The sequence below is a fragment of the Pistacia vera genome, unplaced genomic scaffold (genome assembly GCF_008641045.1).
Source record: "Pistacia vera cultivar Batoury unplaced genomic scaffold, PisVer_v2 Contig873, whole genome shotgun sequence".
Classification (NCBI taxonomy): Eukaryota; Viridiplantae; Streptophyta; class Magnoliopsida; order Sapindales; family Anacardiaceae; genus Pistacia; species Pistacia vera.
Genome location: NW_022196749.1, coordinates 500,287 through 571,386, shown reverse-complemented (window position 1 = coordinate 571,386; position 71,100 = coordinate 500,287). Strand labels below are relative to the sequence as shown.

Below are 71,100 nucleotides of genomic sequence, written 5' to 3'. Positions count from 1 at the left end.
GAAAGCATATGAATGCACATGGCTATTCATTCACCAACATCACATGATAGTGGAAAATGGATAAGCATATACTTATACTAAAGCAATTTAAAGCACATATTACATGTAAAGATCTTGAATTTGCCATTAATAACTTACTTGATCAGTTTGACTCACGTGAATTTTTTGGCCATTACAGAATGCTCCTCCACCTATAATAATGCGATCAAATCCATACATAAATTTAAATTTAAATTAAACAATGCAATTAAGAATTAACAAATGATCATTTTCATACCAACAGTTGCAGAAAATGTATGGGTATTCCAACACATAGGGCCACCCACAAACTCTACATGAAAACGGAACCAACATTGCCATTTTACCTTCTATACCATAAATGAAGTAATCTTTCACACATTACCATTACTGGGGAGATACTAAAATTTTCCACAAGGCTAACAGTAGGTGGCGTGCTGTCGTAGGCACCCAGAATTAAAACCTTCCGAACCTAACTACTGAACTGTAAATAGGGTAAGCAAGCTGGGTCGATCCCACGAAGAGTGTCTAGCCGAATTTTCTTTGATGTGAAAAAGGCTGGGGGGTTTGTGTAAAAACAGAAAACTGTCTCAGCAAAAACAAAAACAATTTAATTCGAATTCAATCAAAATGACGAACTTGGTCTCTGCCAACATCCACCATCGGAATCTTACAACTGATCATTGACGCAAAGATAATCAATTCACACATTGAATATTCACCGTTGGAACTAATTTCCTATCTCTCCTTAATTGTAATTAATCAGGAAACAAGNCGCGGCGAAACTATCCAACAGCTTCCCCCGTGGCTTCAACACCTCTTCGCCACGGCGACAAATATCCTTCGCCCCCGTGAGCCCTGTAACATCAAAACCCTTCTAACTTTGACTAAATCCAAGGCAAAAACTCAATATTTCAATACAACCTAAGACCAACCAACCACTATTCACAAAAACCGACTCAATTAAGAACGAAGTAAGAAACACTAGCAACGTACCTCAAGTGGGGCGTTACACTAATATAATAAAGGCAAGAGATCATATTTTCTTCCTAATTGGAACTCATCAATTAAGTAGGACTCAGAGTCCTACTAGGATTCTAACCCTTAGGGTTCACTATATAAACATAGGCAAATCCTCTCATTAGGCATTCAAAAATCACCCACAACACCTAAGTCTTGAAGCTCTTGCTCCCAAGAACCGCCGCATTTATTTTGATAATCTTTCCCGTCCTCAACCCTCACTAAATACCCTCAGCCTTGTTGACTTAAACGTTAGAATGCCTACGAAAAACACCACACCGATGTCACCTAAGCCTTCGCGTCCCCTTTTGCTTTTTGTGCAGGTCCACCAGATTGTCAGTGGCTCGCTTCACACAAGATCTTTCCCTCTCAACTTAACCATAAATTTTATCATCCACAGTTTGGAGCCCACCGTGGGGCCTTGACAATTATTCAAACGACTTGCTCCCTTCGTTTAGTCATCATGACTGATAACACCGAAGCCCCCATGCTCGACGTTGTAGCTCAAATTGCGGCTCTCACCATCCTAGTGCAAGAGAGCATTGAGAAGCACCAAGCCTTAGAAGCTCAAAACGTCGCCATCCATGCGGAGAATCAGGCTCTTCCAAACAAGGTAACACAATTTTACTCTCTAGATTAGTATTTGAATCACCATCATGCATCTTCTTCTCGGCTCCCTATTCACCCTAGACAGTTGTTTTGCACCCCAAATCATGGCACCCTCATAGAACCATCCCTCTGCTCGGTTCCAACAACCATCATACCCCCAGTCGAGCCAACCCAAGACAATAACACTCCACCCATCATTCACTCGGTAGCTAAAACACTCCGTCAAGCTACCCCATTCCAACAACCAGACATTCATCCCAACCTCCCACAAACACATCCCAGTCACCCAATAGCCGGGGCCACTAACCAAACAGCTCGACTCGGCTCGACTCGACCATATGTGACAATCCCAATGTCTTCCCTCAATTCTTATATAGCTTATACAACCTCATGGCAACCCCCGTTGAGTAAACATTAAATAGGTGGCTCTCTAAGATGGAAGCCATGATCCAACACATTCCTAGCGTACCCACACCCTTCAAGAAAAGCTAACCCCAAAAGCTATGTTGATTCACCCTTCATAGACACCATAGCACTTGTAGAGATGTCACGCAAATTCACCTTCCTCAATATGAAACTCTATGATGGAACCACCAACCCGGACGACGACATAGCCTTCTACAAACAAAGAATGTTTGCCATCGCCATACCTCGAGATCTCTATGAACCATGCATGTGCAAGAGTTTCAACTTCAGCCTTGTGGGATCAACACTCCAATGGTATACCAACCTCCCTAATAACTCTATCACATCCTTCACCCAGCTCACAGACACCTTCGTGGAGTAGTTTGCCAGCAACAAAAAGTTAGAAAAGTTGGCTGGCTATCTCTACCAAATCTGCCAACACCGTAATGAGTCGCTCCGAGAGTATGTGGGACACTTCAACCACAAGAAAGTCTCCATCCCTTATTGCAATCAAGAGACCGTGATAGATGCCTTCAAGAAATGACTCTTCCCTGATGGTGAGTTGTACAAAGAACTCATCAATTTTAACTACACTACAATGGAAGATATACTGGCCCGCGCATGGATAGAGATAAGGTGGGAAGAGGATAAAGTCCACAAGAACAAGCTCAACATTGTCAACGATCGCCATCATTGCCAAGCTGATCGATGCCATGATACACAACTAACCAAGCCATATCGAGTGGGAGAGGCCCAATTCTTGATAATAGATGCCTTCAGGAGCGTTATTCGGCTCGACATACCAAAACAACATTTAACCAGTCCCTCAGATACAAAATACCTGACTATAACCTAAACATTGAGCTGGCAAAGGTTGTCATTGTGATGAAAGAAATAAGGAAGGTCGTCACATAGCCCATAAAGTTGAAGCACACTAGGGCCAAACGAGACACTACCAAGTGGTGTGAATTCCATGGGGACCACAACCATGTCACCGTCGATTGTATCACTCTTCGTCTCAAAGTTGTGGGGTTACTAAAGAGGGGTCACCTCCAAGACTTTCTGACAAATAAAGGAAAGACCACCCTAGCAAACAAGGACCGCCAAATTACACCTCCACCAAAAACACCGCCCACAGATGGGTTGTGCAATGTAATCTCAGACAGCTTTGAAGTAAGCAGTGTAACTTACTTCTCGACCAAGTGCCACATAAGAGCCACAGCCAATACCAAGCACCATTCTCCTCAACCATCCCCTCAGGGGCCAACGAATCTGACAATTGAATTTGTTGACAATGAAGCGGCGTAGCTTCTCAACCCCCACCATGAAGCACTCGTCATCACGCTCTAGATAGCCAACATTCTCGTCAAGAGGATCCTCGTAGATCATGGCTCCTCAGCGAACATCTTGTTCCTTGAGGCCTTCAAAGTCATGGGGTTGGATGAGCCCAGCATCAACCGCCGCTCCACGCTCCTCATTGGCTTCAGCTCAGAATAGAAGTATGCTATTAGGGAGATAGCTCTACCGGTCTACATCAAGGGAATCAACCTCCAGACAACGTTCATGATATTAGATGCTCCATCCCCATACAATGTGATATTGGGCTAACCGTGGATCTATGGCATGCAGTCCATCCCTTCTACCTTCTACCAGACAATTAAGTTCCTACCAAATGGGGCCTTAAAGAGACCAGAGGAGATCAAAAAATTTCCAAAAATTGCTATTAAAACGCCTTCGAGACAAAGCGAGATGCCATGTAGCAACTACAGTCCCACTCGATCAGAGGAGCTGAGCTAGACTAGCTAGCTATGGAGGAGCTGGATGAAATCCAAATACACCCAGACCACTCGGATCACAAGACCCAAATTGGGACACGACTTCTACCTGACATCCAAAAGAAGCCGGTGGACTTCCTCAAGCTGAACCAAGACTGTTTCGCTTGGTCCCATGTAGATATGACGAGAATCAGTCTCGAAGCTATCGTTCACCAATTAAATGCCGACCTAGATCACCCCCTTGTGAAACAGAAGCGAAGGAAGTTTTCTCCTGAAAGAAACAAGGTAATCAATGTGGATGCAGAGAAGTTATTGAGCAACAGCTTGGTCCGAGAGGTCCAATACCCCGACTGGTTGGCAAATGTAGTGGTCGTTAAAAAGAAAAATGAGAAGTGGAGAATCTATATTGACTTCACCAACTTAAAAAAAGTATGTCCCAAAGACTCATTTCCCCTACCCCACATAAACATGTTAGTGGATGCCACTGCTGGACATGAGTTACTTAGCTTCATCGATGCCTTCTTTGGTTGCAATCAGATTCTCATGCATCCAGACAATCAGAAAAAAATCGCCTCTATCTCAGAGAAGGGCATTTACTACTACAAGGTAAAGCCATTCGGCTTGAAAAATGTCGGTGCCACTTATCAACGTTTCGTGAATAAGATGTTCGCCGACTTGTTAGGAGACTCCATGGAAGTGTACATCGATGACATGTTGGTAAAATTGCTAGTTGTCAAGCAACACATCGACCACCTTAGACAAGCTTTTGAGTTGCTGCGAAAATGCTATATGAAGTTGAATCCAGCTAAGTGCTCCTTCGGTGTCTCATCCGTGAAGTTTCTAGGCTACATGGTCACACAGCATGGTATTGAGGCCAACCCTGCTCAGATCTGAGCAGTCTTAAGCATTCCGTCACTTACATGCATCAAAGAGGTCTAGCGCCTCATAGGAAAGGTGGCCACACTTAGTCAATTCATTCCACGTCACTAGAGGAATGCCACCTCTTCTTCACTTCCCTCAGAAAGTCAAAAATGTTTGAATGGACCCCAACATGTGAGGAAGCATTGGCTCACATAAAAAGATACCTAACATCGCCTCTCTTGCTCTCTAAGCCAAAGACAAGGGAACGACTCTTCACATACTTAGCCGTATCCGAATGCGCCATCTTGGCTGTATTGATCTGAAAGGAATAGGGAAAGCAGGTGCTAGTTTACTACACCAGCAAGTCTCTGCTTGAAGCCGAGACATGCTATAGCCAACTCGAAAAACTTGTGCTCACTCTTATCACCGCTGCTAGGAAACTAAGACCATATTTCTAGTGCCACCTTATTGTGGTCTTGACTTCTTACCCCCTTAAGAAGATCCTCCACAAACTAGATCTCTCGGGTAAACTAATTTAGTGAACAATAGAGTTGAGAAAGTTTGACATCTCCTTCCAACCCTGCACCACTATCAAATCTCAAGTGCTAGCTAACTTCATCACCGATTTCGCACGTAGTACTTCTATTCAGGTAGAGAGTGAGCTCCTATGCTTGACAGACAAGGGCTCATCTAAGTGGATCCTCTCGATAGACAGTTAAAGGAACATCAATATATGATAGCGGACTAGGACTTGTCCTAACTTCCTCGGAGAGGGACATCATACAACAGTACATCCGTTGTGACTTTAAGGCAACCAACAACGAAGCTGAGTATGAGGCATTGATCGACGGCCTCTCCTTTGCCAAGGAAATAAGGGTCAAGAAACTCAAAGTTAAGTCTGATTCATAGTTGGTGGTGAATCAACTCCGAGGGCCCTACCAAGCTAGAGACGTTAAGATGACCTCCTACCTCAATTTAGCCAAAGGACTCCAATCGGTATTCGAAGAGATCACTATCACTCAAGTCCAAAAGGATCAAGAACACACATGCAAACGCTCTGGCCAACCCTAGCTCAGCTCTTTAAACACCATTGTCAACAATGATCCTTTGGTTCACCTCTAAGCACCAACCATTGTAGTTGGTTTGATTGAGATCTCACCAATCGGTTCGAAGGAGTCTTGGTCCTCCACTACTTGGAAAAAGATGAGCTCCCAGTAGACAAGAACAAGGCATGCTGAGTGAAAGCCAAAGCTACTTGCTTCACCACCTAAGACTTTCGCCTACTCAGGAAATCTTTTTTAGGCCCATATCTTCAGTGCATCACCCCCGAGGAAGAAAAATATGTGCTTGCAAAACTCTATGAAGGTGAGTGTGGCAACCACACTGAGGGACACAACTTTGCCAACTGGGCTCTCACAACAGGCTACTATTGGTCCATAATGCTCTTCGACTCGGCCAAATTCTCTAAGCATTGTGATAGCTGCCAACGCTTCGCTTCGGTATCACACATTCCCCTCAAACGGCTCAAGTATATCCTCATCTTTTGGCCATTCATGAAGTGGGGGATGGACATAGTGGGTAAGCTCCCAACCGTACCATGGAAACGAGTCTACATGCTTGCAGTTATCGACTACTTCACTAAGTGGATAGAAGCCGAGGCCTTTGCCCAAATCAAGGACTGTGAAGTGAAGACTTTGTGTAGAAAAACATCATTTGTCAGTTCGGCCTACCAAAGGAGATTGTCATTAACAATGGCTCCCAATTTTTAAGTTTCGCCTTCCAAGACTTTTGCAAAATGTGGGAGATCAAGCTAAGCTTTTCCACTCCGCTTACCCCCAAGCAAATGGACAAGCCAAGTCATCCAATAAGACTATTCTTCAAACAATGAAAAAAAACTCCAGAAAGCCAAGGGAGCTTAGGTGGATGAGCTGTCTGGGGTGTTATAGTCCTACCGCACCACGGCTCTGTCCTCCACGAGAGAAACACCCTTCTCCTTAGCATATGGTTCAAAAGCAATAATTCCAACAGAAGTATCGATCCCCTCGGCTCGGCTCCAATGGATGGATGAAGACACCAATGGGCAACAACTTTGTCACTACCTCGACACTGCCTATAAGTTAAGGAATCAAGCCCTCATCGTAATGCTATCTACTAACAAAAGATGGCTCGACACTACAACAAGAATGCCTGAGCCAAGGTCTTCAAGGTTGGCGATTAGCTCTTATGCCAAGTGTTTCAAAACGCAAAAGAGTTAGGAGCCAGCAAACTCAGCCCCATGTGGGAGGGGACCTACAAGATCACCAAGGTTGTTGGGAAATAAGCCTATCAACTACAATCACCAGAAGGTAAAAACATCACCAACAATTGGAACGCGACCCACTTAAAAGTCTATCACTTCTTATAGCTCTCAACTCGGCTCTATCACCATAGGGTTAGACATTTTTCATCACAAAGTGTATAATGGGAGACAAGGTGAGCCTGTCCACTCCCCCCAATTCCCTTTAAGTAAATTCTACTCTGGTGTAGATTTACTCTCTTTCTATTCATTAAATAAATCGAGGTATTATTTAATATGTTAAAGTGGTTAAGTGTGTGTTTATGATAGACGCCCCAAGGGTTGTAGGGAACATTCCCTTCACACATGATCAAGGCCTCAAATGGTTAAGTCATAAATATTCACAACACTTAGAAAATAAAACTCAAATATCAAAAGAAGAAGTAAATAGGGTCAAGCCCCTATCATTGAAAAAGTAAAGCCTCAAGGGTTGAATCCATCATCTAGTGCACTCGGCACTTTAGATACAAAAAAAGAGAAAACAAAAATAAGACTTAAAATCTAAAGTCTAAACATTCAAATCAGCTGCATCACTCGGCATGGCCCCATCATCAATCGATTGAACATAAGAGTTGTGAGGCTCATTTCTTTTCTCCTCCTCTTGCTGAGTTTTCCAGCAAACCAATTCTTTCCTCTACTCAGTCGACTCAGTTGGTATAGTAGCACCACACTCTCCTCGTGTGGCTCTCTCCTCCAAATCCGCAAGATAGGATTTGTACAAATCAATCTCCTTGTCAAGGTCCCACTCATTGATGCGTGTTTACTACAACATGCAAAAATAGCAAGTATACTAGTCGCAAAAAGTAATAAAGTGATGAGTGAGTATCGTTCCCACGAGGATAGTGTTACTAATTACCGATTTTTCTAGTTTAAGTCCTAATTGAAGCAACAATAAATTGGATTGATGGAAGATTAACAAACAATACAACTGCAAAACCCAACAACTTAACTAATTAAACAATTCTAAAACAAATGCTAGGGTGTTGAATTCACCTAATACGCTAACCCAAATCATAGAATCTATTACCCAAGTTCTAATTCCTTGATTCAAATCGAATTCCCTAAGTTGTAAAACATACATCTCATGCTACATTTCCCTACTTACCCTATTAAGCTTTCGCACCTAACAAAATGAAGATTATAGTTCAAAGGATTTTAAGCTTTGTGGAATTCTATCTAGATTTCATATCACTAAACCTTCTCTAGCGTTTGCTAATCTATGGTATTTATCCCAGTGGCACAATCACAAATCACTTCTCAGTCTCATTGTGAACAACCCACATTTGAATGGTGATCAACATCCAAAAGACATTAAGCAAGAGATAAACACTAATCATGAAATTAAAACTCAAAGTAATTCAATCCATATAAGTTTGAATCATTGTACAAGATTACATCACCCTAGCTAAACAACTCAGTTCATACTCAAAACAAAAATAAAAAACAACAAAAACAAACTGAATTAAGATTCATCATTGAAAAGCAAGCAAAAGATGGGGAAATCTTCTCTAATTTGAAGCCCAATCTTCAATAATCTTCTCCTTCCATGAGCTGCCTCCCAAATCACAACCAAGCCCCTTTTCTCTTCCTTTTCGCTCTAATTATACCTCTCTACTTAAGGATGAAGCCCTACAACTAAAATGCGTCGTTTATTTTTAATCTGATGCAGGTTTCGCCGCGCGAAGCTTTTTTCTCGCCACGGAGAAGACTTCCAGCCCAATTTGAGTATGATAGAGTTCGAATATGGAAAAGTGTTAAACATATTAATTGTAGCCCTTTCAATTATATTTCTGGTAGTTCAAGAATCAGCACAATCCAAGGTCTAAGATCAAGTTATGGCAGAAATACTAAGCACGTCCAAAGACGTTTTTCTTCGGTTTCCAGCATACTTTTCACGACTTCAACAAGTTTTCACCTTTGTCCAGTCAGACTTAGGAAAAACCCAACATGAACGTTGTAGCCTTCTTCTTAGCTTTCCAAAGCTTCTAAATTCATGTCATTCCGAGTTTTCAAGCTCAAGTTACACAATTTACGCTCAAAACTGTCATTATGCTAAAATCTCATTTAGGCCTACAAAGACAAATTAATAGAATTAGATAGCAATTATGGCCCAATTGTATGAAAGTATCCAAATCCTATCAAAATTCAATGCAAAATCATAGTGTAAAATATGCTTTCACTCGTTCCTGCAGGCCTTGAAATCTTCCATTAGCTAGTTTTGGTCTTCAACACTACCTCGATAGCCACAAACTCTAATCTATTCAAAGGGTAGCTCTTTTGATCTCCCATTCAAATCCGATCGGACTCCAACTCATCTTGGACATCTTGTAGCTGGGACCAAACCTTGGCTCGATTTTCATAAAGCTCTCTCTGTGTCTCTACAACCTTGGCCAGTTGCTTCTCCTGTGGGAGTTGGCATTGGCCAAGTCCTATTCTATTTCTCCTTATCAGATCTAGCTCTCTTCAGATGCATCCCCCAAGTAACAACCTATAAGTAAAGAAAGCAGCAAGTAAAGCATAAAACTTACACTAAAAAACATCAAAAAGATAACCCCCACATGCCTGAACAAGCGAGTGAGAGAACCAGTTGCTGCCTGATCAACCCCGATCCCGTTCAACTGGCACTAATCCTCGAGCAAAGAATTCATCCCCCCCCCCCCCCGCCCCCCCCCCCCCCCCCCCCGCCCCCCCGCCAAAAAAAAAAAAGAAAGGAAGGATCCGAGTAAGCAGAAACAATAGAAGGGATGATTATCTTCACCTTCTCATCGTCGTAAGAGGAAACCACTTTCTTAGAGCTGAGTGAGGTAGAGCCAGGAGTGTATACATCATGAGCTGGTGCATCAACAATAGTCTCTATCCTCTTCCTCATCTTCCCCTTCTCGATTTAGAGTTTCTCTTTCAGATCTCTGGCACTCAGCACTTGAAAAGGCCCCTTCATTCTCTCTACTGCAAGAAAGAATTCCTGCGGAGTTAGAATGTATCTACCCCTCTCCTTCAAATAATAGGAGTATAATAGATCCAACACCCTGAACTCTATGTTGAGCCTCATACATAAAAGCTTTACTAACATGAGCAACCTCCAATGTTCGACATTAATTGGCTCAAAAAGAAAAATCTCAAACAGTTTGCATTTCCATATTTGAAGATGAATTTATTATATTTGTCAAATTGTAATAGTGTTTCCGTTTGTGAAGATGCAAATTTGTCCCATATCAAGAGGGAATTAAAGATTATTGCAACAAGAAGGATTGGAGTTAATAAGCTACAACCATTAAGTATTTCAGAAAGTAAGCATTATTGTGTTGTTCAATGGAATTTGCATATTATGTTTGTTACGTTCAACTCATGTTTTGTTGTTTTCATAATGTTCTTGCAATGTTTACCTATAATTATTCATATATTGTTTGACTTTTACTAATTGTGTAGATTAAGTAAGGGAAATTCTTGTAGAATTTAGTTAGCAGATAGTTTTTTTAGTTTTAGAATTCACCACAAACTTCATAAACATTCTGAGCAACATACATATTTTGTGCCTAACAAAAGGGATTTAAATTTGAATTTGATGCGTTGGTCATATCAAGACAAACATTTCACCAGTGCTATAATGATTTGAAAATATGTAATTTTGATATATCTTTTAAACTTGCATGGTGCCGTATTTTAGAACTAGTGATTGTGAAGTTAAAGATTTAAACATGTGTTATGTTCCTCTTTGTTTTGCATTAAAATATTTGAGGTGCTTTTGTCTTAATCTTTTCTTGAATTTACAATATTTATGTGTTGTCATCTTCGAGAATATACATGGGAATTGAGATTTTTTTTGTATTAATGGTTTTGTAGGTTCCCTTGGGTATGCCCAAGGTTGGTTTGTCTTTAGGGGTGTTCCCCTTAGGCTGTAATTATTTTATTCTTTCAATTCAATTACTGTTTTACCCAAAAAAAAAAAAATTGCAAGAGTACTCTTTTGTTAAAGCACAATTGGGAATGGAAGATGGTATGCATGATGGTTTTTGTTGTCAGAAATTTTTTGAATGATTGGAAAGTATTAACTATTGTTCATAGTTAATTTTCCAATCATCTAGGTATTATAATGTAAAAATATATTTGTTAGACATATATGAAGGTTTATATGTTACAAAATATGATATGATATATGAAGCATATTAGATTTTATGGATGTAAGGGATGTTGGGTGCCTATTTATTAATTAGTTATATATGCAAACTTTTTGTATGTGGAGGTTCACCATCAATGAAATGTTCTTTGAAAAATTACTATATCATTGTTTATAATTTGTATTATTAAAATAACAACTGTAACAATTTTTTATATATGATATAACAGATACATTGATAGCACTTTCAAAATTAATGGAAAATAATTTTGTAACATTTACAAAATGCAATTAATGATACTTTGATAGCACTTTTAACATGTTATTAAAAACTCTTCTGTAACATTTTAACAATGTTAAGAAAAACCAATCTACAAAATTGTAAAAATGTCATAGATTTGTTATCTATAACATTTTGAAAATTTTACAAAAAACTAAACTATAACAAGTTAAAAATGTTACAAAAAATTTATTTATAATATTTTGAGAATGTTACAGAAAACTAAACTATAACAGGTTAAGAGTGTTATAGAAAACTTATTTATAGCATTTATATAGTATTAACAAAAATCATTCGTAACTACGAATAAATACTACAATATACTTAACAACAACATTTTATTGCAGTTACTGAAATGATTAGTAACATGCAAAAAGTGTTACCAATATCTACTTTTTAGTAACACGGGCTGTCGCGACATCCTTATAAATGCTACCAACTAATTATCTATGGTAACACTTTTTGCATGTTACCGTATGCCATTTTTCTTGTAGTCTTTATTTTTTTATTTTTAATTTTTTGTTTATAAAGTAATGAAAATTTTATAAACCATTGTATTAGTGAAGAGTTTTTGGTGGACTTCATGTATCACATATCCTTCCTACTCAAATCCATAATAAATGTTCTACCATAATTTCTACAAAAAATATTTGCACAACACAAGAACACAAACAACAAGTCTTCTGTTTCAACTTGTTTTTCAATTACTTAGATTTGCTGGGTAACAATAAGAACTTTGTTTCAATTTTGCTTTAAAAAAAAAAAGTACTTTATATTTTCGGGGTTTGAGTATATTTGAGTTAGCAAGCTTTCGTGGAAGGAAAAAGGGTAAATGTGAGAAATGAGAGAAAATGATTTTAATCAATGTTTAATGATACTGACACATGTCAACTTTTAAGTGGCTTGTGGTATCACCATTATATTATAGCATTTCTTTTAAAAAATTAGATATAACTTGATAGTGCGGATGACGTGATACCTAATAATACCATAAGGGGGTGTTTAGTTCTAGGAATGTTGGATTACTGGAAAGTTAGATTACCTTGAAGGTGTGTTTAGTTCAGTGAATGTTATATTATTGAGAAATGTTGTATTACTGAAAAGATAAATTACTAAGGAATCTGTAGAGAAATATGTTTGGTGGGTTGGAATAAATTGATGGGTATGTTATAATAATATGTTTGGTTGGGAGGATAAATGAATGGGTATGTTATGTAGATTACTAAATTGCCCTCATTTTAAAATAATAATATAATGTTATTTTTATTATTATTTTATTCTATTATTTTTTAAATTATTTCTTTTAACCCCCCTATATTTGAAATTTTACTAAAACACCCTCACCATATACAACTTTAATTTATAACAAAATCACCCTCACTCACCCCAAGCCACCGCCGGCAGCCACCACCACCACCAGAAGCCGCTGTAATGGCGCACGACCAGCCAGATCTGGCTGGTCGTACGCCGATAAGGCCTAATCTGGCCAGATCTGGCCATGAATATGGTCGTTTCACGGCTAGATCTGACCGTTAATATGGCCATTTCACCGCCAAAGATGTGGCCGTGAAACGGCCACAGATCTGGCCGTGAAAAGACCAGATCTTTGGCCGTGAAACGGCGACCATTTCACAGCCAAAGATCTGGCCTTTTCAAAGCCAGATCTATGGCGTTTCACGGCCACATCTTTGGCCATGAAACGGCCAGATCCGATAGATCCATGGCCGGAAACATCCTTATCGGCACACGACCGGCAAGATCCTGCCGGTCTTGTGCCGATATGTCGAATTGCGCCAGCGGTAGTGGCTAGCGGTCGGCGGTGGTCTTTGATGGTTGGGGGTATTTTGTTAACTTTTAAACTTTTTTGTGGCAGGGGTATTTTAGCTAAATTCTCAAATGTAGGGGGTCTGGGTAATTATTATTTGGTAGACATATGAGGGAAAATATGTCCGAAATGGTAAATTATTAAGGGCAAAATAGGGTCAAAATTAAGATTACCTCGGTAATCTTATAATAACACCCCTTGGGAAGGTAATCTGATTACCCCAAATATTACCAACAGTAAATACTATTTGCAATAAAAGATTACGTAATATTTTATTAATCTTGAAAATTAAACAAAGATTACGGGATTAATCTTATATCACCCTGAACCAAACGCTACCTGAAGATTACTAGAAAGTTAGATTACCTTGAAGATTATTGGAAATATGTACACATATTATATTATCTAAAGTTGATTAATTAAATTGTAAAAAATTATATTTGAATCTTGAATTTTCTTTCCTTTTGTCTTTATTCTGAATGTGGGGATTCTAGCTTTAGACATTTGATACTAGGATCATGTTAAGTTATTATTCCATCTAAAAGCCTGAGTTAGTAGATGAGGGACTCACCATTATATTAGTCGAATAATATGAATAGAGTGAGTTGTCGATTTTCCTCATCCTAGTTTTTCGGTTGAGTAACATTCTTTTGATGACAAATCCCTACATGGAGCTTCCTTATAACACTATAGAATATTGGTCTTATGTTCCTTAACATTTAGGGGTGTTTGGTTGGGGGTAATATGGGATTACTGGAGTTATGTCATTTTATATTACTTGATTACCATATTTTGTTGTCAAGTAATATAAGATTCCGGTAATCTTCAAATATCAATAGTAGTTACTGTTGGTAATATTTGAGGTAACCTGATTACCTCCATTTTCTTAGGTATTCTAAGATTACCAAGGTAATATTTTTTTTTTTTACAATTATATACTTATTAATAAAATTTTAGGATAATAATACCCTTATTTTTAAATTTATTTACATGAATATGACTTTTACTATTTTACCCCAATTAATTAACTTTTTGGACAAAAGTACCATTGAATTCAAAACAAATTAAAGCCATCACCCCCACCCACTTGCCGCTGGCGACTACAGTCGCGACCAACCATTGCCGTTGCGGGAACGGCGCACGGAAGGCCGAAAATGGTTGGCGTGCATCAATATAATGCCATTTCCGGCTAGATCTCTGACCGAAAATGGCCATACGGCGCACGGAGGCCATTTCCTACCTTCCGTGCACTGTTAGGTTGCCGGCGGCCTGCGGTGGTTGCCGACGGCCGACAATGGCTAGGTTGGTGGGGGTGCTTTGTTGATTTTCCAAACTTTTATTGTGAGGTTGTTTTTGCTAAGTTTTTAAATGTTGGGGGTTTATAATAATCCAAATAATAATCAATATTAAAAAATAATATAATAATAATATTTAATTAGAGGACAATTCAATAATTTAAATAACATACCCATCAATTTATTCCTCCCAGCCAAACATTTTAATACAACATACTCACTAATTAACCAAACACCAAATGATTCACACTCACATCCGATAAATCCAGCTACAAATGCGTAGCTCCGTCTAAAAAAAAAAAAAAAAAACTAAAAACTAAAAAAGTTAGAATAAGAAGAATGAAAAGAAACTGGGGTAGATGGACGATTTGAAATTAAAATTTAAAAGCCAAATTGTCAATGGATAGCAGCACTCTTCAAAACACCTGGAAAGATTGGAGACGGATTTGTTCTATGTCTCAATATATATGCCGTCCAATTACATTATGAAGTACATCTGGAAAGGTGGTAATAAGTAGTGGATTAGAATCATAAATAAATATCTTGTGGTGCCCGAATCTGGTATACAACGTAAGAAGAAATACATATGTTATTATTAGGATATTAATAATGAATCCTAGGAAAAATTTGGCGCAAATTGCGGGATTAACACATCTTAACTATCGAACCTGACTTAAGCTGATGATTCAGGCAGAAAATAATAGTTGGAGTTTCTTTTACGCAATATAATATATAATCTTTGACAAGATGTGATAAATGAGATATTGGTACTGCATGCACACGTACTGTTGTATCATTTTACAGTAGAAGCCGTCACTTAACTGCGTATAGAACACGGTCTCTCTGGTCGGTTGAGAATCTGATTTATCCTTGGGAGTAAAGTGATTCAAGATGCTTAATTATCATGATAAAGAACATCTTTTCATTCCGTTGAAGGAATACTTTTAAATATTCTCTGATGCATGCTATAAATACAGGACTGCTTGAGAAGGATCATCAAGAGTTAAGGAAATTAAGAGTATAACAGGTCACGAGATGGCTCAACTTCCACACAACTTACGTGACATTGTTAAAGATGCAGACTCACATATTGACACCTCCTCTCCACAGAAGGTGTTTAAACAGCTCCAGAATGGAGTTCTCTTGAATCAGAACACACAGGTAAAGGCCCCATCTTACAAACTGTATTTGTATCATATTATTTTAGTGGTTACTCTTCTCACAGTTTAGTAATATATAACTAAGTTTTAACTTCAAGGTAAGTACTTAATATTTTGAGAAATTTTTCCAAGGTACAGTCTTACCATGTCATCTGGGTGACGTGGTAAGACCGTCCAATAATCAACAATCATAGTGATGGTTATTGATAAATGGTAGAGGGTAATTATTGATGAATGAGAAAAATTAGTATATACACAGCAGTATTTGTCATTATATCATTGTACGGTCTTGCCATATCAACCAGATGACTTGGTAAGACTGTCCCACGTAATTTTTTCTTATTTTTCTAATATTTTACATATCATTATTGCAGCTGTGTAAGCATAACAAGGACTCCGATGCCATCGACTTTAGGCTATTTTCAAAGGGTCTCACATACCATGGGGGAGATTGGAAAAGGTGCAAAATAAAGGGCGTGGAAGTGAATGAACTAATAAGTGGAAAGAGCATCGAGGTAAAAACGAATTTCAAGACATGTAAACTATCTCCAGACAAAACCTATGAAGTTTCTTTCCTTATAATGATGAAGGACAGAGCCAAGGGATGGGATAAACCCGTTACCCTGAAATTTGAACTCCCAAATGGAGAAACTGAACAAACCACAGAAAATCTAAGTGATCAAGAAACCAATGTTTGGAAACAACTCACAATTGGAGATTTCCACACTCCCAGTTCTGGTATGTCTGGTGATATGAAGATCTCTTTGTCTTCACCGGATCCTCAGGAGAAGACCAGACTCGTTATCAGGGAAATCGACATTATTGATTCTTTTTCACAGACACAATCAAGTCAAGAAGTTCAGGTTTCTCACACGAAATCCCAGGATGTAGTGGAGAAAACAAATGGGATTAAACTCCCACACAATTATGAAGCCATTCTTAAAGAGGCAGACTCACCGATCGACAAGTCCTCCCCCAACAAGATAAAAGATCAGCTCTACTCTGGAGTTTTCTTAAATGGAAAGAAAAAGGCAAGCTCCCATCTCACAAACTTTATTTGTATATCCCTATTATCGCTATTATTAACATATATAACGATTACAGAAGTATTGGGTTAACAAGGAATCCGGAAGCAACTGCTTCATGCTGTTTGCTAGGGATCTTTCAGTAATTTGGGGAGATGACCAACGTTATTGGAAGTGGACTTCCCTGAAAGAGACAAGGTAAAAAAAATAGAGCTATTATCATGTATGCCATCTAAAAGAGGTTTCTACTGCTTTCTGGGAACACTGATATATATGAAACTGTTGAAACAAGAGACCAATCACAGAACCAGTATAAGGCAAAAAAAACCAGATTCAAGCAGCAGATAATAGTAACATATAATCAGCAGTTTTAAACCACAATAATATGAAGCAAAATAAAGATGAAAAAAGAGAGACAGAGATTTATAGTGGTTCGGTAATCTTATAGATTACCTACGTCCACTCTTCAGGGCAGTAAGAAAGTTTTCACTATGAGAATAAAGAGATTCTTACAGAGATACGCTCACCCTTTACACAGTGTATACCCCTCTGTAAACCCAGATCTCGTACACCTCTCATACACACACCCAATAACCAAGCATTAGTAAAACTATTTATACAGAAGAACAAAGAACCAGAAAAACACCAGCTAAGACCTACCACAACCGTAGATTCAATCAACGCTGTTCGAAACCTCCAGCGCATCCTCATCTTGCAACAAACTTTCTCTCTCTGTTAACCAAGAGAGAAAGTTCCAGACCAAACGAAATGAACACAAAAAACCTAATTGAAATTAGGTTTATTGAAGGCTGGAGTTTTACGGAACTGCCCCTTAGCTTTTGGCAAAACACCTTTGACTGCCCTTTTCAAACTTTGACTTCCACATGGCATAAATCAATTGCCACCTCAACAACAGAAACATGTGAAAATGTCAATAAAAGATTTCGTATCACCTAACTTCTGCAAGAACATTTGTTAAATCAATGGATGAGTTTACTGGATAATAATTCTCCTGATTGTAAGTTTTTTGGCAGTGATGTTTTTGTAGATGTGGCTGAACTATTAAACGTGTGCTGGCTGGAGATAAAGGTGAGATTCGAGACAACAAAGCTCACTCCGAGGGCTTTGTACGAAGTTGTGTTTGTCATAATGTTGAAGGAAGTAGCTTATGGATGGGATGCTCCAGTGAACCTGAGACTCTTACTACCAAACGGAATCAAGATAGAGCACAAAGAAAATTTGAAGATGAAGCCAAGAAATCAATGGATAGAGATCCCCATTGGCGAGTTCAGAACTTTGCCGGAGAGGGCTGGGGAGATGGAAATCTCTATGTATGAAATCGAGGACGGGAACTGGAAAAAAGGACTTGTCATCAAAGGGATCGTCATTACTGCCAAAGAGTAATAAGCATGAGGATGATCGAAGAAAGGACGTTTGCAAAACTAAGTTTGTAGATATATAATGAATAAAGTAATTTAGTTCTCATGCGTCATATATAAGTAGTAGTACTAGTAGCGGTCTCTATAACTGCGAAATAAATAAAATGTATGGGACTTTTGTATAATAATCTATGGAATAATCTAGAGTCTCAGTTTATATATATATGCTCTACTTTCTCATTCTCCTTTTCAAATCTAAGCTTGTCAAAACTGTAGACCGTAAATTTGCTATTGCATCAAAGCAAATATCATCCCATCAAGCAGCTTATCAATCCCAAATATTAATGATGAGCCAAAGGCCAAAAGTTCAAATCCTCACATTTTTAGTTGGACAACAAATATAATCCAAGTTTTAAGGAACCACAAAGGTAACTTTCTCTAACCCTAGATCCTCGGCTAGAAAAGCAAGCTGGAAACCTTTTTCTGACCACCGGAAAAACCCATATCTTGTATCCCAATCTTATGCAAATAAATAAGATATCAATGGACGAAGGCCTTATTCTCTTCTCAGCCGAACCACTTTAAAGATGTTCAATTGTCTCATCATTTCTTGGGAGACACATCACTACCTTGATCACCGTCACATGCGACACGGGTCCCTTATGCCGATTCCCAGGGATCATGCACCCATATTACTCAGTTTTCCCTGGAGTCAACCGAGTACCTCTAGTTTACACTCTTCTTCGTCTCGACGTTTTAGCCAGTGCCGAAATTCGCATCAACAAATGGAAACTTAAGACAATTGAGATAATACAGTATTTGAACAGTCAATTGTGTATAAAATACCTGGGTGATAGAAAAAGAATCTCATGTATATATCCTTTTTGGGTAGTTACAAAGCATTCTAGAAAATCACCTTCATAACTGTGAAAAATTTTCCCACAAGATGTTGAACCAAGGTTACCCTTAGCAAGCCCATCTGCATTCGCTTTACTCCGAGGATGGATTGTAGGTTGTCATTACGTAGCATGAGATCTTTTTGGTGCCCTTCAAAGATGACGAGATAAATATGTTTATAATTGAAAACTTTGTGCAGATGATCTTTTAAAAGCCTAATCTATTATAGGTATCAACATAATGCTGTTATGAAGCAACACTCAATCCTTGATAGCTATTGGATATGAATGAAGTACCTGAAACCAAGTTAAAAGAGTGTTCAAAAGTATTAGTTAAAAGAGTGTTCAAAAGTAAGTCCATATTAAATGAGCCTAAAGATTATAATTTGTTGCGTACAGTTCTAATCCACCCAGATATACATAAAACTGAAACCTCAACTCTATGGTTAGTTTATATAAAAATAGCCCAAGTTAGTGAATGAGGAGATAAGCAATTATCAATGTGTCAATGGTTCGATAGGGACTCTTAGGTGTATTATTCAAGAGGTCTTGAGTTCGAATCCCTCCTCGGTTGCTAATAGGGGTAACCACTAGAGTTCTTACCTAGCTAATAATTCCAGGATCTCGAAGGATTAGCTGAGGTGCGTATAAGCTAGCTCAGACACCCTTGGTTATCAAAAAACATGTCATAACCACCAAAATCATGGGTCCGTTTGTTTTAGTATTTTGGATAGGATTTTTGATATTTTTAGAGTTGGGTGACAATAACAAGGTAGAATTTAAAAATAACAAAAACACCCCCATATCTTTGTTAAATAACTAAACACCCCTATAATAAAAATATTAAAAATTACAAAAACACCCTCACTCACCCATTAAATTCTGAAAGTCGGCCACAACCGCTGGAGGGTGGCCAGAGTCACCGTATCGGTGCACAACCGACTGGATCTAGCCAGCCGTGTGCAAAGATTGTCTTTTCCAGCCAGATCCACCATGGATCTGGCCACAAAAGGCCAGATCTAGCCATGTTCGGTCATCAATGACGGTCAAAGATATAGCTGTCGTTGTCGTCTAATTATCTGGCCGTCAATGGCCAGATCTTTGCCGTCAATGGCTAGATCTTAGGCCGTGGATCTGACCTTTTCTGGTCAGATTCACGATGGATCTGGCCAGAAAATGATAGATCGGTGCACTATCGGAAAGATCCAGTCGATAGTACACCATTATACCAGATTTTGGCTACCTTCCGACGGTGGCTGCCGGAATCTGGAAAATGTGGATAGGTGAGGGTGTTTTTGTTAATTTTTAAACTTTTTTGGAGGGTGTTTAATTAAATTAATAAACTTAAAGGGTCTAAAAGTAATTAAATATAATATAATAGAATTTCCTAAATAATGAAACGAATAGTTATTTTGAGAATAGGAAATAGAATAGAAAATAATGAAACAAAGAAACCCATGGCTATCCGACTGCAACAACTATCAAGCATAACTTAAGCAGCTATCAATGTGCCATAACCTCCAAAATCATGACTACCTAACTGCCAAAGTCAAGGCTCTATTAATTCTATGGGGAAAGCCAAGGTACAGTGATGTTGAATTGTTGATGGGGGATTTTTATGTTTATTTTTATTCTTTGATGACGATTTGGTGCAGTAACCAAGTGGAGAAATGAAGAATTTTTATGGGCTACTGTTGGGTAGTTTATTCTTCTTGGTAGAGTGTTCTGCTTGTTATGGTGGCATTTGATCAATCTATTTGGAAGGTAACAAGTTGGGCTTCCTAGAATGCAGAAATGAGGCTCCGGAACCATGTTGGAGGCTCGCCAAATTTGAAAATTACAAAGGGCTGGGGTTGTAGAATGGGCCTTTTGTGTGGACTATTGATGTGGGCTGGTTGTATGGGTAGGATGTGCAGATTCATGAGCCGGCCTTTGGGTTATGCAGAGTTCCTTTTTGGGCTATGTGGCTTTGTATAGATAGTTTGTCTTGATTTTTTGCTAAGACCTGTTTTTTTATTGACAACCTTTTGGTCTTAGGCCTTTTTTTATTAGCCTCTCCTTGGACTTGTCCAAGGCAAAAGCATACAGGAGAGTTCCCTCTCATTTTTTATTCTGTTTTTTTAAATATAATTACTTGGTTTACCCAAAAAAAAAAAATTTCCCCCACAAGATGTTGAACCAAGGTTACCTTTAGCGAGCCCATCTGCATTCGCTTTACTCCAAGGATGGCTTGTGGGCTGTCATTAAGCAGTATGAGATCTTTTTGGTGCCCTTAGAAAATGAGGAGATAAATCTATTTATGATTGAAAACTTTGTGCATATGATATTATGATCTTTTAAAGCCTAATCTATTATAGGTATGAGCAGAATGCTGATCTGAAGCAACTCTCAATCCTTGATAGCTATTGGATATAAATGAAGTACCTGAAACCTAGTTGAAAGTCTTCAAAAGTAAGTCCAAATTAAATGAGCCTAAACTGGGTATTAAATTATGGATCAACGATCCAGTAAAATGGTTTGAGCCCAAGGGACATGTTTATAATTTGATGCGTACAGTTATAATCCACCCAAATATACATACAACTGAAACCTCAACTCTATGGTTAATGTATATAAAAACAGTCCAAGTTAGTGGATGAGGAGATAAGCAGTTATCAATATGTCATAGCCACCAAAATCATGCTATCTGACTGCAGCAGTTATCAATGTGCCATAAGATAACCTCCAAAATCATGACTACCTAACTGCCACAGTCAAGGCTCTGTTAATTCTACGGGGAAAGCCAAGGTACAGAGATGTTGAATTGTTGACGAAGATGTGCAAGCTGCACTCAAACTTAATTCCAAAAGAACAGGTCCTTTAGTAAGTATAAAAAAAAAAAATCTCAAGCTACCCTTAGTAAAAGAAACAAACGTTAAGTTCCTAAGCTGTGATTACTATTTCTTTGAATTTCTTCCTACTCACTGCTAGTCATCTTCCTGGCGAAAATGCTGTGTTAATTGTAAGTGCAGAAAACACAACAATCCTACGCACAACTTCTGCTTAATCTGTGCTTGTTGCTGTGTGAATCAACGCTTGAGATTAGTTTTCACTTGGATTATAGACTTCGTAAATATAAAAAAGAGTTCAGTCAATTGAATAAAGTAACTGAGTTTCTCCTGTTTTTCTTCTATTTTTCGATTCCTAGGGATTTAGTTTGCAATCTTGATCAATCTTTACATGAATACTCTTCACAAAACTTTTCAAAAATCAGATACCAGATTCTTAAAGCTTCTATGGCTTTCTTACTGATTTAGCATCGGAGAGGTCACGCTGCACCTTTTCTGACATAGTATTTAGCTTTCTGTGATTATAAGGAGACGAATCTTGGGATCAGATTGACGAAAAATTTTGGCAGATCAACTTTCCCCTCAAACAATAACTATTATATTAATGATTAACGAAAAAATTCCTAACTGTCACGTTAGTTCGATCTCTATGAATTAATTAAGATTATTAATAATATAATGGATGATCTCTTTTTGCAGTGGTGATCATGTACAAGCACGCTGAAATATTATCAGGACTCAGGAGGTTGGTTTGAGGTTAAAAGGTGAAATTTAATCACTTACCTCTACTCTAGTCATATCGTTCAACAGCCAAACGTGGATTACAATGAACCCAAGATTTAGGTGTGGTGAGAAAGTGTTTGAGAGATGTTTTCTAGTCTATGCTTTCAGAAATTTTTTTTTGTTGTATTAATATCACTTTGATGGAAAAGATGTGACTAGACTAGCAACCAAGATAACTCTCATCAACTATCTTTAACCTCCCATCAAAGATCAAAAACTGTCTTTAAACCATCTTAAACTGCTTAATTGTGGCATGTGGCTACATTAAGTCTTACAAATACGGCACAAAATGGATCATCCCAGGGATTTATTTCAGTATTGCATTTGTCATAAAGATGAAGGAAGAAGCTTCAGGATGGAAAAATCCAGTGAATCTCAAACTCAGCCTCCCAAATGGCACCAAGATAGAACGCATAGAATATCTTAAGAATAAGCAAAAAAAAAAAAAAAAAAAAAGGCAGTGGATTGAGATCCCAGTTGCCAAAGTTTAGTTTATGTAATTATATTCTTCATGCAATAATGTAAGATATTCGAACGCTTCATGATGAACAATATTTTTGTACTTCTTCCTCTGTGCATAATAATTTTTAAGTTTTGATTGTAAGGACAAGGAGACTGTACTTCTTTAGTAGTTCTTATCTGGGAGTTTTTTTTCTAAGTACTTGATATTTGTTAAACTAAGATGAACTGTTGCGGTACCATCTCGACTGGAAGTACATTCATAGTCTGTCAAGTTTGGGTAGTTACAAACATCCCAGAAAATCACCTTTATAACTGCAAAAAATTCCTGCAATAGATGCCGAACCTAGATTACCTTTAGAGAGCCCCTCTGCGTTCGCTTCTTTGGAGAGCCCCTCTGCGTTCGCTTTACTCCAAGTATTGATTGTAGGCTGTCATGAAATAGCATGAGATTTTTTTGGTGCCCGATAAATCTGTTTTTAATTGAAAATATGTGCTTATGATCTTTTAAAGCCTAATCTATTATAAGTATAACAATAACACTACGAACACCGAAATATTAGCACCGAATTTTTGTACCGGCCTACGTGTAACGCGTCTTTCCATTTTTTTACAATTTTTTTCTAGTGAACGGCCGTCCATCAAAATTGGACGGCCATTCACTCACATGGACGCCCGTCCATATTACATGGACGAGCGTCCATATAATATGAACGTCCATCCCTATTAAAATAAAATTAAAAAATTTATAAAACCTTATGGACGGCCGTCCATCCATTATGGACGGCCGTCCATTAATTTTGGATGTCCGTCCTTCACCCACATATGAAGAAAAAAAAAATTATTTGGGGACGGCCGTCCACCATTGTGGACGGCTGTCCCTTAATTTTGGACGGGCGTCCGCAATAAAGGGACGCCCATCCATACTTTAAAAAAAAAAAAAAAATTGTAAACTTTTTCGTCTTCATTACCCATCTCCTCTCTTTTTCTTCTGTCTTCATTCCCCATTACCTCTCTTCTTCTTGTCCACTTTACGCTTCCAGCAGATAATCCATAACATGAAAGCAATCATCAACATTAACTGCAGATTATATAGGCACACTCTGTCAACTACAAAATTTGCAATCTTTATACAAACGGTTTTGCCATTATTATGTCATTGTCTCATTGTCTGTTTTAAGAAAAGAAAGATTTTTGTTTAAAAAAGAAAGAAATGGGCTGTTCGCCCAAATGAAGAAGAAGGAGACGAGAGCAGAGGGAGAAAACGAGAGTAGAGCAGAAAAAGAAAAAAAAAAAAGAGAAAGAAAAAAGAGAAAACGAGAGGAGAAGAGAAGAAAGGAAGAAAAGGAAGAAAAGAGAGGCAAAGGAGAGAAAGAAGAGAAAGGAGAGTAAAGAAGAAGAGTGGAGACCGAGAGGTAAAGTGAGAGAGGAGTAGTGAGAGTGTAGTGCATGCATGGGTTAGGAAGCTTTTTCTTTAATCAAACACCTATATAATATGAATGGGCGTCTATGTGAGTGAACGGCCGTCCAAATTTAATGGACGACCGTTCACTAGAGAAAAATTATAAAAAAATGGAAAGATGCGTTACACGTAGGTCGGTATAGAAATTTGGTGCTAATATTTCAGTGTCCGTAGTGTTATTGTAAGTATAAACATAACTACTAGATAAAATAATGTATCAGAAACCTAGTTAAAAGAGTTATCAAAAGTAAGTCCAAAATAAATGGGCCTAAATTTGGATTAAATTACGGGTCAACGATCTAGTAAAATGGTTTGAGTCCAAGGGTCAAGTTGATCAACTTAAGATTATAATTGTTGCGTACAGGTATAATCCACCCAAACATACATATAACTGAAACCTCAACTCCATGGTTAGTTTATATAAAAAATAGGGGTGAGTGGGTACCAAAATGGGAGGAATTGAAATTAGAATCGGAACCAATCGATTATGGGATTTAGAACTAGAATCAGAACTATCAATTCCTAAGTACCCAAAACCAGAACCTATAACATTGGTTTCGGTTTCAATTCCAAATAGGGGTGGACCCAGCCCCTTAGAAGGTCAGCACAAGCCTACCCTCACATTTAAAAAAAAAAAAAAAAAAATTGTTTATATAGACCCCATAAAACTTGTTATTAATATATATATTTCACGCCTACATCACATTAAAAGTTTAAAACTCTCTCCACTCTTTTTTACATACACCTGTTTTTTATAATTTTATCCTTAAAATTCTTTACTCTCTCATTCTCTCTTTCACTTTCTCTTTGTTATTCGTTCTTAAAACTTTTAAAGACTGAAATTGTTAAAACTTTCACTAATTAAGGTGTCACAATTAGATTCGTTTTCTGTTTTATCAATTTTAGGTATGTGTATTGCTCATTTCATTTTAATTTATTTTAGGGTTGAATCATGCTTATTTTTTGGAAGTTTTTTTTATTCTAATTTGATAAAAAAATACATGGATCTTATGAGTTTGTTTTGTGTTTAAGAATGTTCCTACTTTCCCAAATTAAATCTTAATTTTATTTTACTGAATGTTATTCTTTACCCTTCACTCACCACTTTCCTATATTTCAAACGTCACCGTTTAGTTACTCAAAATTATTAAAGAAGTTTGAGTTACTATTTATGTTTATACTAAGAAAATTTTCTCTTTTTTTATTAATTCATATTAAAAGTCAAGACAACGTTGACTTAATTTAAGTTTTGGTTGATTTTAGCTTATGCTAGGTTTGATCAAAGTCATCAAAATCTATATTATAATATTTGAAAGCCAAAAAAAAAAAACGGGGGGGAATAAAAAATTTGTGTAGAATATTTTTGGTGGATTGTGATTGTTCTAAACTCTTTTAATTATATTGGATTTAAGTGGATCACTAGATTCCCATGGTCTTTTGCTCTCTTTAATTGAAAAGATTTTTCCATGTAAAAATTTTCTTATGTTTTCTCGTGAATTGGATGTTATTTTCAACATAATTTACTCAAAGTTTTGCTTCTCATAGATTTATTCAAATGGTAAACTATTTAGTTATTGCATTATTTTCTTTTATATTATTGATATTATATTATTTTCTTTGCTTAAGGTTTGATGATTTTTTTTTAAGTTTTCACTAGTTGTTTGATAAACAATGGTGGAGCCATGGAGGCGCCCCTGGGCAAAAATTATGGGTCTACCACTGGTTTCGAAAACCCTAGAAAGTTACTGTTACCTCCTAAAAGTTTTAAAAATAACAAAAAAACCCTAAAAAACTTACAAATACCCCGCCTAGCACCTAACAAAAAAATAAAATTACAAATAAATATATTATAAGGAGAAATGTTAGATGTACAAAGACTCCTACAAAGAGTCTTTGTACAAAGTGATGTAACAGACAATATTTGATTGATCACAATTCTGTATAGTCCATTTACCATAGAAGTTCCCAAGGAATCCATTAGAGGAATGTTTCCAATAAAAATTATTTGTTCTTGCATATCCCCTCTGCCTTTCCAAATTAATCCTGATGAAGTAATCGGAGTGACAAATGGAGTTTACACATTGATTTTTTTCGTATGTTGAACCGGATGCATCAAAAGGTGTCTATACGGCTCCTAAAGGATACAATTTGATCACACACCGATGGGATCCCCGCCAGAGTAATGAGTATGCCCTTAGGAAGTCGCTGAGAAATCCTACCCTTCCTATTCCATATAGGACTGAGAATCTTGATTTGACAAGAGGAATCTAGGTCGAGCTAAGCATCACGCGAGCGCGAGCTGGTTAGATGCGTGGGACAAAGAGCTCGTAGTACTGACTAGCACGGCTATGCAGTGGAACGGAAGGAGCCTAAATCGACCATAGGGCGAGTTTCCCCCTCTGTGATGAATCAATAAGAAAAGTTAGTTATGGCACTGGTGGGGAAAGGCTTATGAACGAAAGGGCTTATGACAAGCTTGGCTTATAGCCTCGTATACGGATCTAGATCACAATCTCGATATGGAACGTATGATGTTGGTAGTGTCACTGTCACATCACTTTATAAAAAGACTCTTTATAAGAGGATATGTACCTCTAACATTTCCCATAAATAAACCTTAGGCCCTCCACCTCCAATCCAACTTCATGGAAACTAAGAATTTCAAATTTCAAATTACAATATTTTCTTAAAAACAAACAATATTTTCTCTAAATAACATCTCATTAATTTCCATAATCATATATCTAAACCATTCTTATTCAATATTTAACCATGATTATCAATTTCACCAGAAATGATTCACCTTTCATCAACCTGTCCACCTTTCAAACTTCCATTTAACAGTACAAGAGGTAATGGCAAAGGGCAACAACATACAAGAGAGATACAAATGAGAGATATAATCTTCTCTTCTCAAGTTGCTGCTACCGTGATGGGCGAAGCATCTGCTGCCAATGAACCAAATGATGACAGCAGCCACACTTTCTTCTAGGCATACTCAACATAGAAATTGAATTTCTACTTTGCATTCGGAATGTCAAGGGCCAGATGATCGAGACCATCATTGATCATGGTAAACCCTTTCGTCATCTGAATGATAGTGATTAACCCTTCACTGAAGCATTCCTGCAACAAGTCAAGCATCCTATTATTTTTCTTCTCCATAGCAATAACTAGCGCCTTCTTCACCACTAATTGTAGAGAGAACCCTAACTCAAAAAGATTTAAAATTTTGAAAATACCTAATCGGAGAAAAGACTCTTGCGAACGTGAGACGGTGGAGAATAGCGTTTGCCGTTCAACGATTCGAATTGGTAGCATCGGAGATTCGACGATTTTAAGTTTGAATTAAGAGAGAGCGACAGGCAGACTGGAGTCGTTGGACGGAAAAGAAGTGAATCGAGTGACCAACGACTGGAAACTTTTTTCCCCAAATCCTAATTTAGTTTTTTTATATATGACATGCAATATTACCGAAACCCCCCTATTTTTTAATGTCATCTGTATCAGTCCCATCAGTCCCGGTTTCAGTTCTTGCAGTACATTATAGGTTACATATTTTTGGAATCAGAACCTAGTGAAGGCCGGTAGGAACAGGAATCAAACCTCAGTTATCTGTCGGTTCCAACTGGTTATTCTGCACACCCCTTATTAAAAGCAGCCCAAGTTAGTGGAGGAGGAGATAAACAATTATGAGACATAACTTAAGCAGCTATCACTGTGCCACAACCTCCAAAATCATGGCCACCTAACTGCAAGAGTCAAGACTCTATTAATCCTATCGGGAAAGCCAAGGTCCAAAGATGTTGAATACTCTTAGCAAAACTTGCCAAAAATCCAGCTTTCTATGATTATACGGAGACAAAATATTGGGCTTAGAGAATCAAAGTTATTTATTAGAATCAAGAAATATTTTCTGAAGAAAACATCAAGTGTTTGTATTCAATCTTCAATCATTGAAATAAATCAATTCTTCGTATTTCTTTCTAGAAAAGTTCTTGAAAAACATTTACTAATTATTTCTTATTTGTTTACTTTTTTAGGTAGGGATTTTAGTTCAATTAGAAATTATTTTTACCTTACTTTAAGGTGTGTTTGGTTGAGGGTAATCTCCCATTATTGAGGTAATTAATGTTATCTTATATTACTTGATTAGTCAAATACTATAAAATTTCAATAATCTTCTAAAAATAATAGTAATTACTGTTGGTTATATAGGGGATATAATGTTTTATTATAGGGGATATTATATTAACAAAAAGATATATCATCTTGAAGATTACTAGGAATATTTAGAAAATGTGTTTGGTTGGTTCGAATAAATTAGTGAATAATATGTTTGGTTGGGTTAATAAATGAGTGGGTATATTCTATAGATTACTAAATTTCTCTCCTTTTTAAATATTAATATAATATTATTTTTTAATCATTTCTTTTAACCCCTATATTTGAAATTTTGCTAAACACTCCATCTATATAAAATTATAATTTGTAGAAAAATCACCCCTACCCACCCTAAGCCATCGCCCACAGCCAACCACCACCGCCTATTGCCGCTGATAGCTGATGGAATGACACACTATTGGCTGTATATGGAAAGCCATTTCTAGCCATCGATCACAAATCCATGGCCGTTTCACGGCCAAAGATGTGACCATGAAATGGTGGCCGTGAAACATTTACGGTCATTTCCAATAATGGATCAAAGATCCATGTTTGGAAAATGTCATATCAGTGCATGATCGGCCAGATCTTGTCAGTCGTACATCATTACGGTGACCGACGTTGGCAGCCGATGGTGGTCTAAGGTGGCTGCGAGTAATTTGTTAACTTTTAAACTTTTTTGTAGCTGGGGTATTTTAGCTAATTTCTCAAATATAGGGGGGTTGGGTAATTCCTATTTGGTAGATATTTGAGGGCAATTGTATCCGAAATGGTTTTCAATCCCGTTAATGTTTTAATCCTAGAGATGGAGGAGGGTATCGGATTACCTCCCATATTACCAATAATAAACACTATTTGCAATAAAAGATTCTTGTAATATTTTATTACTTGCAAACCAAACACCAGAATCTTATAAAATGAACGAAGATTACCCCGTTATCTTATATGCCCTCGATCCAAACATAACCATAGGAGGTAATCTGATTATCTTCATTTTCTCTGGTATTTTAAAATTATTTGGTAATCATAATTTTATTACAATGTTATCCCTTATTAATAATTTTTTTGGACAATAATGCCCTTGTTATCTAAACAATTTACAAAAAAATTAATGGACCATTTTATCCTTATATACAAATTTTTTAGGACATAAATACCCCTGGATGATTTTGTTATAAACTAAAGTTTTATATGAGTGAGGTGTTTTAGCAAAATTTCAAATGTAAGGGGTTAAAAATGATTTAAATAAAAATAAAAATATTATATTATTATTTTAAAATAAGGGTAATTTAGTAATCTATATAATATACCCACCAATTTATCCTCCCAATCAAACATATCAATATAACATACCCACCAATTTATTATAATCTAACCAAATATATTTTTCTAAACATTCCTAGTAATCTTAAAGATAATCTATCGTTCTATTAATATAATATTCTGGGAATCAAAGGCACTTTACTAGTATTATGAATATAATATTCTCGGAATCAAAGGCACTATACTAGTATTATGAATAATTCAACCATATAAAGGGTTGTTATGTAATAAGTTATTCATCGTTTTTAAATAAATTTTCGAGTTTCCTTTGGGATTTCTTTGTCGTAGATTCGACATCCCTAAAAAAGCTACATGGTTTTTTTTAACTTAAGCCTTTTTCGCCTTTTTTATTTGTCACTTCGATAAGACAATCTATTCGCCTTTTTTATTTGTCACTTCGATAAGACAATCTAGCCGACTCTTGTTCAAAGTAGATTATTTTTCAGAATCTGATTCAGAGAAGGACATTTAAGTTATCAATATATGGAATAACGATTCTGTCATGCAAAAAGAATAAAGAAATAACCTTTGTAATTTTATATGATTAAAATATAGAGAATCAATTTTGATTTAAATATTTGAATAAAGAGCTTCCATGATCATAGAAAAACAACTTGCCACTTTTGAAAAACTTTTTTTTTTTTTTTTAAAATACCGCAAAGTTTGGTTTAGAATTGAAAAGCTTTGCAAAAATAATGAAGAAAATTATAAATAATTATATAAGTTAAACTTTTTGAAGGATTTGAAATATCACATTTCCTTCATACTAATATCAATAATAAAACATGATACATATAAGAAGAATTAGCCCTATGATAGTAGATACATATAGAGATCCTTCAGAGAAACTAAGTTGGTAAATAGATTTTTCTGTCTGTAACTAGGGGTAGAAAAAAAAAAAACCGTGAAACCAAACTGAACTGGAAAAGCTGTAGGTTTCATTTATGATATCAATGCATATATTTAAGATAAATTTTTTTTTTCCTTAAAAATATTATCTATTATTTTTGGATTTGTAAATATCTGAAATTACATATATGATAACGATGATTAGCAACATTATTGGAAAAATGCTTCATGCCGATTATATCTTAATTTATACATGCTCCAATAGTATAAATTTATCACAAATCTTTGTTTTTGTAACAGGATACCAATGCATATATTCAAGGTTTTTTTTCCTTTTTATCCTTAAGAATACTACTTTATTCTTTTTTGATTTGAATCTACATACATGACAATAATGATCAGGAACGTTATTTTCCAAATGGTTCTCATAGTCTCAACTTCTAAGTGTTCCAGATAAAATTTGTCACGAGTCTTTAAGTTATACATGTGTGGTTTAAATTTATCAACCATAGCTATCTAAAAGCTCAAGCCAGAGGGGCCCTTATGTCAGGATTGGAACTTGTGAGCTTTAGCTTTAATTTCATGGTAAGTTATCATTTTACTAGAAAGCCTAAACTAGTGGGCATTGACTCAATATCATATTTAATCCAATAACTAGTAGCATGGCAGACCCAACAAACAAATCGTTACTATTGAACCTAGAAAAAATTAGAAATGAAAGCAATGGTTGGAGTTCCATTTACAGAATATAATCCATGACTAGATGTAATGAATGTGATATTGTTACTGCACACACGTACGGTCTCTGGTAATTAAGTTGAGATTCTGATTTATCCTTGAGAATAAAGTTATTCAAGATGTTAATGATGACGAAGAATATGTACTAGAAGAATAATCTAAAGTATGCCATATCACAAAGTTAAATTCTTTTCTAATAAAGATACGTAGATAATTTCTCCAATCTCATGCTATAAATACAGGACTACATGAGAAGGAAAATTATCATCAAGAGTATTTAGTACAACAGATAACAAGATGGCTTCTGCTCAAGTTGCACTTCCACAAAACTTTCATGCCATTATTAAAGATGCAGACTCAGAGATTGACACCTCCTCTACGGAGAAGGTGTTTAAACAGCTCCAGTCTGGAGTTTTCTTGAAGAATAACAAACAGGTAAAGGGTCCATCTTATTGTCGTGGTTGTTCTTATCACAGTTTAGTAATATATAACTAAATTTTAACTTCAAGAATAGTACGTAATATTTTGAGAAATATTTACAAGGGACTGTATTATCACGCCACCTGGTTAACGTGGTCAGACTGTCCAATAGCATAATAACTACTCTCTACTATTCATCAATAACCAACCATCCACAACCACGTTGGGTGGTTATGGAAACTAACTCTATGTCATTATACTATTAGATGGTCTTACCATGTCAATCAAGTGGAGTAAGTAAGACTGTCCCATCTAAAATTGTCTCTAATATTTTTCATATTATTATTGCAGAAGTGTACGTATGACCAGAGCTCTAATGCGACCAACTTCCAGCTATTTGCAAAGGATCTCATATACGAAGGGGGAGATTGGATATGGGACACAGACAGCGGTTCGGGAGTGGAAGTGGCTGAACTAGAGAGTGGAACAAGTATCAAGGTAACAGGGAATTTCGACACAAGTAAACTATCTCCAGCCAAGACCTATGCTGTTTCTTTCACTATAAAGATGAAGAACGACGCCGAGGGATGGGAAAGTCCCGTGACCATGGAATTTGATCTCCCAACTGGAGTAATTAAAAAAATTACAAAAAATCTGAGTCAACAACGTTCCGAAGTTTGGGTAAAACACACAATTGGAGATTTCACCGTTCCTAGTAATGGTATGTCTGGAGTTATGAAGATCTTTTTGTCTTCATCGGATGATAAGAAGAAGAAGGGAATTGTTATCAGGGAAATCGACATTACAGCCAAATAGAAATAAGTATGAGGATAATCGAAGAATGGACGTTTGCAGAACTAAGTTTCTAGACATGTAATGAATAAAATAATTTAGTTCTCATGCGTCAAATATAAGTAGTAGTACTAGTAGCGGTCTATATGACTGCGAATAAATAAAAACGTATGGGACTTTTGTATAATAATCTATGGAATAATCAAGAGTCTCAGTTTATATAAATATGCTCTACTTTCTCATTATCCTTTTGAAATCTAAGCTTTTCAAAACTGTAGACCGTAAATTTGCTATTGCATCAGAGCAAATATCATCCCATCAAGCAGCTTATTAATCCCAAATATTACTGTTGAGTCAAAGGCCAAAAGTTCAAATCCTCATATTTTTAACTGGACAACAAAAATAATCCAAGTTTCATGTGACGAGGTCTAATCCCTAAATACTAGCTTTAGTTTTTAGGTATAATGGCAACTTAAGACAGTTGAGGTGGTACAATATTTGTGTATAAAATACGTAGGTGACAAAAAAGAATCTCATGTATATATCCTTTCTGAATAAGGTAATTAAAAGATTAAACTCATGATAATTAAACACATCCTGCCATTTTATATAAGGAATAATTTAATGCGTGTCTTTACATAAGGAATTTTTCCAAATCGATCTCTCATTCCCGCAGGAAAATTGGGAAATCACGAAGGACGGACTTCTGCTATTGCCTTCACAGAAGTTTGAGGTAAAAGGGAAAATCCATGCATCAAACTCCAGGACTTTATACAGCGTCGCATTTAGCATAAAGATGAAGGACAATGCTTACGGATGGTAAGCTCTGGTGAACTTGAAACTCGTCCTTCCGAACAGTACTCAGACAATACGTCAAGAATGTTTAGCGAAAGAGCTGAAAAATGAAGTTATGCATATCCATGTTGGCTATTTTAAGAACTCGTTGCATGTGTTGAAGTATAAATCTTTTAGTAGAGGATGAAGATGTCACGGCACAAGAAAAGGAAGGTTGTGGTGAGAAGATGGGTGCAGAGGCTTGTAAAAACTTCTGGATTAACATAAATATTAATTTTACTGGTTTATCTGGTATTTAACCAATTTGATTAACAAAGAATTAATGGGTTTGATCGATTTGATTAGTGTGGTTTGTGTCATGAATATTCCTAGTCTTGAGCCAATTTAATGGCATGATAAATTTGAAGACAACATTGTCGATGCTTATTCAATACAGATAATTCATTTTTGAGAAGCTAATTTATCTTTTTTGATAATAACATTCAAGTTTGCCCATTATAAGGAACATTGATCCTAGAGGAATCCAAAAATACTATCTGTGTTTGTTGTGAATCATGGAAAAATTAAGAATCTAATTCATCCTTTTGAAATAATTAGGTGATTTAAGATTCTCATCTCATGATAGTGAGAAAAAAAAAATGTCATTTTGTAGAAGGAATAGTTTAATGTATGTCCTATAAATAATTGGAGTCCATTGGTAACGAAGATCATCAATAAGAGATAGTGATAAAGAGAAGGGTTGGTCACGAGATGGCTTCAATTCAAGATAAGCTCCCTCACAACTTCGATGCCATTGTTAAAGATGCAGACTGACAGATTGACATGTCCTCGGACAAGCTAATTGATCAGCTTCAAGCAGCTGGAATCATCTTGAACCAAAACAAACTGGCAAGTGATACCTTCTCACAAACGTTACTTATATCATCTTCCAATAATTAACTTCCAATATTAATACTCTGACACGAAGTTTGGCGTAGGAGTAAATGTCATCGGAAAACAACAATTTTCTTGTAGTGATTAAAAGTACTTTACATTAAAAAAGTTTTGGGTTGACAAGATATCCGGTGCCAACTGCTTCGATTTTTTTCGAGGGAGTCTCTCATTCTCTCATTCCCGCAGGGAAAGTGGTTATTCACCGCAGAGGGGGCTGAACTATTACCTTCATAGAAGTTTTGAGGCAAAAAGCATAATCAACGCTTCAAAGCTCACTCCAATAAATTTTTGCCCTCTAATGGCTTTTTAATGCGTCTCACTTATCATAAAGATGAAGAAATGTGCTTTCGGATGGGAAGTTCCGGTGAACCTGGAACTCCTCGTCCCAGGCTGTCCCAAGCAAGAAAGCAAGAAATGTTTGGCAGAACTGAAACCAGAGACTGTTGTGAAGATCCCAATTGGCATGTTTAACACCTTCTCTGGCATGCCTGCGCGTGGCAACATAGAATTCTCTATGTACGAATTCGGTACTCATCTGAAGGCAGGACTCCTCGTCCTGGGAGCCATCTTTGAACCAGTTTTAAAGGTTGCAGACAAGGAATAATTTAGTTCGCATGTGTGGCAAATAGTACTTGTAAGGATAACCTCTCACTAGCTGTATATGTCTATGAAATAAAGTGAGGTTACAACTATGTGATAATAAATTTGCAGTAATAAAGCAAGAGTGCTTTAGTTTCTCAATTCTATTTTGAATTTAGCTTTATTTTGCAACAAACAATCAGTAAACATGGATGAACAGTTTTGCAAACAATATCTTTATGCAAAGGACATGTATAATTAAAGAGAGAAGCAGCAACAGCATTAAAATCTACAAATCGCCTAAATACATTCTTCATTTCTTGGTGGGCTGAGAATCTGATTTATCCTTTTGGACGAGGTGCAACAAGATGATGTTGATAAAGAACTTTATGGCATGTAAAAGGAATAATAACGTAATTTATGCCTTACAACAGAATAAATCTTTTCTTTTTCTAATAAAGATGTGTAGAGAATCATTTTTGAGTTGCTGATAAGAATAACAGCTTTACTAAGCACTCAACTATTGTTTAATTTGACCCTTTTCATGCTATAAAACCAGGACTGAATGGGGAGCCAAGATGGTCATTAAAAGATGGGAGTTGGGTGGTCAGAAGAAGATCCTTTTTCACAGACACAATCAAGTCAAGAAGTTCAAGTTTCTCACACCAAATCCCAGGATGTAGTGGAGAAAACAAATGGGATTAAACTCCCACACAACTATGAAGCCATTCTTAAAGAGGCAGACTCACCGATCGACAAGTCCTCCCCCAACAAGATAAAAGATCAGCTTTACTCTGGAGTTTTCTTAAATGGAAAGAAAAAGGCAAGTTCCCATCTCACAAACTGTATTTATATATCCCTATTATCCTTACTATTAACATATATAACAATTACAGAAGTATTGGGTTAACAACGAATCCGGAAGCAACAGCTTCATGCTGTTTGCTAGGGATCTTTCAGTCACTTGGGGAGATGACCAACGTTACTGGAAGTGGACTTCCCTGAAAGAGACAAGGTAAATACAATAGAGTTAATATCATGTATGCCATCTCAAAGAGGTTTCTACTACTTTCTGGGAACACTGATATAGATGAAACATGTGAAAATGTCAATAAAAGATTTCGTATCACCTAACTTGTGCAAGAACATTTGTTAAATCAATGGATGAGTTTACTGGATAATAATTCTCCTGATTGTAAGTTTTCTGGCAGTGATGTTTTTGTGGATGTGGCTGAACTATTAAACGTGTGCTGGCTGGAGATAAAGGTGAGATTCGAGACAACGAAGCTCACTCCGAGGGCTTTGTATGAAGTTTTGTTTGTCATAATGTTGAAGGAAGGAGCTTATGGATGGGATGCTCCAGTGAACCTGAGACTCGTACTGCCAAACAGAATCAAGATAGAGCACAAAGAAAATTTGAACATGAAGCCAAGAAATCAATGGATAGAGATCCCGGTTGGCGAGTTCAGAACTTTGCCGGAGAGGGCTGGGGAGATGGTCATCTCTATGTATGAAATCGAGGACGGGAAATGGAAAAAAGGACTTGTCATCAAAGGGATCGTCATTCGGCCAGTAAACTAAGTGTGGGGATAATTTCAACGTTTACACAACTGAGTTTAACAAAGTTTCAGGTCGATCAATAAATTTATTTACATGTTCAGTATAGGTGAAAATAATCAGAAGCATCATTGTGAGGCTCCTTCGTAATTGTCTCACAACTTATCTCTAGCTTCTCAATTCTGCTTTGAAACCTGAGCTTGTTTCCTAAGCATTCTAGTGTGCATGCAGGATTAGACTCCTCTCCTACTATGAGCTCTTCCGAACTTTTACAGATCTAGTGACAGATGTATACTAATGAGCATTTGTGGTTAAAATTTATTTCTTGTTATTAATTTCTAAACCACTGGAGTCTTGTATTTTGTTCATGTAAAGCTCGGATCAGTAGGAAATCATGAACCGTGCACGCACACGTGTGTGTGTGTGTGTGTGAGAGAGAGAGAGAGAGAGAGAGATGATCTTTATCTGTTGAAATAACTTCTTATGGTTAACATTAGAATGATGATAAAAGACAGTTCAAGAAATCCAACCCCCATTTGACTAATATAGGCCTAACCAAGATCAGAAAATTAATTATTCAATGTTTGGAATGTACAAATGTCCACCCTGTTTGGTAAATTTCTTGGCAATTATCAGCACTCTTTGTTTAAAGTATTAAGAAAAAAACAGGGGGGTTCTTAATGGAAAATCGCAAACAGTATCATAAATTCTTAAGAAATAAATAGATGAAACAATTTAAAGCACAATTGACACCACCTGCTAGCTGCAAGGAGCCTTCCAATAAAGCTGGAAGAACAGAAAAAAAAAAAAAAAAGAAATCTTGCGCCTTTCAAATGTCTGTGTGGTAATTTTCAGGCTTATACCAGGGTGAGAAATCAATTCCGTTAGTCTTCAGTTTCTCTGTTGCAGGTGCAATCCTCTCCAAAAGCTGCATGTTCATGACAAATAAGATGTTCAGATAATATCAGCTCACTTAATGAAATCGTATTCAAACACACAATTGGAAATAAACGTTTTCAATAACTTCTCGCAGAACCTGTGCTCATTATTTGTCAAATATTTGACAGTGGAAAAAAGCAAATACAGCTCTCAGTTTTTACTTTTTGTTTCTCGAGAATATATAACATTGTAAAGTAAGTCACTGTAGTATAAAGCATAAATCATAGTATTTCAGCTTAAGCACGGAGAGTTGTTGTGAGAGAAGCCACATCAAAACGAGGGAGACAGAAAGGAAGTTTAATTAATATGATACCAGATTTCAGAAAAAGAGAACAATAAAGTCAAACCTTAGCATGCAGTACACCATTGGATACCAAAACAGATCTGTCAAACACACAAAATTTTCCACCATCCATGCGAGTAACTGCCCCACCAGCCTCTTCAACTATCTGCTTACAAGGGAATAAAAAAAATGTGCTTAATAAATGAAACTTGAATTCAGAAAACCTTAGTCTCTCTAAGAATGATCTTTTGCTATTATAGTGAGCTAATAATATTTATGCATCGTGCTCATGATTCTAGTTTACATCAATATTTATTCTTCAGAAAGAACATAACAAATGACTTGTTATAAACTGTGAACAATCTCTGTTTTGCTCGAGGAAAAATAAGTAAAAAAGAGAAAATATAAATATAAATTTGATCTTTAAGCATAAGTGATTGGGTTCAGAGAAATAAGAATTGTAAGAAAACTTAAATCTGGGGACCTAATAAAGCTGTCGGGATCAACTATCATGCTAACAAGTAGAATGAATGACAGTGCATGAGCAAATAACAGTTCACTTTCCAAAAATGCATTATCAATTCCACAGCAAAAGTATGTCACACTTATCTAGCAAAAGCATTAATAAAGAAAAAAAAAAATTACCAAAACACCTGCAGCCATATCCCACGGCTTTAGACGATATTCCCAATAGCTTTCTACAATCCCTAGAGCTACATGGCACATGTCCACAGCAGCAGCACCAAGTCTTCTCACACCCTTAATTGAGGAAAAGGTGAACAGAAGGGAGGGGGGAGCGGATATGAGTTTCTATAACTTTAGGCAAAAATAGCATCTGTCTAGGGAGGACAAGAAAACAAACACTCAGTACCCGGCTGACATCAGTAAATTCCTTGAATAATTCTATGTTAGTTGCCCATGCATCGTCGTGCTCATATCCAAAGCCAGTCACTAGAAGAGATCGCTCCACCTAGAAACAAGGCAAAGTAAAGCCGTTAAAATTCCAAAAGGCTCAACTTCTAAAAATCATAAAGCATATCAGCATAAATTTTGTCAATTTCTCTAACACTAGACAAAATGATCAACATCAATATCATAAAACATTTACACATAGAAAATCTGTAACAAGTTTTCACAACTTATGCCTCAGGAAGCTCACATGCCTGTAGATGATGTAGTAAGGCACAAGCTCGTTGAGTCACAGAACCATGTGTCATCCATAGAAGGCATATGAATGCATATGGCTATTCATTCTCCAACATCACATGATAATGGAAAATGGATAAACTTATACTAAAGCAATTTGGAGCACATATTACATGTGAAGATCTTGAATTTTCCATTAATCACTCACCTGATCAGTTTGACTCACATGAATTTTTTGGCCATTACAGAATGCTCCTCCACCTGTAATAATGAGATCAAATCCATACATAAATATAAATTTAAATTAAAAAATGCCATTAAGAATTAACAAATGATCATTTTCATACCAGCAGTTGCAGAAAATGTACGGGTATTCCAACACATGGGGCCACCCACAAACTCTACCTGAAAACAGAACCAAAATTGTCATTTTACCTTCTATATCATAAACGAAGTAATCTTTCACGCATAATCATTAATGGGGAGATACTAAAATTCACCACAAGGCTAACACTAGGCCCCTCAATACTTTATTTACTACAGAGAGTCGTTTTACTACATCAGGATTTCATCAATTACCCATCAATTTTATGGTCTTAAATGTTAAGAAATCTCATATATAAAATTTCATGTTGTTGTTTTCTTCCTTCGACAGCCTCATCCATAAGATGCCTCATGTTGAGTACAGTCAAGTCATTTAGAACACTAAAATTGAGCTGCAAATGCAAGATTTTCCTATTTTAACAAAAGGGATATCTAAAATGTTACCTTTACTTACATAAATTTCTTGTAAATAATGTATAGCCTGTCAAGTATAAAATTACAATACCACAAGATGGAAAAATTAATGATCATTCATAGCCACACCCTGGATCTTGTGCTTTCTACCAAAAACTTTCTGTTCTAAAAGCATGTCCTCTTTTTCTCAGTAAGAGACCACTATGTTACAATATCCCTAATCAACTGAGATGTAAGGGAAGTTTAGCTAAAACATTTTAGACTGCTAAACTTGACATTCTAAACAAAACCACAAGTCGGATACAGAAGTACACAGATATCATGTCAAAGAGCAGTCTAAGGAATCATTACCACAGCAGCAGCAGCAGGATTTCCTTGAAATAGAACTCCAACAGAAACGGCAAAGCTAGGATAACCATGTGCAAAATTTGTTGTTCCATCTACACCAATAGAAGAGGTTTGCCAAGTTAAAGTCAATTTTACATAGCCCATTTGCAATAAAGATAACTGTACAAATGCATGATCCAGCACAAATAAATAATGAGGCACATGCATACAATCACTCCAACAGGAACAGTAATCAATTCCAGATTGACCTGCCTACCCTAAACTGACATTTGCCCAATAAACTACTCATTTCACGTTGACCCACTAGTATCCAAATTATGTTAGTTATGGGAAAAGACTCGTACAGTGAAAACAAATTATCACTCACATTTTCTTTTGTAAGAAACAAGGAAAACTTGTATTAAAGCATCTTATACATTCCATTACAAGCTTAACATTATCAAAACAATGAACAATAATAAATACACAGATCAGATAGATTTCATATCAATTATTCATGTCGAATCAACATAACCTTTTCAATTTATATAGCCTGTCTCGTGTTATCTTTCAGTAAATAGTTCATGCCAAGGTTGAACACAATGAATTAAACGGTCATATTTAGGTTGATACATATGTCTGATTATAGCTCTCTTCAAAAGACTTAAAACCCAATTGGTTGACACAAGTCTTCACCCCTAGGGTCAAGGATTCCAGCAGTACTTCAGTACTTGCAAAGAAGTAGTAAATTATAATAGTGTCTGTGACCATATAGAAAAAAAATCATGAAATATCACTCATAAGTTCCAAACAACATCTCGAATATAAATTCCATGAGCTCATGTCTCTCATCCTATGGAAGAGATGTAAGGGTTTAGAGAGACAAACCTAAAGGATCAATACACCAGAGATAATCAGATGCTGTATCTCCTATGATTCCACCCTCTTCTCCAAGAATGAGGTGATCTCCAAAATTCTTTTTCACAACTTCTAATATAGCAGCCTCACTATTTTTATCTGTGCTGCAAGTAAATTTGTTATAAATAAGGTGAATAATGTCTGCGCTAATGTAACGGATAACGCAGTGGGCCCTTCTGACTACTGGCTACCGGACCACATGGCCTGGTATTGTCCCCCCTCAGGGATTTCTTCGCCTCCCACACCACTAACCCATGCCCAAAGGGCTATAGGCAAATGGGAAGCATGTGGTGAAAAAATCCCTTAAGGGGGGGGTGGGGGCGTCTTTTTATGTAACAGATACCGTAGTGGGCCTTTTTGACTACTGGCTACCCGACCGCATGGCCTCATATCGACAAGTATTGTTCCCCCCCCCCCCCCCCCTCCCCCTCTTTTTAAGGGATTTCTTCGCCACCCACACCACTCGAACCCATGCCCAAGGGGCTATAGGCAAATGGGAAGCATGGAAGGATAACGCAGTGGGCCCTTCTGACTACTGGCTACCCGACCACATGTCTCATACACAGCAGGTATTGTCCCCCCCTCTTAAGGGATTTCTTTGCCTCCCACACCACTCAACTCAAGCCCAAGGGGTTATAGGCAAATGGAAGCATGGTGTATACCATTGAGCTAGCTTTCGTTTAATCTGAATCTATGTAAACCCGAAGCCATAGTAAGTGTACCAAATCATTAGTAACGCTACCATACCTATAGTAAATATAAAAAATAATTAAAAATTTTTACTATCATTCTTAAAAATTAAAATCTGCATTTTTTAAAATAAAAACTCATATTTTAATAATAAATTTATATTTTTTTATAATAAAACAAAATCCCTAAATCTAACCCTATTCTTCTTCACTTCAGCCGTTGCTCTTCACTTCTTCCACCCACGCCAATGCTCTCTTGCCAACGATTCATATTTACATTGGAAATATACATAAATGACATAGCAGAGCAGATATATCAATCAATCTAACACGAAAAACAGATGACAAATATAATAATCAATTCACCTATTAAAAATAAAAAATAAAAGTAGTCTGTGATCGTCATTTTGAAGACGCACTGGTTGATGGTTGTGCGGTTGTCGCCACCGTTGACGCGTTGGCTAATGGTTGTGCGGCTGTCGCCACCGTTGACGCACTGATTGGTGGTTGGTCGCAAGGGTGAGCCAGGAGTGGAGTGGAGCCAGGGTGAGCTGGTGTTTGGTTGCGGGATTGTGGGCAAGAGAGCATTGACGTGGGTGGAAGAAGTGAAAAGCAACGACTGAAGTGAAGAAGAATAGGGATTAGCCCAATGTACACACCATGCTTCTCATTTGCCTATAGCCCCTTAGGCATGGGTTCGGTGGTGTGGGAGGCGAAGATCACTTAAGGGGGGGGGGGGGGGGGGGGGGGGGGGGTGGGGGGGTTGGGTTTGGGGGGACAATTTACATAAGACGCCTTTTTAGTGTAACGGAGCGCGAATGGCCTCTTCCCTGCTTCCCATTTGCCTAAGCCCCTTGGGCATAGGTTCGAGTGGTGTGAGAGACGAAGAAACTCTTAAGAAGGGAACAATACCTACCGTATATGAGGCACCTTTTTATGTAACGGATAGCACACGTGGGCCCTTCTGACTACTGCTACCCAGCCGCATGCCCTCATCTACACAGGTATTCCCCCCCCCCCCCCCCCCCCCCCCTTTTTAGGGAGTTTCTAGGGATTTCTTGGCCTCCCACACCACTCGAACCCATGCCCTAGGCAAATGAGAAGCATAGTGTGTACCATTCGGCTAAACCCTATTCTTCTTCACTTCAGTCGTCGCTCTTCACTTCTTCCACCCACGCCAATGCTCTCTTGCCCACAATCCCGCGACCAACCACCAACTCACCCTGGCTCCACTCCACTCCTAGCTCACCCTCTCAACCAACCACCAACCAGCTCGTCAACAGTGGCGACAACCGCACAACCATCAATCAGCGCGCCAACGGTGGCAATAGCCGCACAACCATCAACCAGCGCGTCTTCAAAACGACGACCATAGGCTACTTTTATTTTTTATTTTTTAATATATGAATTGATTATTATATTTGTTATCTGTTTTTTTTGTTTAGATTGATTGATATATCTGCTCTGCTGTGTCATTTGTGTATATTTCCAACGTAAACAGGAACCGTTGGTGAGAGAGCATTGGTGTGGATAAACTGTATCTGCGCTATCCGTTACATAAAAAGGCGCCTTTTTTTTTTTTTTTTCCCCCTTTCTCTCTTCCTTAAGGGATTTCTTCGCCTCCTTAGCCCAATGGTAAACACCATGCTTCCCATTTGCCTGTAACCCCCTAGGCATGGGTTCAAGTGGTGTGGGAGGCGAAGAAATTTCCTACAGGGGGGGGCGCGGCCGGGTAGCCAGTAGTCAGAAGGGCCCACTGCGCTATCCATTATAGCTAATTTCCAGATTCTTACCAACTAAGAGAAGCAAGAAAGGCATATTAATTGAAATAAATTATTAAAGATATATACTAGAAATGGCAATTGAGAGAGAGAAACCCCTACTCGGTCACCAAGTCAGTAAGTCCTTTATATGTAATATTATGAGGCCTATTCACAGCATCCATCACAACCTGGAAAGAAAAATTGTATAGAGTCACTTTCAAAAAGCAATGGCAGCAAGGAGGCATACACTGAAAATATGATCCAGAAAAATATGACTTATTTACTTAAGAATGCATTTTGGTAAAGCTTAAAACCGTTAACAAGCAATATGCATAGTAAATTAGCTGTAACACTCGATCATAGAGGTTAATATTCACTTTTAAGAGAACCACAAANGATGGAGTTACTTTTTGAAATTGAAGATGGGTTAATTTCATGTTATTAAATCTATTTTTTCTTCAAACTGTCAAATATTCTTCTGAAATTACTATAAATTCTTTTAAGAATATATATATACTTCTCAGATTGGCAAATATACTGAAGTATTTTGGTATAAACCTTATGAAAATTGTAAATTAATGTTCCACGATTTTCATTCAAACGTAAGTAAAAATTTAATGAAAATTGTGCATCAATGACTGTTGAGCATCAACCGAAATACAAAAGGAAATAGAAATTTCTACCTAAATCATTACTCTCCTTTTGCTCGCTACTGATATTAACTCTTTTTCCTCTCCATATTCATATTACAATTAGTAAGGCTTTGGAGCTTCATACCGTTTAAGTCTTTTAATCAGCAAGGCTTCCTTTACTTTGGCCTTGTTATACCTGGGAACTTAGGGCTGACGTGGTGTCCAATTAAGTGCGTAAGGTCAAGCCTCGGGAAGAGCCTATTACCCTTCTGACGTAGCTGCTTCGTGTGATCACGGTGGCACCCACAGCTTGGTTCCATCAGAGTAATGGGTGCATGTCAAACCAACGAGGAGTTGTGATGACCCCGCGTGTCCAACCCCTGCAGCAAATCATGTGAATTACTCTAAACAAGGGATTTGCACGGATCATCCCACCAACTTGCAGATTCAATGATGATTATCTCAAGGCATCCCACTATAAAATGGGAGCTCCTCTCTCATCAAAGGGATTCGCGCATTTTTAATCTGGCAGAAAGAAAAAGCTCTTTCTCTCTCTCTAGAAAAGGCAGCCTTCAATACCTTGTATTATCAGTGTAAAGTTAGTCGTCTAAAGCGACCTGATGCTTATCATTAATAAAAACATCAGTGGACGTAGGATTTGCTTCCTCAGCATCCGAACCACTTTAAAACTCCTTTCTCACTGCATTTACTTTCATCTTTCCAAACCATTCACGTGTGTCTTTTAGGGGCCAACTCGACATTTCACACGTGTGTTTCGTTGGTGTCAAAATCACGCATCAACAGTTTGGCGCTAGAGGAAGAGCCGATTTAGTGTTCATCCTTCATTAGGAGAATCTCCAACCTATCGGTCCTACAGCAATAAATGGCCCGCCAACCAGAACTTGAGCAGACCAACTAGGGCGTTGAGGGGCTCTCCCAAGTTCAGGGGGACACCTCTTCTAGAAAACCTTCAGCCCCACAAAATGCTGCAGGAGATATCCCATCAAGTTCACAGCTTGACCTTGTTATCAGAAGCTACCTGGAGAGGTTTGACAATACTCTCCAAACGGTCAACTGAAGGTTGGACCGTTTGGACCAAGGCGTGCCATCCAGGTCAGCTGTGGCGGTGCAACCGCCAAAAACACCTGCAGGTCGCGCGAAAGCGCAGGAACGGGAAATAACCCGTGCTGCTAACACTGTAGCGCGTAGACGAAAAGGAAAACAAGCGGCAAAAAGCAAGCCCACGGGCTCCAAAGGGCCAACGAACTCTGACCGCCTCCTGAGCAGAATGCCAGTCTCGCTGAGACTCGGTGAAAGGAAGCGGCCTGAGCTGTCCCATGCCACATCGTAAGAGCACACCCATAAAAGTGTTGGTCAGGGCGATTCCTATCACCACCAGTGAAACGATCATGATCGTCACTGTGCAAGAGGGTCCCACACTTCGCGGGGCGGTTCTTACCACCGCGAAGGTCGTGAAAATACCCCGCATCCTTCATCGCCATCACACGCCTCTAACCGACATATGTCAAGAGTGGCCGAAACAGCTGGCTGAGGCGAAGAGGAACCCGACCTCCGGACATTCCTCAACCGTAATCGCGAGGGTCAAACTAGCATGGGTGAAAGCAATCCCCAAACGGCTCCATTGCCGCAAATTGAGGAGCTGCAGCGAGCTCTTGACAGACTGCAAGCTCAGCAAAACGAGCAAGGGCAGGTTGCATTAGCGTCCCCATTCTCTACCGAAGTGTTAGCAGCTCCACTCCCACCAGGATTTAGGATGCCCGACATGTAGGCATTTGATGGGAACTCCGACCCGCAGGATCATCTGTATGAATTTAACGACCTGATGGAGCTTCACCAAGTCTCAGATCTAGCCAAATGCTGTTGTTTGGCACTGACCTTAACCTCCCATGCCAAACGGTGGTTCAGGTCGCTACCAGTAGGATCGATCAGTTCATGGCCTTAGATGAGCGCGACGTTCCTGAGGCATTTTCAGGCGAATCGGAAGTTCTCAATGCCTTTGAGCTACCTTAGCAACATAAGGCAGGAAAAGGATGAATCCCTCCAGTCCTACATTGATCGTTTCCACAGAGAGCTCAACAAGGTGGCTCATACTCCTGAAGAGTCTGTTCGGACTCTCGTCATAGCCGGAGTCCATCCACAGATCGACCTGTGGAAAGAATTACAGGCTAAGGACGATGTTTCCCTCACCGGATTCTATGATCTCGCGGAGAAGTACCTCCGAATAGAAAATTCAATGGCGGCACTCCGCCGTCGCGACCACAGCGCTTCGGGTAGTGCACCTGGTCGGTGGGATAATAGAAGAGCTGATCGCAGGGGGGATGTAGACAATCAGCAAAGAGGAAAGAAACCTCGTTACGAGCCCAAAAAGTCCTACGCCCCCGTCCCTCGTCACGATCGCGATAGAAATCAATATACTCCACTGAACGCATCTGTATCAGCTATTCTCGATAAATCTGAGGAGGCCAGCCTGCTTGGAGAGCCCGAGCCCATGAAAACTCCAACAACAGCCAGAAATAATAAAAAATATTGTCTGTATCATCGGGACAATGGGCACCATACCGATGAATGCCGAGCAGCTCTCAAGTAGGCGATTGAAAACTTAATCAAGCAGGGACATTTTAAGGAGTATATTGACGACTCTGCTCCCTCGCAAGAGAAAAATCAGGGGGAATCAAGTAAGAAGCGCCGCAATCAGAAAGGTGTGTGCAACCTCAATTTAATTTTCGGGGGACCGCACTTCGTGGAAAACTCACGAGGTGCCCAAGAAAGTATGCTCGCGAGGCATACCACTAGCCTATTAGAACGATGAGCGTGGCGCGGCGACCACAGAAGCTTCACCGGGAGGAGGAAATTTTCTTCTCCGAAAAAGATGCGGCCTGGCTGCATCAACCTCACGAAGATGCCCTTGTGATAACGTCCCTTATAGGGCACCATAATGTCCAGAGAATGTTAGTGGACAACGGAAGTGCTGTGAACATCCTGTTCGCTTCGACTTTCGAGAGAATGAATTTGGACGAAGCAGACCTGAAGCCTACCTTGTTCCCCCTATATGGTTTCACAGGGGACCACTTGCTCCCCAAGGGTATGATCTCACTCCTAGTCACGTTGGGTGACTTCGACGAAGTGGCCAGAGTAATCGAGTTCTTGGTAGTAGATTGCTCGTCCGCTTTTAATGGGATTTTGGGGTGACCTCTGCTGAGACACTTCAAGGCGGTCACTTCAGTGTACCATTTGAAAATGAAGTTCCCTACCCTGACAGGGATTGGGGAAGTTAGCGGGTCTCAGCGCGCAACCCGGGACTACTGTATGAAAGCAGTTCAGATGGCGTGCAAAGGCAAAGGCACTTCGCGAGACGATCACAACCAGACAATGGCGATCAGCCAGATAGAGCCACAGCCTGGCCCAGCCGAGGATAATATAGATCCTCGCATTCAGGACTGCCCTTCTAGTGGGCCAGTTGAGGACTTGGTTGAAGTACAGGTCAACCACATGAAACCGAGCAGGGTTCTAAGGATTGGTAAAAATCTCAATGCCCAGCTCGCTACCGAACTGACCAGCTTCCTCAAGGAGAACATCGATGTATTCGCATGGTCGCACGCAGACATGGTCGGGATCAGCCCGAATGTTATTTGCCATGCATTAAACATCGACAGTGAAGCCAAGCCAGTTCGCCAAAAGAGGAGAGCGATGGACCTGGAGCGATATGCTGCCCTGAAGCTTAAGGTAGATAACCTCCTTAGAAATGGGTCCATCTGAGAAGCACTCTACCTGACCTGGGTTGCTAACCTAGTTCTAGTAAAGAAGCCTAACGGCAAATGGCGGACCTGCGTCGACTTTACCGATATTAACAAAGCATGTCCGAAAGATAGTTTTCCCCTGCCAAGAATTGACCAGCTTGCGGACGTCACTCCGGGGCACGAGCTGCTAAGTTTTATGAACGCGTACTCGGGTTATAATTAAATTCTGATGTACGAGCCAGACGAAGAGCATACATCTTTTATTACAGATCGGGGACTGTACTGCTACAAAGTTATGCCCTTCGGCCTCAAGAACGCTGGTGCAACTTACTAGCAACTGGTTAACCGGATGTTCTCTGAACAGATAGGCAGATCGATGGAGGTCTACGTAGATGACATGTTGGTAAAATCCCATGTCGCTTCAGATCATGTAGCACATCTTGCTGAGATGTTCAGCATCCTCTGACAGTACCGAATGAAGCTGAACCCCCTCAAATGTTCATTCAGAGTATCCTCGGGAAAGTTTCTAGGGTACATGGTTAACCAGCGGGGTATTGAGATCAACCTCGAAAAAATCCAAGCTCTCCTCGATATGAAGAGTCCGACCAACAAAAAACAGGTTATGAGCTTGAACGAGCGTATAGCGGCACTAAGTCGCTTCATATCAAGGCTAACAAATCGTTGTTTGCCATTCTTCAATGTACTCAGGGCCAATAAGAAGTTTGAATGGACTCCCGAGTGCGAACAGGCCTTCCAGAGAATAAAGGAACACCTCGGAAAGCCACCACTCCTGTCCAAACCGCTCCCACAAGAGATCCTCCTTTTGTACCTGTCTATCTCGCAGTTCGCGGTCAGTACAACTCTTGTTCGGGAAGAGAGTGGAACACAATAGCCAGTGTATTATACGAGCAAGCGTCTATTGGATGCCGAGATGCAGTATCCAAAAATGGAGCGATTAGCCTATGCCCTGTTGATCGCTTCTCGAAAGCTGCGACCTTACTTCCATGCCCATACGGTTCATGTATTGACTAATTACCCACTCAGGCAGGTCCTCCAAAAACCAGAGGCATCGGGAAAGTTGCTCAAGTAGGCCATAGAACTCAGCCAGTTCGATCTCTATTACAAATAGAGAGCAGCTATTAAAGGGCAAGCTGTTGCCGACTTCGTCTCAGAGTTCTCGCATCATCCAGCGAACGAGTCGGAATAGCCCAACGAAGTCATAAAAGAAATTGTTCAAAATCTCTCGATGTAGACCCTCTACATCGATGGATCATCGAACAGAAAGAGGGCTGGGGCAGGCCTTCTCTTGTTGAGTCCCGAAGGGGCCCGCATTCATGGCATTCTCCGGTTCAGTTTCAAAGCTACTAATAATGAGGCCGAGTACGAAGCTCTACTTGCTGGACTCAGGTTGGCTAGGGAAATGGGCGCAACTGCTATCAGCATCCATAGTGACTCCATACTGGTCGTTAACTAGATCTTGGGAGAGTATCAAGCCAAGGAAGATAACATGATCAACTATCTGAAGAAAGCTAAGGCCGCACTCGAGCCATTCAAGCACTTCATAGTCACTCAGATCCCCAAAGAAAACAATTTTGTGGCGGACGCCTTGGCAAGGATAGCCTCATCGTTAGACTCGGATGCACCGAAGAACATTCCTGTTCAATTCATCGAAATCCCAAGTATCAGCCCAAACGAACAGGCCATGAATGTAACAGGTTCGGACTCATGGATGACCCCCATTATTCGCTATCTCAAGGATGGGATCTTGCCTGATGATAAGGTCGAGGCAAGAATTCTACGAACGAGATATGCTCGCTACACTCTCATCAGAGACTAACTATACAGGCAAGGATTTAGTGCCCCTCTCCTCCGATGTGTGACTAGAGAAGAAGCAGATTATATCATGCGGGAGATACATGAAGGGATCTGCGGTAATCACACCGTCGCGCGATCTCTTGCGAACAAGGTTGTTCGTCAGGGGTATTATTGGCCCCGAATCCAAGATGACGCCTACAACTTTGTCAAAAGGTGTAATAAGTGCCAGCGGTTTGTGAATATACCGTGAGCTCCCTCCCACGAGCTGGTAACCATGACTAGCCCCTGGCCTTTCTCTATGTGAGGGATCGATCTTATCAGTCCCATGCCAGTCGGTAAAGGGGGAGTCAAATATGCCATGGTCACGGTAGATTACTTCACCAAATGGGTCGAACCTGAACCGCTAGCCACGATCACGACCAGAAAACTCAAGGACTTCATTTTCAAGAATATTGTGTGCCGTTACAGAATTCCTCATACCCTTATCTTAGATAATGGGAAACAATTCGACAACGAGGAATTCAAACAGTTTTGTGATGAGCTGGTCATCCATAAAAAGTTTGCCTCGGTAGCAAGGCCACAAGCAAATGGCCAGGTTGAAGCTATCTACAAAACCATCAAACACACTCTAAAGGCCAAACTTGGCGCAGCCAAATGGAATTGGGCTAACGACCTCCCCGAAGTCCTATGGGTGTACAGAACAACTCCAAGGACCTCCACCTCAGAAACACCCTTTTCGCTAGCATACGGATGTGAAGCGATGATCACTGTAGAGGTGGGAACTGGTTCACTTTGGAGGGACTTGTATAGTGAGGCCGACAACGAAGCACTTATGAGAGCAAGCCTAGACCTTATTGAAGAACATCGCGGCAAGGCATCGCTAAGGATAGTAGCCTAATAGCAACGCGCGAAGAGGTTCTTCGATTCAAAGGTCCGGCGAAGAGACTTTCAGGTCGGCGACCTTGTGCTAAAGCAAGTCCTTCTTGGTACCAGGGAACCAAGTGCGGGAGTGTTAGAACCGAACTGGGAAGGTCCATACCGCATCGACAAAGTGATAAGACCGAGGACTTTTCATCTCAAAAGACTAAACGGTTCCAAGGTACCCCGAGCTTGGAATGCTGAACACCTTCGACCATACTATCAATAATTCCGAACTCAGTTTTCCTTATTAATTAACTTGCAATTTTTGTAAAAATTTTCTTGTAAAGAGTCATTTTGTTCGCATGTAATCTTGTTCGTGTGAATGTATTATATCATCACACTTGTTTAAGTAAATGTAAGCAATCAGGAAACACTCATGTATAATAAAGAGAACAGAAAATTGTAAAGGCAAAAATGTATTTCATTACTGTGGAGTACAGCAGGCAAAAAGACATGATTACAAGACCTAATTCGCCCCATAGGGGCCGACCTCCTTGTCCTAGGGCTAGTCGGCTGAAGGTTTGTCCGAGGCATGTCCCGAACTCTCTGGTCGGGAGGCCGTCGCTTCATCATCCTCCTGCGCCATGGACATAAGTGTTTCTTGCCAGTCTGTCGGGAGGTCAGACATGTCAAGTAGCGGATTCTTCGGTCGAAGGGCATAAATAGAATAAATTGCCCATTCGGCAGCCTTCTCCTCGACCTCCGTCGCCTGATCCTGCATCTTTTGCGTTAAGGAGGCAACTCTTTCTTGACTTTCTTTAAGTTCAACTTCAAGAGCTTGCCTTTCCTTTTCAGAGGCGTCCTCTCTTGCTCTGTTCGTGAGACTTGTAGAGAGGTCGCTTTGAGCTCCTGATCCTTCTCCCCGGCCTCCTTGGAGAGTCTAGCTATAGTCCTTTGTAGCCCTTTTACTTCCTCTCCCTACTTCTCAAGCTGCGCTTTCTAGAAATCCACCATGCGAAGAGTCGCGTTTCTTTCGTTCATATACCTGTTCGCCGACTCAAAAGACAGGTTTCTCTCTGTTTTGGCAGCTTCCAGGTTTCACTTGAGCATTACGTTCTCTTCCTTCAGAGCAACGCCTCCCTTCGCGGCTCCCAGTTGGACCTTTTCCGTGGACATTCGCATGGAAAGAAGAGTCTGCGAACAAAGAAAGAAAAAGTTAGCAAATCAAATGAAGCTAAGGGAAGTCCTCGCCGAAGACAGTTCGCTCACCTTACTCAAGTGTTGGACCGATGTGGACATTAGGTCCACGTCGCTGGAACTTGCGAACTGCTCGAAAGATTCCAATAGTCTGCATTCCAGCAGGGCGTATACCACCGGCTGTAGGTACTCCGGCAGGTTCCCCAGCTAGTCTAACACTGGGGTACCCTTCTTTGCGGCCGCAGTAGCCATCGTGTCGTCCATAGGCGCCTTGCCCGACTTACTTGCGTCCGGTCGTGACCTCTTTAATTGGTCACCTTCAGATTCGGTCTCTAATTCTTAGACCTGAATTTGTCTCCTATTCTTTAGCTTAGCCATTGTCTTCAGCCTCGGTAGAGCAGGAGACTGCTCGGAAGCCTTCATTTTTCATGTTGGCATGTCCTTTGACGGTTGCACCTAAAGAGTCTCGGAAGGTCGCGCCGTTGGGCCCGACGTCGCGCCTTCAGCTAGATGAACTGAAAAAGCAGCTTCGGCTGCTTTGGCTTTCTTTGTCCGAGGAAAAGTGACATGCCTTCATTGCAGTTGCTTTGACTCCTTCGGAGGCATGGTCGCTGCATGCAAAACACATCGTTAGCAAAATGTCTCAATTCACGACCACAAAGGGGTTAGTTAGCAAGACTTACTCAATGGGGCCTCTAGCGACACGATTGCATTGAAGAAACAATATTTACGCAAGCTAATGGACATCACGAGTTTCTTCGCGTCACGCTGATCATTCGGTAGGGAGCCGAAATGCACGATCCTACTTCTATCGAAGAGCAACCCTAGGTCAGTCGTCTTGTTAACTGTCAGAAAGAAACCAGGTCATTAGAAAAGCACATTTCAAAAAAAAAAAAAAAAAGAGAGAGAAAAAGAGGGCCTGTTCGGATCCTGGAAGCAGCAATGGCCATCATAACGAAAGAAGAAAAACTTCGTTTCGTAGGCACCCGTGTTACTCGGATAGCTGTGTATCCCATCGACGATAGTAGTTCGCCTGGACAAGTAGTAAGAATCCTTGTCCTTACTCTCTTTCAAATAATAAGAGCAGCTGACCTCCATCGCGGTTAGCTCGCCCAGTCCGTTCTCTTGGCACACGATATATATTGCAACATCAATGACGTACGCATTCGGGGTCAATTGCATCGGTGCAACCCCAAAGTGGTCCAAAAGCGACTTGATAAACGGGTGGAAGGGGATCAGTCCCCCACCCTTGATGATATCCTCGGAGACCGCGGCCAGACTGTTTAGCGGGTACTGCGATGAGTGCGCCACGTCAAGGAAAACATCCACCTCGATAGCGTATTGCTTTATTACCCTCTTGAGCTCTTCCCCGGTGAGCACCAAGAAGACCTCGATAGGGATGGTTGGAGCACCTTGTGGGGGTGAATTGATTCCCTGTTCGGGTCCGATTGTTGAGGGGTCCATTTTGCCGGTCTGCAAAAGCGACAAGCAGAAGGGTCATTTAGCCATCGTACGCTATTTTGTACGATGATGTGGGAGAAAACAAACTCCCAAAATCCCAAAGGAAACCCTAACGGCATGATTCGAGCCGCCATTCATGGCTCGAACCAGACCTAAGCATCTCATCTCCGATAGGCTACCGGAAGACAGATGCCACTTAACCGTGGAAAATAACGAAACAGAAACAGGGAGAAGCTCTTACCGTGCCAAATGTGAGAATAACTTCTGCTCTGAATGCTTAAAAACGCCGGTTTGAAAGGTAGAAATTCCAAGTCTACGCAAATCTTTTACTCTCTAAGAAAAAAGGTTCTAGTGACATTGCCTGAGAACAACTCGAGGTTTTTATAGCGTATGAATCAGCGCTTGGGTTTCTCAGAATCGAAACATCGTTTGGGCAACAAAGGTTTCTCATCTTTGATCACAGCCACGTGTCGTGCATCAGCGGGGAAGAGTGAACGTCATGACTGGATAAAGTCAGACCTTCATCTCTTCTGTTGAAAAACCCAAATGACGGCCATTCTCTCTTCCTCAAAGCATTAATTGTGTTTCAAATCCGTATTTAATGCTCTGATAAGGGGTGTCGTTCCAACGTACTGTGCATTTAATATCCTGATAAGGTGTACTGTGTCAGCGTATAACGCATTTAATGCAACTGGCTGACACTTATTACGCACAGGGCATGTCTGTCAGCATAGGGACTGCTTCATTAAATGCACCCATGGAAAAAGGACAACAAGTGACGTCTGATGAAGCCAGGTCATTCAACCCCTACAAACAATGAACATGCTAGGGCGTTCTCGAAAAAGTTCCATCTCGACCTACTTTCAGGCAGGTCGGGATTTCCAGAATTTCCAAAATCTCCAGGAATCATCCAATTGCGGCATGACTAATAGTTTCCAAGGTTCGATTCTCAAACCTTAAAAACTAGGGAACTTCTGTTATGCCTGAGAACTTAGGGCTGACGTGGCGTCCAATTAAGTGCACAAGGTCAGGCCTCGGGAAGAGCCTATTACCCTTCTGATGCAGCTGCTTCGTGTGATCATGGTGGCACCCACAGCTTGCTTCCATCAGAGTAATGGGTGCACGTCAGACCAACGAGGAGTTGTGATGACCCCGCATGTCTAACCTCTGTAGCAAATCACGTGAATTACTCTAAACAAAGGATTTGCATGGATCATTCCACCAACTTGCAGATTCAATGATGATTACCTTAAGGCATCCCACTATAAAATGGGAGCTCCTCTCTCATCAAAGGGATTCGCGCATTTTAAATCTGGCAGAAAGAAAAAGCGCATTCATTATCAACAAACTTAGGAAAGGAATTGAACGAATCACGGGAGAAAACATGAATACGAAAACAGAAAAAACTATTTCCAAAATTTTGATATACTGTTCACAACAGAAAACAGAAGTTATTCAATTTACCTTCTCTTTGAAGAGCAACTCTTTCATCGCGAAATCTGTATTTTGAGCTAAAATTAGATGTCATTCTGGTTATGCGGCCGCAGTAGCCATCGTGTCGTCCATAGGCGCCTTGCCCGACTTACTTGCGTCCGGTCGTGACCTCTTTAATTGGTCACCTTCAGATTCGGTCTCTAATTCTTAGACCTGAATTTGTCTCCTATTCTTTAGCTTAGCCATTGTCTTCAGCCTCGGTAGAGCAGGAGACTGCTCGGAAGCCTTCATTTTTCATGTTGGCATGTCCTTTGACGGTTGCACCTAAAGAGTCTCGGAAGGTCGCGCCGTTGGGCCCGACGTCGCGCCTTCAGCTAGATGAACTGAAAAAGCAGCTTCGGCTGCTTTGGCTTTCTTTGTCCGAGGAAAAGTGACATGCCTTCATTGAAGATGCTTTGACTCCTTCGGAGGCATGGTCGCTGCATGCAAAACACATCGTTAGCAAAATGTCTCAATTCACGACCACAAAGGGGTTAGTTAGCAAGACTTACTCAATGGGGCCTCTAGCGACACGATTGCATTGAAGAAACAATATTTACGCAAGCTAATGGACATCACGAGTTTCTTCGCGTCACGCTGATCATTCGGTAGGGAGCCGAAATGCACGATCCTACTTCTATCGAAGAGCAACCCTAGGTCAGTCGTCTTGTTAACTGTCAGAAAGAAACCAGGTCATTAGAAAAGCACATTTCAAAAAAAAAAAAAAAAAGAGAGAGAAAAAGAGGGCCTGTTCGGATCCTGGAAGCAGCAATGGCCATCATAACGAAAGAAGAAAAACTTCGTTTCGTAGGCACCCGTGTTACTCGGATAGCTGTGTATCCCATCGACGATAGTAGTTCGCCTGGACAAGTAGTAAGAATCCTTGTCCTTACTCTCTTTCAAATAATAAGAGCAGCTGACCTCCATCGCGGTTAGCTCGCCCAGTCCGTTCTCTTGGCACACGATATATATTGCAACATCAATGACGTACGCATTCGGGGTCAATTGCATCGGTGCAACCCCAAAGTGGTCCAAAAGCGACTTGATAAACGGGTGGAAGGGGATCAGTCCCCCACCCTTGATGATATCCTCGGAGACCGCGGCCAGACTGTTTAGCGGGTACTGCGATGAGTGCGCCACGTCAAGGAAAACATCCACCTCGATAGCGTATTGCTTTATTACCCTCTTGAGCTCTTCCCCGGTGAGCACCAAGAAGACCTCGATAGGGATGGTTGGAGCACCTTGTGGGGGTGAATTGATTCCCTGTTCGGGTCCGATTGTTGAGGGGTCCATTTTGCCGGTCTGCAAAAGCGACAAGCAGAAGGGTCATTTAGCCATCGTACGCTATTTTGTACGATGATGTGGGAGAAAACAAACTCCCAAAATCCCAAAGGAAACCCTAACGGCATGATTCGAGCCGCCATTCATGGCTCGAACCAGACCTAAGCATCTCATCTCCGATAGGCTACCGGAAGACAGATGCCACTTAACCGTGGAAAATAACGAAACAGAAACAGGGAGAAGCTCTTACCGTGCCAAATGTGAGAATAACTTCTGCTCTGAATGCTTAAAAACGCCGGTTTGAAAGGTAGAAATTCCAAGTCTACGCAAATCTTTTACTCTCTAAGAAAAAAGGTTCTAGTGACATTGCCTGAGAACAACTCGAGGTTTTTATAGCGTATGAATCAGCGCTTGGGTTTCTCAGAATCGAAACATCGTTTGGGCAACAAAGGTTTCTCATCTTTGATCACAGCCACGTGTCGTGCATCAGCGGGGAAGAGTGAACGTCATGACTGGATAAAGTCAGACCTTCATCTCTTCTGTTGAAAAACCCAAATGACGGCCATTCTCTCTTCCTCAAAGCATTAATTGTGTTTCAAATCCGTATTTAATGCTCTGATAAGGGGTGTCGTTCCAACGTACTGTGCATTTAATATCCTGATAAGGTGTACTGTGTCAGCGTATAACGCATTTAATGCAACTGGCTGACACTTATTACGCACAGGGCATGTCTGTCAGCATAGGGACTGCTTCATTAAATGCACCCATGGAAAAAGGACAACAAGTGACGTCTGATGAAGCCAGGTCATTCAACCCCTACAAACAATGAACATGCTAGGGCGTTCTCGAAAAAGTTCCATCTCGACCTACTTTCAGGCAGGTCGGGATTTCCAGAATTTCCAAAATCTCCAGGAATCATCCAATTGCGGCATGACTAATAGTTTCCAAGGTTCGATTCTCAAACCTTAAAAACTAGGGAACTTCTGTTATGCCTGAGAACTTAGGGCTGACGTGGCGTCCAATTAAGTGCACAAGGTCAGGCCTCGGGAAGAGCCTATTACCCTTCTGATGCAGCTGCTTCGTGTGATCATGGTGGCACCCACAGCTTGCTTCCATCAGAGTAATGGGTGCACGTCAGACCAACGAGGAGTTGTGATGACCCCGCATGTCTAACCTCTGTAGCAAATCACGTGAATTACTCTAAACAAAGGATTTGCATGGATCATTCCACCAACTTGCAGATTCAATGATGATTACCTTAAGGCATCCCACTATAAAATGGGAGCTCCTCTCTCATCAAAGGGATTCGCGCATTTTAAATCTGGCAGAAAGAAAAAGCGCATTCATTATCAACAAACTTAGGAAAGGAATTGAACGAATCACGGGAGAAAACATGAATACGAAAACAGAAAAAACTATTTCCAAAATTTTGATATACTGTTCACAACAGAAAACAGAAGTTATTCAATTTACCTTCTCTTTGAAGAGCAACTCTTTCATCGCGAAATCTGTATTTTGAGCTAAAATTAGATGTCATTCTGGTTACCAGTGTTTGATTGAGTCGATGAAGAGGTCGTTCTTAGAAGCGTCGTAGTCGTTGTCGCCGCCGTCAAGTCGTGACTTAGGCGGTGGTATTTGCCAGCTTCGTCGACGTCTGTACCCTTCACCGCCGTCTTCATAAAGTCATCAATAAACTAAAGGGCTAATAACTATAAACCCCCTAAGGTAAGCCCATAACTCTAGGATTATTAGGTGTACGTGATTAGGTTTACCATAAAGTTAGGTTTGGTAACAGTTGATTTGATAAATTATTTTATTTATTTCATTATATGTCGCTAAATCAACTGTGGCATTATTGTTCCAAAATTATTCTATAGGTTTTTGGAATGAGAATTTACTAAATTTTTGTTATTTAGTTCTTTTGAATATATGCTTTCTAGTGGGGATTTAGAATCTGAATAATTTATCCCTTTTACAAAGGTAGATTCAAGATGCAAATACTCTGTCATATACAAAGAATAAATTAATTTATGTCTCATCAAAGAATAAATCTATTTTATGATCTAAAACAATAATAAACTAGTAATTAATTTGGCCACCCTTTCATACTATAAACATGGAAATTGAGCATCATCATTAATAGGAGGAAGAGAGTGGTGAAGAGATGGCAACTGCTCAGGAAGCTCAGGTTTCTCAAACAAAATTGCTGCTTCCAAAAAACTATGAAGCCATTCTTGAAGATGCAGACTCACAGATTGACAAGTCCTCTTCAGACAGGCTGTATGAACAACTCTACTCTGGAATTTTCTTAAACCAAAAGAAAAAGGTGACTCTCATCTTTCAAAAGTTAAACAATTAATTGTTTTCTTTTTGAATTTTGTACTTGTGAAGCTCCCGACCAGTTGCTGACCTTTACTCTACAGGTTAAAAACTTCCAAACACTTGCATCAAAGATTGACCGATACATGAAAATTTTTAGATGCGGATGTCTTGAAATTTTTTACCTAAAGTTAGCGACTAAGAATTAGCTTTGATTTTTACCTGTGTTTGTGAAGGCAGCAATCAGCCTACACCAGAGATTGACTAATATATAGAAACTTTTAGATCTATATAAATGTCTTGAAGTTTGTATTGTTAGGTTAGTGATCGGTAGTTAGCTTCGGTTTTTGCTTGTATTTATGAAGGCAGCAACTAGCTAGCTAGTCTTTGAGATGTCTGCACCAGAGATATATTTATTATTTATACTTCTCGGATTTAAGCATTTGTATCATCAAGTGTTGTTCTAACAAGAAAAAAATAAAAATTACCAATGGCAGAAGAAAATGATTATGCACTTAGCTATTTCATCTTCATGGTTAGTATTAATTGTACTATTATTTGCAGAAGTTTTGGGTTGACAAGTTGACCCAGAAGGTCTTCTTTGTGCTGTTTGCAAAAAATCTCTCATACCCTAAAGGAAACTGGATTCTGCAGCCCATTTTAACCGGCTGTCCCGGGCTTGAGGACTTTAAGCTACAAGAATCACACAGATTCGGGATAGAGGAGGCTATTCTGCAAGAATCAGAAAGTTTTGAGGTGAAAGGGAGATTCAACACATGCAATCTCACCCCTCAAACTTTTTACAAAGTTTCATTTATAATAAGGATGGAAAAGAATGCTCATGGATGGGAAGATCCTGTGAACCTGAGACTCGTCCATCCGGATGGAAGAGAGGAAGAACGCAAAGAGAAGTTGAAGGGAAAGCCGGAAAATAAATGGATGGAGATTTTAGTTGGTACGTTTACCACGTTTATCGATGCGGGGGAGATCGAGTTTTCTATGTATGAATTTGGTAAGCGGAAGAAGAAAGGACTCGCCATTTTTGCAGCCTTCATCCAGCCATTGCCATTCCGCAACAACTAATTAAGCTTGAGGATGATAAAGCTATTTGAGGTTGATTTGCAGAACTATATTTCTAGATAAATAATAAATAATGGACGCTGCATGCATCAGCTTCTCACAATAGGACTGAAAATACGTATAATAATGTGAGGGTTACATATGTGATAAAAATAAGCAGCAATAAAGTCACAATTTATGCTTTGAATCAAACTGCGACAGTAACACATTTGCTTTGCTAGTTCATCTCTTTGAGGTTAATTTATAACACAGCCAAGCTTAAATGGTATTTTTCCAAAGGAATAATGAGTTTAGAAAAATTGAGTCACACTACAATTGGTTGTAGTTGATTTTGACAAGCAAATTTTAGAAATGTCAACAAATATATTGGTTATTTTGAAAAGCATATGGAAAGAAATAGAAAGTTTGCCCTTTGTGTGTAACTAAATAAAATGTATAAAATTTGATGTGAGTTGAACTTGATCAAATATTGGATATTAATTGAAACTATATGTACATTAGATATAGTGAGATTTGAGAATACTTATGAGTTTACTTAGGTATAATTCAAAATTCTAAATAAGTCAAATGTGTTCAATCCTCTTATGATAATATATAATATTATACATACAAAATTTCTACACAAAGCTTTATATATGAAATTAATATGATATAAAATAAACAAGAGAGTGAACTTTTACATAACTGATAATTCTAAGGTTTAAGGGATTAGTTGAGGAGCGTGTAAGCTAGTCCAAACACCATCAGATATAAAAAAAAAAGGGTAGAAAGTCAAATTATTAATTTAAGATGAATAATATATTAATCAATAAGCAATATCATATCATTTTGTATAATTAACTTTGTATAAATTCTAACTTTATAGTACTCGGCTGTATAAATAAACACACCTTCACTTAATTATTAGCCTCAGATATGAGTTAGCAACAAATTAACAAAACAAAAATTAAGATGAAACATTTTTGCAAGGGATATTTCCAAGAAAATAAGCCATGCTAGGCACTCAGCTTTTAGCTGTTGCAGGGCTTTTTTCTTTTCTAAGTATTTTTCAATTAACTTTCTGAATCATTGTTTTGGATTGTATCCTGTGATCGATGCAATTATAATTAAGGTGTTAACTTCCTTATTTTTGAAGAACTCATTTAGTCTTCTTTGTTTGGCTGCTCCTAGATTATGTCAATCAATTATAGAACCTGGCAGATGCAGACACAAAGCAATATAGCATTGGAAATTTAATTCTTTACGCAACATAAACAAGACGTAATCAGCATGATATATAGCATATATGTTCCTAAGTGGTGGCCATGGCTGAGAATCTGATTAATTTTATCCTTTTGAAAAGGTGATTCAAGATGCCCAAATACCCAGCTGACATGTTCATATCAAGGAATCAATAAGCTAATTTATGCCTTATCACCGAATAAATATTTTTCTATAAAGATGTAGAAATTAATGAATATCTTCAACATTAGCGAGAGGGAAATAGTGATTAGAAGATGGCGCATGAGGTTTCTCAAACAAAAGTGAAGCTCCCACACAACTATGAATCCATTCTCGGAGAAGCAGACTCACAGGTTGACAAGTCCTCCTCCAAAGACAAGCTATATGATCAGCTCAACTCTGGAGTTTTCTTAAACCAAATGAAAAAGGTAAGTCATATCTTATAAATATATATCGTCATTTAAAATTCTCAGATCAGAATATCTCCGAATTTTTTTAAAATTTAACCCAAATCTATATGACTTGTCTAGATTTTAAAAGCTTTATAATCGTTAACGTTTCACCGGCAGAAAAGATTATCCCGGCCCCAGTTTTCCGCAAAAAACTCATCTTTGCGTCGGGAGAATGCTGGTAAAAAAAACATGTTTCTCCTGTAGTAATCTATATCATCTCCATGGTTAAAAAGAGTATCTCGACTATAATTTTTACTGAAAAAATAAATCAGATTTCTCGTCGTTGTATTGTGTCGGTAAAGGTGCTTTATTCTGACGCCATCTTTGTGTCAGAAGAAAGCTGGACGAAAAAAATCGTTTTTCCTGCGGTGAACTGTATTACATTTTCATGGTTATTGTATTATTCTTGCAGAAATTTTGGGTTGATATGTTGTCCCATAAGAATTGCTTCATGTTGTTTGCACGGGAACTCTCATACCCTAAAGGAAATTTGTTTCTTCATTCTATAATACTCGACTCTTCTCCTCGAATTGATGTGGCTGAACTACAGGATTCACAGAGTTTTGAAGTAAAAGGGAAATTCAACACAATGAACCTCACTCCAGCCACTCTTTACCAAGTTTCATTTACCCTAATGATGAAGGACGAAGCTCAAAATGGATGGGAAGATCCAGTGAACCTCAAACTCTTCCTCCCAAATGAAACATCTGAAGTTCGCAAAGAATATTTGAATAAAAGGCCGAAAAACCAATGGATAGAGATCCTAGTTGGTACCTTTACAACTACGTATATGGATTCCGGGGACATTGAATTCTCTATGTACGAATTCGGTAAGCGTTTGAAGAAAGGAATTGTCATACTTGGAGCTGTTATTAAGCCATTTTCATTCCGGTAGAACTAAGCATGACGATGATAAACAATTTGACCTTTGCAAAACTACGTTTAATAAAATAAATAATTTACTTCACGTGCGTGAGGATCTTTCATAATAATCATAGTCATGAATTATGCTTTACTTTCCTGATTCTAAATTGAAATCCAAGCTTGTTGGCAAAAAATCAGATATAAATCAGCACATCAAGGAACAATTTGACATTGTGAATAGTCATGTTTGCTGGCACAAACATATCGGAAAAGCGCTGTTGCGACGCTGTGAAATGGACAATACTCTGACGAGTTATTGCTGCATCGGAGATGGCCTCATCGGAAAATATTCATTTTCTTGTGGTGCGAGCAAATTTGACTTGCTAGTTCTCTTCGATGTTTATTTTTGGATATAGTGGCTCACATTCCTATTTGTTCTTATGTAAAATTGTATGTGTTGAAAAAAAACTATTTAATAAATAATATAATTGTAAATATGAATAAAATTATGAAAGTACTATCAAGAATTGAAATATAAATCTTATTAGAAGTAGAATGTCACATATACTACTTATAAATATAGGGGTGAGAACTAATTCAAAGTTATGAGAAAATGTGATAACACAAGGTAATTGATGTAAGGGTTATTAAACATCATGGGTAAAGTGTCTTAGAAATTGGAATTATTTCCGCTATAGGTACTGGGTTGAGCATGTTTAGAAACTAGGATTATTTCTATTTTGTTAATTATGTACCGGATTTATGGTGTTGTGTACTCTTATATATCGTGTTCATGAAATTATAATAAATTTCTCTTATCTGTGGATGTATGCATGTTATGCAGAACCACTTAAATATTCGTGTCTCTTTGTGTAGTGTGATTTTATTCCTATATTATTAATCTCGAAAGTATGTTTTCCACCGTATGATCTTCTGAAAGTTTATAACACTAGCAAGCTAATAGAATTTGGACTGGAAGGAAGGCAAGAGATGCAGAACACTGCCGAAGATTGCCAATAGAAAGAGAACTTGGCAAAAGTAGCAGAGAAGAGCTGAAGAATGTCAAGAATATAGAGAGAATAGAATTCTATAATTGTATTATTTGTATATTTGTAACATGTACAACAACCAATTTATACACTGGCTGTGAGTACAGTAAAGGAAATACAATAATACAATAATGGAAATACAATAAAGTTTTAATTACAGAATATTACAACATTTAACCAAATAAGTACCATATCAGTAATCACTTGATTCCAACATAAATATCTTCAGCTTTCCATATTTCATCACTCCCCCTCAAGCTGGTAGTTTATATATGTCAAAAACCCAAAACTTGTGTAATAAATATGAATGTTGACTACTGCATAAAGGCTTTGTGAAAATGTCTGCTAGTTGTTCTGAGATTTCGTATGTGCCTGGTTTTGATAATCCCTTCCTAAATCTTCTCTCGTACAAAATGATAGCCAACCGTTATATGTTTAGTTCTTTCGTGGAAAACTGGATCTGCTATGATATCATTGGCGGCTTTATTGTCACAGTACAAAGTGACTGGTTTTCCTGTTTGTACTCCTAAATCTTTCAATAACCCGAGGATCCAGACAATCTCATAGGTTGTTTTTGCCATGACCCTGTATTCAACTTCTATTGAGGATAGTGATATTGTTGACTTTTTTGTTTTGTTTTCCATGATAGGATCCTCCGATTTTAACATAAAACCCTGTGAGAGACTTTCTAGTCATAGGACAAGTGCCTCAATCTGAATCGCAATATGCTGTGATGTCAAAGTTCCCATCTCGTGGTAAAGGGATTCCTAGGCCGAGACATCCCTTTAAGTATTTTAGTACCTTGAGTGTTGCGTCCATATGAGACTGTTTCGGCCCACGCATGAATTGACTAAATATGTGAATGGCGTAACTTATGTCAGGTCTTGTCATGGTGAGGTAAATGAGTCTTCCCACAAGCCTCTGATAGTGGGATGGGTCGCTTAGTGGAGGATCATCTTCTGAAGAACCTATATATTGGTTAGGGCTATCCAAAATTACCTGTTACCCAAATCAAACATGCTAACCGAACCGAACCAAATTTTTTGGGTACCCAAAAATTTGGGTCGGTTTAAGGTAGTAATTCATCAGATACTGGAATTTTCGTTCGGGTATCGGGTCTTATTAAAAATACAAATGGGTACCCGAAACCCGGTTTTATTAAAAAAATTAAAAATTAAAATAGTTTTTTCCTTTTTTGTTTGACTCATAACAAAAGCCCTAAATCAATTTCACCCTAAAACGCAAATTTCTCTCTAGCTCTCCACTCCAGTTCACATCTTCTTCAATTCTTCCTGTAGGTTCTATCTTTGCTCTTTTGTGTGGGTAGCAGATCCATATTGTTGTTTCTAATAGGCTTGTCGCTACCTTTGTAAAGGTTTTGGTGTATTGTAAAGTGTGACTCTGTGTTATGTTGAGTTGAGTTGAGTTAAAAAGAGACGAGTTCAATTAGTGATGTTGTGTCATGCATGTGGGTTTACTTACTGGATATTAAGGGGTCCATTTGTTTTGTTATTTTGGATAGGATTTTGGGAATAATATTGGGTAGTTGAATAGGGTGAGTATTACGAGGTAAAATTTAAAAATTCACAAAAAAAAAAACTCCTTAGGTTTGCTAATTTAATTAAACAGTCTAATATATAAATTTTTTGTAAAATGACAAAAACACCCCCACCCACCCACAATGCCAGATTCCGGCCACCACCCGATCGGTCTACATCGTAACGCCATTTTTCAGCCAGATCAGTGGTGGATCTAGCCAGAAAAGGCCAGATCTAAAGCGAGATCTGGCCTTCGACGGCCGCAAAAGGCTAGATTTGGCCGTTAGCAATAGCCAAAGATATGGTCATCGCTGACGGCCAAATCTGGCCTTTTTTGGCCAAATCCAGTGTGGATCTAACCGAAAAAGGCCAGATCGGTGAATTACCAGCCATTTCTGATCGTTTCTACCCCATTGTGACAGATTTGGTGGTTGCAAAAATCTGACAACTATGGGTGGGTGGAGGTGTTTTTGTTAATTTTTGAACTTTTTTTCTAGGGGGGGTTTAATTAAATTAATGAACTTAAGGGGTTTAAAAGTAATTAAAAAAATAGAATACTATTTCTCAAATAATAAAACAAACAAGTATTTTGAGAATAGGATTGGGAATATGGATAGGAATAACAAAACAAACGGAGCCAAGATTATGTTTCTTGGTCCTAAATATTATTAAGGTTTGGAAGAGGAGACGATGAAAAAGAAAGAGAAAAGTAGTGAAAGAGAAGAAAGGGAGAAAAAGAAATTGAGAAGACGAAAAAGAATGAGAAAACCAAAGGGAGAAGAAGAAAAAGAAAAAGAAAAGGGTCGCTGGAAAAATTTGATGATGAAAGAGAAATGATCAAATGGAGGAGAATAAGACGAAGAAGAAATAGAAGATTGGAGAAGGATTACGATTATGCCTTTTAAAATTTTAATTAAACATTTAAAATTTGGGCCTTAAATTGGGTAACTGAAAACTGATCTGCGTATTCAGGTACCCGAAAATCTGGATACCCTAAAAACTAGTTTGGTTTTCGAATACCCTTTTAGGAGTACCCGAATATTCGGGTACTCGATTAAAATGACAAAACCGATTCCGTTACTCGGTTTTGCACATCTACTCTCGGTTGTATTGTTGAGACGTGAGTTTGGTATTTTGTTCCACAAGAATCACACTAGGCTTGCATGCTGACAAACCAAAGTTAGAAACAAGTTCTAAAACATATTTTCTTTGGCTCAAAGATATACCTCCCCTAGATCTTTTATATGAAAATGTCTATTGAGATGCTCTTTAAGGGTATTGATGTTATCCTCATTATTCCCAGTAATTAAAATGTTATCAACATAGATAATGAGGGCAATGAAGGAAGTACCTTTTCACCATGTGAAGAAAGAGTAGTCATGCTTGGATTGAGTAAAACCCATCTTCATTATGACCTTGGTGAATTTTGCATTCCATTGTCAGAATGCTTGTTTCAAACCATACAAGGACTTATGTAGACGACATACCGGATTCTCCCTGTACCTGCGTAGTCCTGGAGGTAGATCTATGTAGATTTCTTCATTAAGATCCCTATGCAGGAAGGCATTATGAACATTCATTTGATGAAGAGTCCAATTGTGTAGGGTAACAACGGATAAGAAAGTATGAACAGTAACATGCTTAGCCATTTGGGAAAAAGTGTCTTGGTAGTCAAACCCTTCCTGTTGAGTGAAGCCTTTGGCAATAAGATAGGTTTTGTACTGTCTATTGAACTGTCAGCATGATACTTGATCTTGTAAACCCATTTACAGTCAATAGGTCTTCTATGGGGAGGACGGGGGACAAGATACCAAGTATGGTTCTAAGAAAGAGCATTGGGTTCATCAACCATGGCTTGATGCCAATGTGCAAGGGAAACAACATCAAAATAGCATGAAAGCTCTTGTTGGGCAGAAATCTGACTAACACAAATCCTATGGGCAGTGTAAAGTCTGTCATAACTGACATAGTTAGAAGTGGGGTAAGGAGTACCTGTGGTAGTCTAAAGGGTAGGACAAACATAATTGGCTGTCCAAATAGGAGGATGAGTGGCCCGGGTGGATCTTCTTTGAGCGGGAATGGGGACTACAGGAAGTGTGTCCAAGGGTGGAGATGGACTGGGAGGTTGTGTCTCTTAAGAAGAATTAGGAGACATGGGAGTTGATGTTGTGTCTATCATGGTGAGTTCCCAATCATGAAGGGGATGCAAGGTATAATAGGACCCGAATTAAGATTCTACTAAAGGATCTTCCAAAAAAGATGAAGACTGTTGAAGATTACTGCTAGAGTTGAAACTGTCTATAAAAGGAAATCAGTCTTTATGAAAAATCACATCTCTAGAAACCAAGAATTTTACTGAAGCGGGATCATATAATCTATAGCCTTTCTGATGCATTAGGTAGCCCATACATATACACTGAATGGCCTAAGGAGAAAATTTGTCATGCCCCCCAGATTAGTAAAATAACATAAACACCCAAATACTTGAAGATGATCAGTTGTAGGTGGCTTTCAAAAGAGAAGCTCATAGGGTGTCTTACCATAGAGGACTCGACTCAGCATCTGATTGATTAGGTAGGTAGCCGTGACCACACATTCGCCCCAAAAGGTGATGGAGTTGTTGACTTGGTGTTTTAAGGCACTAGCGACCTCTAAGAGATGTCTATGTTTCCGTTCAACTATGTCATTCTATTGAGGGGTATAAACATAGGAGCTTTCATGGATAATACCAAGAGAAGAAAATAGGGTGGAACAGTGAGTGTTAAAAAAATCCCAAGCATTATCGGTTCAAATGCGTTGAATTGAAAGTTCGAGCTGGGTTTTGACCGTGGACAAAAAATTTCTAATGTGAGTGAGTGTTTGTGTTTTAAATTGCATAAGGTAAATCCAGGTTCCCCGAGAAAAGCCATCAACAATGGTTAGAAAGAATCTAGAGTGATTGGTTGTGTGATATGAACCCCATATGTGCATATGAACTAAAGAAAAATTTCATGTGGTGGAGGGTGTGTGTTTGGGAGATGTAGTGTGAGACTACTTTGCAATAGGGCAAACAGGGCATTTGGGTTGGGAAATAGAGGCACTATGACCCAAACGTTGATGCAAAATAAAAGGAGTTTTATTAATGTTTATATTACAAAGGGAATTTTTATTATCAGTAATACAAGACATAATTTTTAGCATCAAAATCACCTATCCAATAATATAGACCATGATGAACTTTACCCGAGCCCATTAGTTTCCCAGTCAAACAGTCTTGAAACCCACATTTGTTAGGAAAAAAATTTAAAACACATACATTATCATGACATAGTTTAGAGACAGATATAAGATTAAAACGGAAGGCGGGAACAAACAAGACATTGAGAAGAGTTAAATGTTTGTTAAGGTGGATAATTCCTAATCGAATGGCTGGTGCATTTGTACCATTAGGCATACGGAGTGATGTGGAAGATATAGTGGATGTATGGGAGAAGTGTTTGGTATCACAGATAATGGGGTTATTGGCCCCTGAATCAATTATCCAAATATTTTCTTTAATAATATTGAAACAAATGATGTACCTATGTAGGATGTTATGTCGACCTGTGGAGATTGGTTGAGCATCCGCAAAATCTATTGATATTGTAATTAGCTAAACATAGGGGCCAGAACATTATTCTCGAAAGTGACATTTTGACTTACTTGATTAGCAATGGCAGATCCAGACTGATTACTTTGAGGGTGGCCATGTAATTTCCAACATGTATCCCTTATGTGGTTCCTTCGTTGCAGTAATCGTAGTAGCAATTTCTATTGGATTTGGAGGGCCCATTAGAAGAATTAACAGTGTTGGAAGAAGTTGGCCCATTTGTTGAATTTGAGCCAATTAAAAAATTTGGGCCATGTGTGGTATTCAGCCCTAAGGACCCATTTGAGTTTGGGTCGTGTGTGATATTAAGCCCAAATGACGCATTTGATTTTGAGCCATTGGATCTATGGGTTTGATTTGGACCATCCAATGCCCCATAAAAAAGATTATCTTCTCGTTCATTTTGCCATAACCCCCCATTTTCCATCACCATGCTTGATCTCTAACCTGTCAAATTACCAGCATTGTTGGTCAACGGTGAAGGCAGTAGCCTCCATTACACTTTGAGAGTCAGATGAAGCTAATCTCTGGCTTTTACCTTGCACCTCCAATTGGTAGGTGCACTGGAGAGATGGCGCCGGAGAGGTGGCTAACATTTGAGTTCAAAACGGTAGAAAGCTATCACTCAAACTAATCGAAAAATGGATTAGTCTATTCTAGTTTTTAACGTGTTTGATCTATTGAAGAATCATGGGTAGCCTTTCAAATGGTTCTTCAACAGCATCAAGTTCGGTTCTAAATCGCCAAAAGGTGATTGAAATATCTTGTTATGGGCAAGTTTTGTTGTTTGATTTCAAGAAGATTTCTACGTAAAGTAAAAATCTTAGCAAGGTCTAACTAACCATACATCTCGTGAATGTTTGCCCAAATCTCTTGGGCATTCTCAGTTTGAGGCAAGCCAACAAAAATCACCTGGGTTAGGGAGTTGCTAAGCCAGGCACGAACAAGGGTGTTGGACTATGTCTAGTGTTGGTGGAGTTGCAGTCAGTAGGTTGGGGAAGGGTTCCATTGATGAACCCTATCTTATTTTTTGTTTTCAAAGCTCGCCGGAAGTCTCTGGCCTAAGTGGCATAATTCTGAGAGTTAGTCAAGGGTTGTTTGACGAGCACAAGCTCAGATCCGTCAGAAACCAACAAGAAAATAGCATCCCTTAGTTCTGATCGATTAGCAGTGGCTAAAAGGATTTGGAAAACCGAGTAGGGGCTTTGACCCGTCGGGTTAGGGTTTTGACCTATCAACCAGAAAGGGATTAGGCCGGTTTGGTAATTGGATTTGGGTTATTGGTATGGGCTAGTTTTGTGGGCTTGGCTGGTCTGGTTGTTTGGGCCAATTTGGTTGGCTGGGCCAGTTGAGTGATCTGGGCCAGTTTGGTCTTGTGGGTTTGTAATGGGTGGCTGATTGGTGGTTGTGGACTCTAAATCTAGTGCTATTAGTGATAAGAGCTTGAAAATACACATTTATTTAGTGGTTTATGAGGATTAATTGTGGGAAATTAGGCTTAATTTGGTAAAGTTGCTTAATATTTTCATAATTGTCTTTTATGGGATCACAGGTGTTTTCAAGTGTTTTTCAGGCTACTAGTGCTTAAATGTTATGCTCAAATGAAGAATCATGTCGGCAACAAAATGAGTGATGAGTAGAAACAAACGGATCAAGAATCGGAGTTGAATTGAAGAAGTTATGGAAGTTTGAAATAAAGAGAAGATTCTAGATTACGCTCTAGCTTGAGCATACCTCGGCATTTTGAGAATATTTCAATCTGTAGAATCAGATTAGAATGATTCTTTGATCATTGGAAAGATAATTCAAAGGTCTACATTTCATATGTTTACCACTTCTCCAGATTTTATCGTTATCGAGCTCAAAAATACCATCTCTGAAGAACAGTGGAATGATGCAGGAAGAAGAAAAGTATCACTGTGCTGCAGCATAGTGCCGCGGCACACTTTGTCTAGTAGATACTGTGATGCAGCACAGTGCCGTGGCACACTTTTTCCAGTAGCTACCATGCCGCAGCACAGTGCCGAGGCACAGTCACGGCAGTTAACAAATTGTCATCCGTTTTTGTTTAGGAAAATAGGGTTAAGAGTCCTAAACCAAATAGAATTAGGGAAAATAAAACCCTAACCCTTATGGGATATAAATAAAAGTCTTTTAGCATTATTTTGAAGATTCTTTGGGGGAGAATAAGAGGAGGAAAACCTGTAGAGAAGATAAGTAACAGAAGTTCTGGAGCTTTGATTCACAATATAGAGAAGTTTTTCTTGTTCATTTCTTATAAACTCATGATGATTGTTTTAATAAAGATGATTGTTTCTTTCATGTTTATTATGAACTAAATTTATTCTCTAGGGCTAAGATGTAGCCCAATCTCTTGATTATGTATTGATTTATGCTTGTTAATTTTTATTAAGAATTCTTCGTAAAGTTTTACTATTATACCTAATGCTTTTGATTCTTAACGGCCCTTGAATTGAATGAACTAATGGACTAGGTTAAGATCGAGAGATGATACTTAGTTGGTCTACGATAATAAAACCATAGGTTGAGCAAACGCTAGAGATACGTTACCGCGACTTGTGAGGTTTTGGTAAACTTCATAGAGCGTAATGATCCTCAATTGCTTAAATCTGATTAGAGATAATTCGGGTTAGTAATTAGGAGTTAATTTGATAATTGTTAGAGAGAAATTTATTGGAAATTTAGGGAGTTTGACCTATAGGAAGAGCTTAATAAAATTAGCATAAGTGATTGATACATATGAGTAAGAGTTGGTGTGAAGTCTATGCCCTAGGTTTAGTCATCTTGTTTTAACCCAAAAGGTTTATTTTAATTGTTCTCTGCTCAGTTCTCTTTTTAAATTCAATTGTTAATTTAGTTTAGATTTTCCTTGATACAATTTGGATTGATCAAATAGTAATAGGATATTTTAATTGGTAATTGATAATAGTAATTCCCTTGGGTTCGATATCTGTAATTTTACACTTTA

General features: G+C 38.8%; 6 protein-coding genes across 8 annotated transcripts; 5 read left to right on the top strand and 1 right to left on the bottom strand.

Annotated features, from left to right (window-relative positions):
* Nucleotides 1-15,550: 15,550 nt before the first annotated feature.
* Nucleotides 15,551-18,306, top strand: LOC116119102 (putative F-box protein PP2-B8). Its single transcript, XM_031405054.1, has 4 exons — nt 15,551-15,698; nt 16,072-16,728; nt 16,802-16,920; nt 17,757-18,306. Exons 1-4 carry the CDS (start codon nt 15,573-15,575, stop codon nt 18,124-18,126), a joined length of 1,272 nt encoding a protein of 423 aa, XP_031260914.1. The 5' UTR covers nt 15,551-15,572; the 3' UTR covers nt 18,127-18,306.
* Nucleotides 18,307-31,875: 13,569 nt separating this feature from the next.
* Nucleotides 31,876-33,040, top strand: LOC116119105 (protein PHLOEM PROTEIN 2-LIKE A1-like). Its single transcript, XM_031405056.1, has 2 exons — nt 31,876-32,038; nt 32,375-33,040. Exons 1-2 carry the CDS (start codon nt 31,901-31,903, stop codon nt 32,837-32,839), a joined length of 603 nt encoding a protein of 200 aa, XP_031260916.1. The 5' UTR covers nt 31,876-31,900; the 3' UTR covers nt 32,840-33,040.
* Nucleotides 33,041-35,688: 2,648 nt separating this feature from the next.
* Nucleotides 35,689-37,010, top strand: LOC116119104 (protein PHLOEM PROTEIN 2-LIKE A1-like). Its single transcript, XM_031405055.1, has 3 exons — nt 35,689-35,945; nt 36,019-36,137; nt 36,334-37,010. Exons 1-3 carry the CDS (start codon nt 35,715-35,717, stop codon nt 36,701-36,703), a joined length of 720 nt encoding a protein of 239 aa, XP_031260915.1. The 5' UTR covers nt 35,689-35,714; the 3' UTR covers nt 36,704-37,010.
* Nucleotides 37,011-37,382: 372 nt separating this feature from the next.
* LOC116119121 (phosphatase IMPL1, chloroplastic) lies at nt 37,383-45,525 on the bottom strand. The gene is made up of 10 exons (XM_031405067.1): nt 45,310-45,525; nt 43,603-43,670; nt 41,001-41,134; nt 40,137-40,225; nt 39,395-39,452; nt 39,256-39,308; nt 38,773-38,871; nt 38,547-38,660; nt 37,966-38,067; nt 37,383-37,607 (listed from the first exon to the last, which is right to left on the bottom strand). Exons 1-10 carry the CDS (start codon nt 45,523-45,525, stop codon nt 37,509-37,511), a joined length of 1,032 nt encoding a protein of 343 aa, XP_031260927.1. The 3' UTR covers nt 37,383-37,508.
* Nucleotides 45,526-58,064: 12,539 nt separating this feature from the next.
* Nucleotides 58,065-59,659, top strand: LOC116119127 (protein PHLOEM PROTEIN 2-LIKE A1-like). Of its 2 annotated transcripts, none has more exons than XM_031405075.1 (2): nt 58,065-58,286; nt 58,934-59,659. In XM_031405075.1, exons 1-2 carry the CDS (start codon nt 58,125-58,127, stop codon nt 59,360-59,362), a joined length of 591 nt encoding a protein of 196 aa, XP_031260935.1. In that variant the 5' UTR covers nt 58,065-58,124; the 3' UTR covers nt 59,363-59,659. The 2 variants fall into 2 exon arrangements, with proteins under 2 accessions (XP_031260935.1, XP_031260934.1); XM_031405074.1 differs by having other exon boundaries at nt 58,844-59,600.
* A 1,174-nt stretch (nt 59,660-60,833) lies between these two features.
* Nucleotides 60,834-62,965, top strand: LOC116119126 (protein PHLOEM PROTEIN 2-LIKE A1-like). 2 transcript variants are annotated; one of them, XM_031405073.1, is made up of 5 exons: nt 60,834-61,008; nt 61,111-61,210; nt 61,445-61,862; nt 62,095-62,259; nt 62,861-62,965. In XM_031405073.1, exons 2-5 carry the CDS (start codon nt 61,205-61,207, stop codon nt 62,914-62,916), a joined length of 645 nt encoding a protein of 214 aa, XP_031260933.1. In that variant the 5' UTR covers nt 60,834-61,008; nt 61,111-61,204; the 3' UTR covers nt 62,917-62,965. The 2 variants fall into 2 exon arrangements, with proteins under 2 accessions (XP_031260933.1, XP_031260932.1); XM_031405072.1 differs by lacking the exon at nt 61,111-61,210 and having other exon boundaries at nt 62,861-62,957.
* The last annotated feature ends 8,135 nt before the right edge of the window (nt 62,966-71,100 follow it).

Excerpts from the sequence above, each read along its gene's own strand:
- LOC116119102 (XM_031405054.1), top strand. The coding sequence starts at position 15,573 with ATGGCTCAACTTCCACACAACTTACGTGACATTGTTAAAGATGCAGAC. Across the intron at positions 15,699-16,071 it reads TCTTGAATCAGAACACACAG|CTGTGTAAGCATAACAAGGA; the intron begins GTAAAGGCCCCA and ends TCATTATTGCAG. Across the intron at positions 16,729-16,801 it reads TCTTAAATGGAAAGAAAAAG|AAGTATTGGGTTAACAAGGA; the intron begins GCAAGCTCCCAT and ends TAACGATTACAG.
- LOC116119105 (XM_031405056.1), top strand. The coding sequence starts at position 31,901 with ATGGCTTCTGCTCAAGTTGCACTTCCACAAAACTTTCATGCCATTATT. Across the intron at positions 32,039-32,374 it reads TCTTGAAGAATAACAAACAG|AAGTGTACGTATGACCAGAG; the intron begins GTAAAGGGTCCA and ends TTATTATTGCAG.
- LOC116119104 (XM_031405055.1), top strand. The coding sequence starts at position 35,715 with ATGGGAGTTGGGTGGTCAGAAGAAGATCCTTTTTCACAGACACAATCA. Across the intron at positions 35,946-36,018 it reads TCTTAAATGGAAAGAAAAAG|AAGTATTGGGTTAACAACGA; the intron begins GCAAGTTCCCAT and ends TAACAATTACAG. Across the intron at positions 36,138-36,333 it reads ACTTCCCTGAAAGAGACAAG|TGATGTTTTTGTGGATGTGG; the intron begins GTAAATACAATA and ends GTTTTCTGGCAG.
- LOC116119121 (XM_031405067.1), bottom strand. The coding sequence starts at position 45,525 with ATGATCGTTTCACTGGTGGTGATAGGAATCGCCCTGACCAACACTTTT. Across the intron at positions 39,453-40,136 it reads ATCCTGCTGCTGCTGCTGTG|GTAGAGTTTGTGGGTGGCCC; the intron begins GTAATGATTCCT and ends TTCTGTTTTCAG. Across the intron at positions 39,309-39,394 it reads TACATTTTCTGCAACTGCTG|GTGGAGGAGCATTCTGTAAT; the intron begins GTATGAAAATGA and ends TCATTATTACAG.
- LOC116119127 (XM_031405074.1), top strand. The coding sequence starts at position 58,125 with ATGGCAACTGCTCAGGAAGCTCAGGTTTCTCAAACAAAATTGCTGCTT. Across the intron at positions 58,287-58,843 it reads TCTTAAACCAAAAGAAAAAG|AAGTTTTGGGTTGACAAGTT; the intron begins GTGACTCTCATC and ends TATTATTTGCAG.
- LOC116119126 (XM_031405072.1), top strand. The coding sequence starts at position 60,856 with ATGGCGCATGAGGTTTCTCAAACAAAAGTGAAGCTCCCACACAACTAT. Across the intron at positions 61,009-61,444 it reads TCTTAAACCAAATGAAAAAG|AAATTTTGGGTTGATATGTT; the intron begins GTAAGTCATATC and ends TTATTCTTGCAG. Across the intron at positions 61,863-62,094 it reads ATTCTCTATGTACGAATTCG|ATATAAATCAGCACATCAAG; the intron begins GTAAGCGTTTGA and ends GCAAAAAATCAG.